The 72,089-nt window shown below is 32.1% G+C and overlaps 2 protein-coding genes and 1 long non-coding RNA gene across 3 annotated transcripts; 2 read left to right on the top strand and 1 right to left on the bottom strand.

Moving 5' to 3' along the window:
* Positions 1-38,037: 38,037 nt before the first annotated feature.
* On the bottom strand, positions 38,038-53,994 carry Snr1 (SWI/SNF related, matrix associated, actin dependent regulator of chromatin, subfamily b, member 1). The gene is made up of 8 exons (XM_089708863.1): positions 53,789-53,994; positions 53,453-53,643; positions 50,220-50,382; positions 49,504-49,651; positions 48,635-48,846; positions 43,614-43,787; positions 42,625-42,763; positions 38,038-38,531 (listed from the first exon to the last, which is right to left on the bottom strand). The coding sequence occupies exons 1-8, from the start codon at positions 53,867-53,869 to the stop codon at positions 38,440-38,442; spliced, it is 1,200 nt and encodes a 399-aa protein (XP_089564989.1). The 5' UTR covers positions 53,870-53,994; the 3' UTR covers positions 38,038-38,439.
* Positions 53,995-55,651: 1,657 nt separating this feature from the next.
* LOC149479065 (uncharacterized) lies at positions 55,652-56,717 on the top strand. Its single transcript, XR_016317373.1, has 2 exons — positions 55,652-55,982; positions 56,608-56,717. It is a non-coding gene; the product is annotated as an uncharacterized LOC149479065 (long non-coding RNA).
* A 4,617-nt stretch (positions 56,718-61,334) lies between these two features.
* sea (mitochondrial citrate transporter scheggia) lies at positions 61,335-71,803 on the top strand. Its single transcript, XM_089708418.1, has 5 exons — positions 61,335-61,628; positions 65,724-65,850; positions 68,551-68,774; positions 69,361-69,525; positions 70,690-71,803. The coding sequence occupies exons 1-5, from the start codon at positions 61,433-61,435 to the stop codon at positions 70,926-70,928; spliced, it is 951 nt and encodes a 316-aa protein (XP_089564544.1). The 5' UTR covers positions 61,335-61,432; the 3' UTR covers positions 70,929-71,803.
* The last annotated feature ends 286 nt before the right edge of the window (positions 71,804-72,089 follow it).

The raw sequence follows: 72,089 nt of genomic DNA, 5'->3' as shown, positions 1-72,089 counted from the left end.
TTGTATGTTTATTTCACACTCAGTCTAACAAGGTTATTGGTAACAGTCACACACACACATAAATTTCTTCTCAAAGTCCTTTAATAGATCGATGTTAAGATTTCTAATTTTAAAATGGGAATATTCCAATGGTAACATTTTCAACGGCTCATCACGCACTCCAGTAATTTTCCAAGAAGATCGACATTGGACTCTTTACTAATTATATAAAGTTGAGGGGTTTGTTTTGTTGACGCCCTATTCTAAGGAAATCTTTACTGATTTAAACAAATTTTCCAACGTTGGATATGTACACGTATATACCTATGTACGTAATTCTTGAGTGCAATAAGCTATATAAGTACCACGGGCGAAGCCAGGATGGATCTCTAGCATCATTTAAATAAATGGAGTGCATACACCAAACATGCAAACTACGACACGTTCTTTTATATACCTTCCACGTGATTCTTATGAACAAGTACTCACTTTCTAGCTTAAAAATTGTGAATTACACGATCCGACAATTTATCTTGAACATTTCTCTAAACGACTATACTGAGAAGAGCCTTGAATCTGTAATTATATCGCCCATCTTAAGTACTGGGAAACCAAATTTTAACGTTAAGGAAATTTTGTTATATCTGGCTTCGTGACTGATAATTATCTAGTCTATCTTATAATACATATATAAGGACGGTATATTAAAAGAAGCCGTATACAAATAAAATTGTTGTGTTTAGAAATGAATTGAGAAAGGAAGAAAGAATATACCTATTTAAAAGGAGAAAATAATTAGAAATAGGTAAACGTAATAAGTATTGTCAATTATTTAAAATACCATTTTACAAATCTTCAAAACCAATGTGTTAGTGACCACATTACAAGCACAATCTCAGCTCCTGATCCTACATAAAACAGCTAAAGACGAGCTGTTAGGCTGATATCTGACTCGAAATTGACCAAGAGTAAACTTCTTAGTCTTGATCACAGACGTAAGATTGCGTGTCTTTCAGTTTTCTACCGCTTGTACTTTGGTGAATGTTCAGCTGAACTTCACGCTCTGATACCATCTTCACCGTTTCACCATCGAACATCTAGACGTGCCGCTGGCTTCCATCCCTTCGTAGTTGACGTACCATTTATGCGCACAAAACGTTATCAGAAATCGTTCATCAACTTAACTGCAAGGGATTGGAACGCCCTACCCTCTTCCGTCTTCCCAGATAAATACAACTTAAACACATTCAAGGCAAGAGTGAATAGGCTCTATCTAGGCAGGCATGCCCCTTCATAGACTGCATCACTACTTACCATCAGGTAATGGTGCAGTCAAATGCCTGGCTATTTCTATAAAAAAAAAAGCTATTAAACTGCTCAAAAGCGACAAATTTAAAATTCTCTGAAACAGCATTAGGAGCCATCAAGAAAATGTTCTTAGTATTTATCCACTTCAGAGTTAGTAGTGACGATAAGTAATTGAATACGGAGGTTCTTACAAACTTTTAGTTGACGCAAACTTGGTGAGACCAAGTTCGTAACTTTCTCGCAGAAAAGGTCTAAAATATAATAGGTATACTAATTCATTTTACACGGATCCTGTGAATTTCGCTTCCTTAGACAAAAAATAAACAAAAGATATTTAAAGTGTTGTTCTTAATTGCACATTGCACAATTTGTAATTTTAATCTTAATCTTAAGACTATTATAAAGGCGAAAGTTTGTAAGTATGGATTTATGGATGTATGGATGTTTGTTACTCTTTCACGTAAAAACGACTGAACCGATTACAATGAAATTTAGCACACATATAGAGGGTAACTTGGATTAACGCATAGGATAGGTTTTATCCTGGAAATCCCACGGGAACGGGAACTATGCGGGTTTTCCTTTGAAAACGCGGGCGAAGCCGCGGGCTATTTAAACACAAGCTGCGCTTGCGCGTAGCTCCGCTCCTGTTGGTCTTAGTGAGATGATATATATCTAGCCTTCCTTGATAAATGGGCTATCTAATACCGAAAGAATTTTTCAATCGGACCAGAATCCTGAGATTAGCGCGTTCAAACAAACAAACTCTTCAGCTTTAGATGTTGCCCTTTGCCATTCTTAAAATTATATAGTATCTGAACTTGAATGAATATATTTTTGAACACCAGTCTAACTAAACGTTTATGTAAAAATGCCTAATTTAAAGACATTGTTAGTCTTTGAACGTATATTTTACGAATTCAAGTCAGCACACGACAGAAGTCGCACGAATACTAAAATATAGCGGCTGAAATGTCACGGAGGATTAAATTGTAGGGTTTAAACTGATTCAGGCACACTATATCTTATTTGAATTACATTTTAACATAATAATTAATTAGTACTAAATGTTTTACGCCCTTGCTATAATTGATAAGGCTGTAATTGGTTTTTTTTTGTAGCAGAAGGATACAAGCTACGCTGATAGACAATACAACAATCCATACTATAATATTATAAATGCGAAAGTAACTCTGTCTGTCTGTCTGTTACTCAATCACGCCTTAACTACTGAACCAATTTGCATGAAATTCGGTATAGAGATATTTTGATACCCGAGAAAGGACATAGGATAGGTTTTATCCCGGAAATCCTAAGGGAACGGGTTTTTCTTTGAAAACGCGGGCGAAGCCGCGGGCGGAAAGCTAGTTTTAAATATAATAAAATTGGAAAAGAACACCTTCTTAGGATATCAGAAATATCACAAACGCTTGGTGCTGTGAAGGAAGGTGGAATTTCACCTACGAAACGGAACAGCCTCAATTATTAGATTTGCTTGCACAAAATATCAGGGAAAAGAAAAAGAACCTTTTATCTTTTTCTTTTACTCAATAGCATTTATTCGTTGAAATAAACTCTACATGAGGACAATGACGCGTGTCACAAAGTATGCATTTTAGACGTTTTTGATACAGATTTTAATTTTGTATTTACGTTTTCAACGAAAATAGCTAACAACTAAATCCTAATAAATAAATGTTCAAAGCTCAATTTCTTATGCAACTATACAAACATGTTCCTCAAAACAAAACTGCTACCGTGCACTTTGAACCGGACGCACAAATCGAGGAAAATTTTAATCTTTTTCTCAGTAAAAAGATTACGTCCCCAACTTTGTCCAGCTAGCTGTTGTTCGTAAATTTCACTTGTTTCCAAAACAAATTTTTTGAACGAACGTAAAGTTTCTCCAAATATTTATCGAACCTACGTGCCCTGTAGTAAGAAAGCAGTTAACATTAAGTGGTCATAAATTAAACTTATCTTTGAACTTGTTAGCAATTTCCTATCAAGGGTTGGAATATTAATTACGAATATTAATTAAGTGATCAAATAAATTTGGATTATTCTCAAAATTATGTGTTTATCGATGAGCAAAGTAAATTAAATTGGTCGGCTAAAACTTTCTTTATAGTTAGGGAGCCAGGTGCATATTGGGTTCATTATTTCCTCTCAAGAGATAATTCGTCAGAAGCATCAGAGTATAGTATTATAAAGCCTCGTGAACGTCAGCTGGCGCTCGGCTGGGGGGGTGAGCGGTTGTAGCCTCCCACGCACGTAGGAAAAAAAAATACATTCATTCATTTCCTCTCAGCTAAAAATTTGTCAAATTGTAGCTAACCCAATATCTCAACGAAAAAAAATAATCAGCTGGTTACAACGTGGTGTATTATACGTCAGCTGGTGTCTCGAACATGAAAAAAGAACAATTATTTTCCGTGATTTCCTCTCAAACAAAAATTTACCTGATGATAGCTTATATGTAACTGTGGATAAATATATAAGTCAGCTGGCTGTATCTTGGTGGAAAAACCGTCAGCTGATACTTTGAAAGTTATTACATAGGAGTTAGACAGAAGCATCTATTGCCAATTTATATGCATCAGCTGACTAGGTTTTCCTCAACTTATTGCTAGCTGATTTTTTAACCGACTTCAAAAAAAAGGAGGAGGTTATCATTTCGGCCGGTATGTTTTTTTTTATGTATGTTCACCGATTACTCCGAGGTTTCTGAAACGATTGACGTGATTCTTTTTTTTTTGTTTGATGCGGAATGGTGTCGAATTGGTCCCATAAAAATTCGGATTCGGATTTATTCGGATAGGCCCAGTAGTTTTTATTTTATGAGCATTTTTGTCTAATCTCGATGACTTAATTGAAATGAAGCAAGTAAAGTTGATTCACTTCCTGGTAACCGATTGAGCAGAAATTTTGTATACGTATGTAAATTGGATAGCGATGAAACATTATCATGATATTATAGAGCTGATTTGATGATGGAATCGGAAGGTGGCCATAGGAACTCGGTAATATATTGACTCAACTTTAGGTATCGAGTTTGGGCTCGTTGGATTCGTGTTGAAAAATACACTAAAAAGTATTAAATAAAAATAACTACGTTAATCATTGATCTTTTTTAGACGATTAAATCCGTACATATTATGGCAAACAAACTCTTCATTTAACATTTATTAACATTTAGGAGAAATTATTTCAATCTGACTTTATGTTGACGTCCTGCAAAACTTACATCGTTGGTATATAACGACTCTGATAATGAATCGGAAAGAGAGGAAAGTGACTCAAGCCAGAGCGAAAACGAATAAATCATATTGTTCTCATTATCATTTTTTATCAAGTTTATATAATAAATATTATTTATCGAGTAACTAGTTCATTTATTGCTAATTGATTATTTAATTATTTAAATATATAAAATTATTTGATTACATACTTATTCGTTTCAAAAATATTGATACTGAATGTTTATTTCAACTTAACTCTTATATTGAAGCGCAATGTCGAATAATTAAAGATACGTCATTTCCTCTCAGATGAAAATTTGTGAGCTGATTGTTAATATACTGATGCGATAAATAAAAAAAATCAGCTAGCAATAAGTTGAGGAAAACCTAGTCAGCTGATGCATATAAATTGGCAATAGATGCTTCTGTCTAATTCCTATGTAATAACTTTCAAAGTATCAGCTGACGGTTTTTCCACCAAGATACAGCCAGCTGACTTATATATTTATCCACAGTTACATATAAGCTATCATCAGGTAAATTTTTGTTTGAGAGGAAATCACGGAAAATAATTGTTCTTTTTTCATGTTCGAGACACCAGCTGACGTACAATACACCACATTGTAACCAGCTGATTATTTTTTTTCGTTGAGATATTGGGTTAGCTACAATTTGACAAATTTTTAGCTGAGAGGAAATGACTGAATATATTTTTTTTTCCTACGTGCGTGGGAGGCTACAGCCGCTTATCCCCCCAACCGAGCTCCAGCTGACGTTCACGAGGCTTCATAATACTATACTTTGATGCATTTTACAAATTACCGCTTGAGAGGAACTTGGTCATAAAATCTGCTGCTGGCTCCCTAACCATTATGAACAAACAACTAGAATAACTCTCACCGGAACTTGAAATGGGAATACTTACAAAAGTTCAAAATTTAATAAATATGATAGATATCTTACGAAACCGATTTAAAAGACCTCCCTTTAATATGAAAAAAGGTTTACAAAGAATCACTTTGTAAAAAATTTAAAGGTCACTTTGTAAAAAAATTTACAAAGTAATGTAGACAGAAGTAAAAGTAGAATGATGTAGGTATCTAATGAGTGGAAATGCTAAAAATCACCACCAAAACAAAGACTTTATATGAAAATTAGACAAACCATACAAATAATTAATTATTCGATTTCAGTATAAAAATAAGTATTAATTAATTATATCTTGAACCACTCAATCCCTTTACAATTGTATTAAAGATATAAATCCAATGTACCAGGCGACCAGAACATTAAAGGAGTCTGTGTTTACCCGGCGTCGTAAGCCGACAATCCAATCAATAGCAAATAATCTATTTCCTGGTACATCGGCAATCTCGGCTGGCAAACGAATTCTACCAGTACTTGAGTTATGGCCGTAGAATTTTATTTACCGTGATATTTGTTGGTCTTTTGAAGTGTTTCGTTTATTTTTCAGGAAGAAAACTACACTCAGCTATATTTTACATGTGTATAGCATTTGGCATTACTATAGCCATTTCAAAATTCCAGAACACCTGTATAGTGACTATAATTTTCTTATTTAGAGATCATTTAAATATTGGTTCAAGAATATTAAGTTAAATGCTCTAACAAAATATACAAGATAAAGATTTTTAGCAAAATCACATTTTAAACTTCATTAATCACTATCAACAATAATCTTTATCGTCATTACAATAAGGTATAATTTGGTATAAAATCTTCATCGCTCATTCGTTCGATCAAACAGCGTCTTTATTTATTATCCCTAATAAAACGTACCTAATATGAACATATTTACGTAAAGGCATGTGTACTTATGACTTAACCGAGATTCCTTACACAATTTTATAAAGATGTCTGTTGAAAGCTATATATTACACATTTAATATGCTCTGTCAGTAAACAAAACAATGTATGTTATTATCGTTTGTTTTTACGACGTAGAAATAAATAGGCATACCAGTAGATACACCTAAATCCGGCTCGAAGGATCACTATAAATATCGCTAACTACCCTAAAAATAATGTGAATTGGGTTACTAAAAGGTTTTTATAACTACTACTAACTTACTGTCATAGCTAAACACTTATAAGACAATAAACTATTTCAATAATATGATAACTAAGAAAATATACGATACTAGAACTCAAACATTATGACCTGAAGTAAAAATATATTACATCAAAAATGAAATGAATTGTTAGAACAATTCATTACAAAAGCTGATCAAAAATACACAAAATCGTTTTGACGTTTTTATTTCAGCACCTGTAAAACATTTTCTGTTTTCCTTTAAATAAATGAAAGGTCGGAGTGTAGTGGCGTCTTCAACACTCGTTTCCCACTTGTCCGCAATATAATTATGTTGACACGAGAATTTCAGTATTCTCATAAAGTACATATTATATCTCTCAAGCAACTAACAAGTGAAATTCATTTAGAAATGTAGATTCTTATCTTTATGTTCCTCTACAATTGTAAATGAAAAGCGTCTGTTCGCTTGGTAAACGTAAAAATTCCTAAACACCTGATACTGGTCATCAAAATTATGCTACTTACTGCCTAATTAGTTATTTACTTAACTAATACAAATATAACGAACTCCAGTGTGACTTCAAACCTCGTTTCATACTTATTAAGACCTTATTCGTCCCCTACGTCCCTACGAACGGCTGAATGCAATCAGAAAAATCTGTAAAACAGATAACTACAAGCAACAGTCATTGGTAACGCTATGGTACCAAAGACGACTATTATTTGCGTCTAATCCAACGACTAAAACTGACACCATGACATCACTTGTCTCTGGTTTAATCTATGCTCTGTGGTCTATAGTCTACATTCTCTGTCTACGGTCTACAACGGTCTACAAGCTAGGGCTTAGAATAATTGAAACGGCGATGTCTGTAGAGGAATGATTCAAGCGGAAATCAACTCGGGAATTTCCGCACATGAAAATTTCCGCTAGATTTCTCTGACCTTAGAAAACATGATTTTAAACTGAAATTTCCACACCTGGTGATGTTTTTAATACATTTAAATAATGTTCATATTTTTTAATATAAGTAATTATAAATTTATTTGCGACCGTGTAAAAGCTTTTATAATAAAAAGCTAAAATAAAAGTAATATTATAATGTTTAATAAATAATCTGAACATTTAAAAGCGTAAGTTTTTTTAACGTTTCATATCACTCATACCACATTTAAATAACGTTGTTAAAACGATTAATCGATCGTCTTAATACCATTTTTACAGCGTGGTATTAATTCTCTACTGGTCATGGAATTTACATAATAATAATTATTTATTACTGGACACTAAGTTCAAATAAAGGATGTTATAAATGTGATGCACCAAAGTCATCCAAAAGCTACCAAACCATACGATCCAGTTTAACCTACAACTAACAAGACCAAGATGATAGCAAACGATATTATATTACAGATTCCAACCTCAATTTACATCGACATTAGACGTTGTAAATGGCTTCTATAAATTTGAACTTGCTTGAATTCATATAAAATTCATGTTAGAACAAAAGAGTTAGAAGATGTGAGATTTTACGCGATGGAAACTCGCCCTAACTTCATATTTTAATATAATAGAAGTGAGATAACGTCTTGTGATAAGATTTAGACACATTTCACATAAAATGCATGAAATGATACAATCCTTTACCTATTATAATAAATTATACTTAAATATAATAAAATTCATCATTAGTTTTTAAATTACTAAAATTTATTTTGTTAACTCGCCAAATATAATTTAATATACCTATGGAATTTGTAAGGGAAGGCACTGCCTTCTGAGATACCTACAGGTAATTACCTAGTTCAGAAGGCAGAGCAATATTGTAATGTTATATTTGAAGTTGCTAATAAATAACAGTTATAAAGAGAAGCGGTTCTTAAAACCTTGGTGAAATTCAAGATGCCCAGTTTTACAGTTGTTTTCTATACAAAATTGTAATCAAAACAAATCAAAATGTGTAAGAAAACAACAAGCCACATATTATTACGTATTCCACAATATTAAGACTTAGTATTATTATTCGTACATCAAATACAAAATCCAAATATGAAATACATTTGACATTGCGATTTAAGGGTAGCTCCGGGTAAGACGATAAGCCACCGATTTGATTTGAGAGTTAGGGCCAGCACTGATCTGGCGGAGCGCAGCACGGAGCATTTTTCAGTGTTCAAAAAAAAATTCAAAATTATTTCTTTCTTTCAATTACAGGTCTTAAATTAATTATTTATGATTGGAACACTCCTAGTAAGTAAATAAAATGCTTGTTTCAGGAGGTTCCGCGCTTCCTTAACACTATTACATAAATAAAATAATATAATGATTGAGTATAATGCAAAAACAAAAGAAAAACAGAATTTAAGAAAATAGAGATTGTGTGTTAGTGTGTGTGTTTTTGTGAATGTGTGTGTGTGAATGCGAGAGTGTGTGTGAATTGTCAAACTATTAACGACATTGTCCACATTAAAACAATATTCAAAAGCGCACCGCGGCACCTTTCGCATGTGATGCACGATCGATGCTTCTCGGGGATAAATTGTTATTATTTGATTTTGAATGTTGTACTAATGAGGGCAATGTCAATAATAGTTTGACAATGAAAAATGTTCTGCGCTGCGCTCCGCCACATTAGCGCTGGCCTTTATGTTATGGCATAGATACTACATTTATTGTGTTAGGAATGTATTACAAGATAATTATATTGCCTATGTTTTGAATTGTGCCCTTGTATTTTTTACTGTCACACAAATGCTGAGTGTGTTTTTGTATGAATATCACTTGGTCAGGATTTGTAAGTTTCTTTTTGTTCGAATATTGTTTTAATACTGTTATTCTCTGTACATTTCATCTACTTACACATAGATAACAAGGATAAAATTTTACGTTGAAATGGTTAATTTATGAAAAATATAAGTAACTGAAAATTTATTGAATTCAATTGGTTTGCTAAGGACATTATAAAAAAGTTTTCTTGTTTCCATTTTTTTTAATCAAACATATCCAATTATCAAAAAAAAACGAAAGTTAACTAACAAATATAATCCAAAATTACACTGATTTGTCCTCTCTAAGCAGCTTAAAATTCGTTTCCCATCAAGCCCTTTGTAATCCGGATGAGATCGGACCTAAATCGCCTTTGCACATGGACCTGAACTGATGAGCCATAATACTATATCTATCCTTTTAATATTATACTATAACGTTAAAGCCATAGAATCTGCAGTAATACCACAGTATTACCATCCTACAGTATGGCGACGAATGTACTTGTGCAGAGAAACGGAGGGGAACTGGCGGGGGGTCGGGCGACGCGGGCCGCTTAATGCAACCACGCTGAGTTTGCATTAACTATCGCGAAAGGATGACGCAGTCGTATTTTTTGTGTAATAATTTTATTATACATAAGTACTTACATATTCTATTATGACGCGCAAAAACTGTTCCGTTTACGGATGTAAATCTACATTGAAATCCCAGAAGGAAACAATATTTCAGAAAGATTGTATTAATTGTATCTGTTGAATTAAAATCAAAGCTATGTATATGTTGTCCTCATTATTTTCTAATCAGATTGTACATCCCAATGCGAATGCATTACTTAGTTAAATGGTATAATATACAATTAAGAACATCCAAAAATAAAGTGTCCACGTAAATAATATTTAGCAGTGCAATATCTGTAATTATATATTTATGAACAAATAATTACATCAGATTTAATAATCGCAATTATTTTGAATGTACATATGAATAAATGATTTCATCATAATATTAATAATCAAAATTGTTTTATTTCCCATTTGTTGCAACCCTAGCGTATTTTCGTGTGGCAGCGTAAGTACCTACGCTGGCGGCGGCATCGCGCGACATCAAAGGCGATTCCTTACTGTAGGAAATAATATTGTAATACTGTGGTAATACTATTACTTTTCTGATATTGAAGATCTCTGGGTAACTGAGTGCCTCTCTCACTAGATCATAAACTATTAAATACCTAAAAGTAGGTTACCTACCCTTCGATAGATTATAATCCTGCAAATCAAAAATGGAGAGTTATAAATTCTACTGAACTTTTGTATTGACTTTGTTACCTCACAACTTTCGACTGGATGAACGGATATTGATATATTTTTTTTGAAAGGTCTTCCTATCTTGTCCCTTTAAAAATTTGTTAAAAATAATTATTTAAATTAAATTCTTAAATCAACATATCATTATTATTTAAATTGTCTCTACATTTCCCGTTATTGTTGTTTAATTACTATGTTAGTAATATATCTTTGATAAAACATAAAATACGCTTGTTAATATCCAAAGAGGTAACAATTTGCCAACCGTGGCGACTGCGGTGTTGTTAAATTGAAACATGCTCTCCGAATGGCATACATTTATCAATGCTTTTCAGCCGTGTGGTATTTAATTTATGCAATTTTAATTAACAGCTCATCACAACAAAAATATAGTTGATATGCTTAATGGTTGAGTGTTGACGTATGAAATATATAATTCGATTATAAAGATGGCATTTTAATTCGGATGTAAGTACATCTAAGTTTTATCGAACATATTATGTATCTAGAATATGATAAATGAAAAAAAAGAATAAGAATGCATAGACTAACGTATTAAGTAAATGTTATAAGAAAATACCAATTACACTAGAATTGAAATTGATGATGCCTATAATTAAGGTTATGAAAACTCTGTGCAGTTTAATTTACTAAATGTCCTAAAACTGTCGCGAATACAAACAAACTTTAGTATTCACAAAAGTAGTACACAGTAGTCAGATAAAACGATACAAAAATATCAAGAAGCTTTCACAAACACATTATTTCGTTACATTATTTGCAGCACAAAGTTACAAATACATTCTTTTCTCGTCAGATTGTTCTATGAAACGTATTTTAATGTATAAATTTCAATTTCATTGCAACTTCAAAGAACTGCATACAATAAAACTACAACAAGAAGGAAACTTGACAAATCAAAAGAAATCAAAACGAGGAATGAAATACATTATCATAAACTCAAACTCAAACATTTATTTATTCAATTAGACTTCTTCTAGAAGCACTTTTGAAACGTCATTACATATTTTTAACATTTACCACCGATTCGGAAAGCAGTATCTACGGAGAAGAATCGGCAAGAAACTCCATAGTGGCTCTTTAAAATCATTTCAGTATTACAATTTAATTTAACAAAATATGTAACTGTATATTATCATAATATGCCAAAGAACTGTCCAGTGATTTTTACGCGACAACCCTCCATGGGTTTTTATCGTCATAGAACTTTAAATAAGTACAATGCTAAGAAATCAAATAAAAATTGTATAAATAACAAAGTAGGTACTCAAAGTTAAGAATGATTATCTTATATATAAAATTCTCGTGTCACAATGTTAGTCTGCATACTCCTCCGAAACGGGTGGACCGATTCTCATGAAATTTTCTGTGCATATCGGGTAAGTCTGAGAATCGGCCAACATCTATTTTTCATATGTACCACGGGCGAAGCCGGGGCGGACCGCTAGTCTTATATATAAAATTCTCGTGTCACGATGTTAGTCTGCATACTCCTCCGAAACGGGTGGACCGATTCTCATGAAATTTTCTGTGCATATCGGGTAAGTCTGAGAATCGGCCAACATCTATTTTTCATATGTACCACGGGCGAAGCCGGGGCGGACCGCTAGTTTTAATATAAAATTAATGACCCTGTATCGTATATAGTTAGTTATCTTTTCATAAGTTATATAAAGATAACTAACTACATATATACGATACAGGTAGATATACTTTTCATAAGGTATTTGTATTGAATTTATCAAGAGCTTTTTTGTTTGTTTGTGTTTCATCAGTCAGTTCTAGTAACTGTCAGTCAGTCAGTCTATCTTAAATACAAACATATTAATTGTTAATACTTACTTTTTCGATAAATTTACCCCCAGGCACCAACCACCAAACATAATATAAACATCATAAACAACATTATTTTAATTTTCTCTCCATTGTAAATACTCTTTTATGCAATAGTAAACATATATGACTTCTGCACTGCCCGTAGAAAAGCCGTAAAAATATGGAATATTACTTCGCAGTCTTGCCGCATCCATTCAATAAGACCACTTTAAAAATATAAATACAATTTTACATATACCATACCAGGCTCTCATGAATTATGCAGCGGTGCCAATATACGATTTCAATCCGCACAATACATTTCTATACAACGTTTAAAGTTCCTTTTTCTTGTATAGAATGTCTTCATTGTACACGCAATTTTTCTTTTATTGTTTTTTTTCGTACCAATTTCTCTGGACTGTAGTCAAACTGTAGTGAACGTATTTCAACGTTAAGGTCATTTATTTTCTTTGACGACACAGCGTAAGGCACGTACACGTAAATGATTTTTATCCTCTACCAGGCGAACACGAAATCTATCGTCAAAGTATTCGTATCGTCATCGAGAACATGACGTCATTATGACATAAAAATTAGTTCCTTTTATATACGGTAGGGGCGCTTTTCAAAAACACACGCTTTTTAAATTCCCATAAATGCTCTCCATTACGATTCGAATACTTTACGATAGTTTTCATGGTGACCCCTGATCACGTTTATTAGTTTCCATGTTTACTACATGTAATGTAACAATTTAATATCGTTGTTATTGTCCTGAGAAACCTTTGCATAAAAAAAATACGCATTACAAATACACACACAGATAACTCACATTTAGATTTATATTTAAATCCATATAAGTGAAGTCATCATAATTTTCTATAAAATCTTGAAATATATCACGGAAATGATAAACTTTTTAACTAAATATGTTATATTTGTTTCATAGTACGAATGTTTCCTAAAACTTTCACAACATCCTCGACATTCTGTCGCCGAAATAAACTCTCTCGTCCGATTGTAAAAACTTGAGCCGTCTATCTGTATTCTATGTGATTTATGAATAAAACAATAAATACTTAGATAAAGAAAATACTGAGATAAGGACCATTATAATATGCAGTATTTACTATTATCTAAGTATAGTAATTAATAGGCGCTGGCGTTGGTAGAATTTTTAGTAGTAGCTTTTGAGTTAAAACCTTACAAAATATCTTATATGTATAGTAGCAAATTAGTAATTTATTATGAAGGCTAGCTATCATAATAAGATAGTAGAATCTACAATAAGGACATGTTTTTAATAAATTTATTAATTAAACTAACAAAAAATATAGAAACTCTAATCTAACAAAAACTGACGGACATTATCTACTTATAAACCGCTGGGTTCTGTCCTTGGCTTGATTAAGCTTATTTTCCCTAAAATGTTGACATTAAGGGTTCTTAATCGAGGGGAAAATTTTGAACGAAAATTTTCAGTCATTAAAATGCTTTACTAATGAGATCTAACGAGATAATATACAATACGATTTGTATTCAATTGTTTGTCATGAATCGTGTCAACATGGCAACCCTGAAACATTTTCGTTTATCAGTCTGCAAAACTTGCTAGTTCAGAGAAAACTTAAAACGACGAAAATGATGCTGGATGCTAGAGCTTAAACAGGGTTGCCATAAACATATAATAAAAATGAAATAACGAGCGTAAGTATAAAATATGTAAATCATCATGAAAATGAAACCAATATATTAAACCATCCATTTAAACAAATTTTAATTTACTCAGCCATATTTCAACGCTATAACAAATATTTCCCGTTCATACAGATAAAATTAATTATTTTGTATAACTTTCTGTGCGAATGTAAAATCGTTTCGATTGCATTACCTCATTTGACTAAAAGCTTCAAATGTTAGCTGATATTTTGTTAACGTTAACGTTTTAATTAACGCATTTTCTTATTTTTCTTCAGTCTTGAATCATTTGTATTTATTTTGAACCCTCCACTCTTCTAATTGTTGTAAAAAACATGCAATTTAACTTCTAAATAGTCACATAAATATTGCTTCATCTGTAACTTATCTAAATAAATTGTAAGACAAAAGAAAAGCCAGATCAACTCATAACACATTTGTACAATTTACAATACCGAATCCGTTAAATTTCACGTAAGTATTCTCGCCGTTCCGTGTAAAAATCTCTTTCAAGTATTGTTTTTCAAAATAATAAACAGCAAACACAAAAGAGAACAAAGCCAGTAAAACATAGGCAAATACATTTCAGGGAAATCGAGTTTCCTGTCCTGAAAATCACTTTTCATATAGGTAATACTGTACTAGAATTACCAATTTTCTTATAGGAACATTCTTTTTTGGGGCTTGTTCGTATTCAGGTTTGATTAAATATGTATTTCGCCATTTAAATTCTGATTCCGACCGTTTTTCTACGCTTGAATATACTGTGGTATATCCACGTTTTCTTTTTGCTATAGTACCTACTTAAAGCAAAGATTAGTACCTACCTATGTAACTTTATTCATAGTGAAACTTTTAAAATGTACGATAAGGCCAGTACTTAATTAAAAAAGTACAGGACATTCTAGTTGCTAGCGCTTGCTGGCAACAAGTAACATTACTATCAAACCTTCTCAATTTATGCGCGTTCATAGTTTCAGACGATAAAAAACACTACAAACAAATATACAGTATACTTAATTGAATATAAACAATTCCTTAAGTAATTAATTCATACAAAAATATATACAATTAAATTCATGTTGCCCTAACACGTTTGACTCGTAATTATCAATATGCTTCATCACACTAATTTTGCAACATCTTAAATATATTTCCAAGATTTCGGACTTAACAAATCACAATCTCAAGAGCCCTTGGACGAGGCAGACGACAAGTACGATGTAATGGGCTCCCAAGACCCTCACCTGTAACTTAAGATTGGTCCCATAATATCGTGAAGCTCTTTAAAAACGTATTGTGAAGTCTCCTTGTTACTGATTATGTCGTATAATTTTGAAATTGAATAAACAGGTCATTCATAATAGCTTATTTGTTTCAAGGTATCTGTTAAGATGTTTTTAAGGAAAAGGAAGTAAGGAATGATTAAGTAAACAACAAAGTTTTCTTTATTATACCAAAATATAGAGATGTTTAATCTTAAATGCGGGGTAAAAGTTAAATCGTAAAACAACGTATTTATTGGAACATAATATATAATTTAGCATGTTAAATTATATATTACATTTCAATTATAATAGAACCAGCATGAACTTATAAAATCTATAGATACAGTTTACTTTTCCTTTTAACCTACCTAAATCATCATATTTATGAAAGTAATTTTCTATGAAGTCTGGATGAGTAATTCCTAATCCATAGATATAATAATTTTCTTTTCTTTCACATGTTAACTAAATATTAGATCGTGTATATTCGCCGCGCGCACAACAATTATTTTATTCGATATATTTCAAGTAAGTATCCATAAAAACAACACAATATAATTAGCTGAAAGATATTTTAATTTCACAAAGTAGCATCGATATTAAGCATTGCAATTTTCATTACGCTCACGTAAAAGACTTTAAATGCTCGTCGACATTTTATAGTTTTCATATTCCCCTTGAATAACCTTAACTGTATAGAAATCGTCATTAAAATTCAATAAAATCGATGAATTCAAATACAAATTAAAATAGCATGCTGATTGCTGAAAAGCTACAGTTATTAATGCATTCAAATTTTAATAAATATTAATTTCTCCTAAGTTGTAGCATTGGCTTTTTCAGGCTTTTTTCAATTATTAGTTATACAGGTTTTATATGTTTTTTTATGAAAAGTTTCATCAAAAACAGCACTGTGATTTAGCCGTGAAAACGTAACAAACAGACAGTCTGACACATTTACTATTGTTGTTTATATACCTAATTATAAATCTCTTTTACAATAATCTTTAATTATTATTATTATTTCATTATCCGTGTTTCATTACATCAACTTTGAATAAATTAGAAAAAATATTGTTCATTTTAGTTCAGAAATACAAATAGGTATGGAATTCCGAAACCATAATATCACGTTACGAATTTTTCTTTTAGCCTTGTTATTTTGATTTTATTCTTTTTACGTATAATCATTAAACTGTACGCCTATATTTCTTCTTATATATTTACGGGTGAAGATTGAAATACCAAATTGCTCTACACATCTCTATATATATTCCCAATTGTTTGCCATCACATTTTATATGGAGAATAATAAAAATAAGCAAATAACAATCTTATTAAATTTGACTGATAAACCGTAACCAATAACTAAGTTTTTTTAATTATTTTGCGTATAAGTTTTTTAGGGGACCGTGGATCATGGTACGGGTCCGTTTTTGGAAGGTTGAGAAAGGCTGATCTAACGAAATAACCTAGTTTCAATTCAAACGTTGTTGTGTTCCTTTTCACTGATAAGTGTATAAAATTTGGATTAAATCTGTCTGAAGTCGTTCAATTTAGAATCCTAGAAGGCGTTTACAGTCGGTTACATACAAACATTCAGGTGAAGCTGATAAAAGCGTATGAGATTATAATCTACAACGCGTGACCAATTGCGTGTTAGATCTTCACACACGTGTCACCAATATTATTATTGGTCTACAACATCACATATTGCAATGAATATTAAACTACATTTAATACACAAATCCAAGCCAATATTGATTCATGATCACGTTTCCCAATCAGAGATTAAGCCCCATATAATACTTGATGTCCTGTATAACGTAATAATCCCCTAATCTCCTTCGAGCTTGTAATATGTTCTGCTAATCTCTTTGCAATGATTTATAACAAATTGACTATTATCTTTCTAAGGTTAATTCTAAAGACTGGAGATAGCTAAGTTAACTCATATAAGGGCTGATTTTTCAATCCTTGGTTAAAACTTATTCATCGAATGACGTGTTAAACTACCATTTCAAAAATGTATTATATTTGTCCGTATTTTACAGTTTACAGGTGACATTTTAAAATGTTCGTGTAATACTTTATTGGACGGATAAATTTTAACCAACGATTGAATCGGCCCTTAAAGAAATGAATGGTTTATTAATTATTTCATTATAAGTAATCAATATGCTTTCTTATGTTCTTATAAATTTTGAGATAAAATCTGATTAGTGAACTAGTGGAGCGCCGTAAGGTTTATACCTCGGAATCCAGGGCCAGTCAATGAATCTTAATATAAACCTTGAAAATATGTTTTTAATAGTATATAGAAAAATGTTAAAAAAAAATTTTTTCGCGCTCTCAATTTTTTAAAAATTATTATAAACAATTATTAATTTTTTGGAATTTTCATTGATTTATATTAGTCAAAAGTCATATTTTAAAAAGAACAACTATTACAAACTTGAAAACTTGATCTTGGATCTTTAGGGACTGCAGATATACCGATGAAGGTCGGGTTGGAGAATAGAGGGGATAACAGCAGCTGTTCGGTATTGTTCATGGCGGGCCCTCACTGGATAGTACACGACGTTGTAACTTGCTAGACTTAATACGTAGCTGTTGTTTTCGATCCAAAAATATTTATTTCAGATTTTTGTTTATTAAAAATTAATGTTTATATTATTGTGCAGTGAGTGTGATAAAAGTTAATTACTGAACATTACTGAGTCTTAAAAACTTTGAAAATAGTGGCATAAATTGTAAGTATTTGTTTTTCATTTATATTACATGCTTTTGAAAACAGTTATAAATATTTTGTAATAAATCGATGTTAAAAGTTAGAATATAATAGTAGAATTTAATAATATAAATCATTAATTATGTAAAAGTTAGTTATTAATATTACTAATATTTGTTGTTGCAGCCACGTGTCGCAATGGGTGAACCATCCAGTATTGATGTACAAGCAATGATTGCCTCATTTGTGATAAAATCGGATCTAGTTCTGAATTAAGCTCTGAACGATAATTGAATGAAAGATATTATAAAAGTCACTAGAGGCATATCATCATTAAAAGCTGCATCTGCGGAAAGAGGGGATGGACTTTCTCAGTATATAAATACTCGCGACTTTGTCTACGTGCATTCGGTATGCAGACAAAAATATATTAATTTAAATTAAAAAAAAAGAACACCACATCTGCATGCTCTCCACCTAAAAAAAGCTTCGAACAGCTACTTCAATTGATTTTGATTGGAAAACTAGGTGCTTCTTTTGTGAAAAAGAAGCACCAAGCTCATGCAAAACAGGATGTGGAGCATCTTGTGGGTGCAGGAAAAGTGGATTAAACTGCACTGCAGCTTGCTTAGAATGCAATGGTGACAGCTGCACTAATCCTTCACCTACAAATTACAATCTATATCAACGAGATCGACGACGACGAAAATAATGTACAATGATGATTATGTAACAATGTGTATAGTTAATGATAAATTTTTTTTGTAACTTATTTTTTACGATAATCTAATAAATTAACACTGAAGTTACTCTGCACATATAATTTATTACAAATAAAATTAAATTTTTCACTATAAACACTTTTTTCCCCTTCCGCCTCTCATTTTTCAGTAAATTGTTGTTAAAAATTGTTGTAAATCGAGATCGGTCAATTTTTTTTTTTAACTTTTTTATTTGAGGTTTTAATAATGCAGTCTCATACTTGATATACAGATTCATTGACTGGCCCTGGGTTCCGAGGTTTGACCATTTTTATGCCTTACGGCACTCTACTAAACTTTCTAATCATATACTATTAAAATTTATTATATAATATTAGAAATGATTTTGTTGCAAAACATGTATTAATAAACTTTACATATAATGAACCGAGGACGTACCTAATAGTCTTAATATTCGTTAAAACAGTTCTTCGCTGCATAAAACATTTTTTTTTTTGTATTTCTGAAATTGGACTACAAAACAAATAGATAATAGATTCCTGACCGTTGAGATTGTGCTCGAAGCGTGATAAATTTGGACGCATGTTAGGACGTATGGCCTTCACTGGACATAATTGAAACGTGACGGCCTGAGGACGGTAAATTTCATTGGTTTAATTTATAATCATCGTTGTTTTTATACTCTGTAGTGTAGTGTATTTTTATACCATGTTTCCGTTCAATCCTCAAAAGATGGATTGTTTCAAAATCGTCAGTGATAGCTGCTGACTCGTAAAGGTATGTTAGCAGTACTGTTTTTATCACCAGAATATCTAAAATGGTTTAAATAATAATATAAATGATCTATATGAGTCGTCTAGCGCCATCACTTTCCCACACTAGAAATAAAACTGCTATAAGACATAACCCCATGGCTTTCACAATCTTTAGACAACAGGAAAAAACGAAGCCAATATAAATATGATTACTGTAACAATTTGTCACATCTCTACCCTCTACATAAGGAAAATGGTTCACATTTCTACTACATACTGATATTATTTTATAAGAAATGAATGATGACGTACCTCTAATTAATTTGTGTAACAGTGTTGGAGAAGCTTGATAAATTACATACTAGTTGTTGTCTAACTCTTGCTCAAGTTTTATAATGATAAAACTTGAGCAAGATGCAATGGCATACATTTTATCTATACTAATATTATAATGCTGAAGAGTTTGTATGTTTGAACGCGCTTATTTCGGGAGCTACTGGTCCGTTTTGAAAAATACTTTCGGTGTTAGATAGCCCATTTATCGAGGAAGGCTATAGGCTATATATCATCTCGCTAAAACCAACAGGAGCGGAGCAACGTGGGTAAAACCGCGGGACACAGCTAGTTATTACTAATTATAATGATCGCCCAATGAAGATTCAATCTTTCGGTCGCATAAAAAGCAATACTTATAGATAGAGTGTGCGTGTGTGTCAAACGAATGATAGTGTTTTATGTTTTATATATTTTTTTCGACCCATACATGTGACATCAGCGACTTTCATGCCAAGTTTTTGCCTCACGTACCAATATTTGGATTGGTTGAACTTTTATTTCTGAAAAAGGTTAATCGTAAATGCGAAGCACATAAGAATGAATGAATGAATGAATGAATTTTGGCATGGCTGATAAAGGCCAAAATACCATGAATATTATTTCCATATTCACATAAGTACATCATTTCTTCATATTTAGTAATAATTAAAGTGTGTCCGTTTCTGCAGTTTGCAGTTTTTAATTAATGGTAGTATAGGTACAACTAATCAGTCGGCCATTTTGATTTGTGGTTTGCTTCCAGTTAATGAACACTGCAAGCTCTATTTGTAAAATTGGAGAACAATAGTAGGTACGGTCTGTAATTTAAAATATTCCGTTGTATTATTTGCATATTATATAAATCACATAATTCAAATAAAGCTTCTAATTAAGGGTGTTCATTACCAAACCTAAGAGACTATAGTCACATAACAAGAATAAGCCCGTTTTATGAAAACCTCTAACCATAACTGATCCAAAATATCACTATTCCATCAATACCGGTCTGGTGAATACGAATAAATATTAAATTTTATCAAGTTAACGAGCGTTGCGAACGTGATCTTCAAGTCGACGAAGGCCTGAACAATACCATTCTAACGAGGAGCGGCCCTTGTGACAAAGGAAGTATTAAATTACTTACAGCTTACTTTTGCTTCGGGCAATAATAGACTTGACAAGCTAGCATCAGGTACTCTTTTCAAGGACTCATTTTTCGTGGATAATGTCGATATTGCTATATGAAAAATGAAAATATTCCCCGAAATTCGTTCTATGGAATACTTTTTTAGGGATTTCGCTGCACTACTACAAAGGTTTTAATTAGAAATTTTCGTGCGCTGAACAGAGTTAAAAGTTAAGAGGAAAAATTGGTACTCAGATGCAATTGCTTTGGTTCTTGTCTTTATAGTCTCTAATGTTACTTGAATCAAATATATTATAAACTAGCGGTCCGCCCCGGCTTCGCCCGTGGTACATATTTACGTTTTCTCTACATAAAAACCATCCTCGTACTTCAAGGAATATAATAAAAAAAGAATTATCGAAATCGGTTCAGCCGTTCTCGAGTTATGCGCTTACCAACACATTTTGCGATTCATTTTTATATATAAGATGACTCTATATAATATTATTTTATACGCCAAATTCATGTACACAAAGTAACCACGTACTCTATCAAACTATCAACAATTTAATTCTCTTTTCATTCAGTAACAAACAAACAAACAAAAATACTTTATTGTGCACCAATAAATAAAAATTAGAAAAGTAAATATATAAAATAAATAGACACAGTTGAGCACAACAGGCGGTCTTATCGCTAAGATAGCGATCTCTTCCAGACAACCTGGTGGTCAAGGAAAAACAGTGTAAGTATTAGTTTATGGGCAAGTAAATATTAATAAGTAAATATAAATATTAATATGGGCCTTTGACGTTCAAATTGCGTTTATTTCAATGAACGCGCTAAATTAATTTGTCTGCAAATTATTCAAATACACTGGTATCAAAATGGCGTACTTCTGAATAAGCTAACTGTGAAACTTTCTACCATGTAATAATATGGATTTAATATATTCAACACGCTGTGTATTCTCTTTGAATCAATTAAAACTTCATTATTATTTTGTTTTGTTAAATAAATTGTTATTTTGTGAAATAAAAACTTGATATTCAATAAAAATGTTTACTTGTTTATTGTGATCTATGGTTCAATATGAACAATTAAATTTACTTATTTATAAGAATACATCCTTTCATAAAATACCTCTTAATGATCGAGACGTAAATACACAAACTTCAGTCAAGATACTAAAAAGTAGAGTGATAAAAATTCATTTTATTATAGGTTTCAGGAACAAGCGAATTGAAACCTAATTTATAATACAACAAGTCAGCTTTTGCAACATAACTAAATGCACTTCCACTAAACTTGATTAACCATTAAGGGTTGAATCTCTGAAATTTGATTCTTGAAGATAATAGAAATCTATTGTCGACATTTTTTAATGAAGCGGCTAATATGTAAATTTCTGCCAATAGGTCTTTTAATACAAAGGCACTCATGTAGAACAGTATTAAAGCATAAAATTATAAGACTATAAGTATAAAATTATTATATTGGAATTTATAATTTAATAACCGCCATTCAAATAAGCAGGAAATTATTTAAAAATAATAATTCCACAGAATTTAATACTATCCTTCTACCATTATAAATGCGTAAGTTTGTGAGGATGGATGGATGTAAGTTTGTTACTCTTTCACGACAAAACTACTAGACGGATATGGATGAAATTTTACAGTGGTAGAGGTAATTTAGAATAACACATACCTAAGCTATAGGAATAAATAAAAGACTGCCGAAACCACGCGGCACAGCTAGTGAGTAAATTCACCTCGAAATAACGATCATGACATGTAGTTACCAAAACAGATAAAATAAAAAGTATTTTGCTGACAATCACCTCGGTATTCTATATAATAAATTCTGCTTGTTATCCTGACGTATCCTTCATCATTTGATTGATATTCCATTGAGAAAATGTTTAGTTATTCGATATTATTATATAGGCTGTAACTAGTACCTACTGTTGAAATAAGCTTTTATATAATAAACTAATAGTGAATAATACATTCTTATCGGTTTTTTACTTTCGTATTTATCAGGCGAAGATTTTTATAAGAATAATAAAAGTTTTTACAACAATTAGAAATAGAATAGAATAATAACAATAAAGCTTGCTATTGGCAAAAATAAGATATCACATCCGCTAAATTAATGTTCATATTTTTAGAATATTATAAACAAAACATAATCATTAATGTACATAATATAAGGGTGAAGTCCCGTGTCCCCAAGTGGGGTAAGGGGCAGATGCATTATCCATACATCTGTTTCACTGATCGATTTTCTTTAGGGACAAGTAGGTGATCAGTCTTCTGTTTCCTGCCAGACCGTGACATTTTTTTTTCTTCGTCTCCACCGGGAATCGAACCCAGGACCCCTCGGTTCTACGTTCATGCGTCAACCACTGTACCAAGGAGGCGGTCGGCTGTACATAATATAACAACTCATTAAAAGATATGGGAATAATTCAAATGCGAATTCACAAGCCAGGTTTCGAACCCACGCCTTAAGTACGAATTTTTCCAAGGCGAAATTTAAAGCATTTCAATGCTATATAAACAAAATATTAAAATCTTCATTAACCTAATATAGTTACTCTTAGCACAAGAAAATAGTAAATATTAAATCGGTCAGAATTAATCTGTACGTGTTAGTTTAGTGCCAAACGAGGTTCGATCAACCGCAAACCAGCTGCAGCTGATTTCATTTAATTTCATTGCAACACTCTACTAATGATATTTGATTAATTATTATGAGCGAGTGTTGTGTTTATTGACATATGTAAGTATAGCCATGGACCAATATAATCTCAAGGTATAGTTTGGATAATCCAAAAGTGCACGCCTCATATTTTTTTTTTTATAATTATTTATTAATTATTATTTTTGTTTATTTAATAACAATTAAACCACATGGAATCAGACCCTGAAAAATGAAAGGGTTCTATTCCTGAGCATACTCAAGCGTAAGAGAAAAAAAAAGACTCGATTAGTAAAGTATTTCGGTCGCTATCGTGTTAACAAGAAAATCCTCCGCACATACAGACACACGGACGTCCAAGACAGAACTTTTTTAAACTGTTTTTTAACTAGTTTAAATAACAAAAATGACATCAAAAATATCATGAATGTTAAAAATAGTGTTTTTTCTTAATATGTGTGTGTATGTATTATCTTACAAGTGCAATGTATGATACATAAAGACATTTTAAGTTTGAAAAATCAGATGTTTTGCGCGAAGTGACAATAGTACCCACCTCAACGCTTCACTTATGAGGCGTGCAATAGCTACGAAAGTTGAAATGGTAATCTATAGGTTACTTAAGAAATGATTCTTCAGAATAGGACCATTTGTAAGTATTAAATATCGATCATTGTATTTAAATATATTATGAAATATCGGAAACGCGACGTATTTTTTAAATATTAATAATTATAAGAAAAGTAAAAACTACATATTTCAGGGCAGATTCTTATTTACATCAAAGCCCAAAGTTTTTGAATTTTCTTGTTATTTAACATTATTCTCTAACCCATTTGATATTTTTACAGTTCCACAGAAATCAAACCCTAAAACTCTTTCATATAACACTAAATACTTAGTTTAGACCTGGTGACCTATATTACAGGTTTACACCTACCACAGGCACCAGCTTTCCACACCTGATGTTATCTTAAAACTGTACATGTTCTGGAAAGAAATAAATAAATAATACTTATTCAAATATTACGCTTAAAAGAGCACATTTTCCGCTGCTTTCACAAGTAACACAATTTAAAGTTTACATATCCGTTCCTGTCTACAATTTAATATTGAATATGAAGCGGAAGGCCGTGGCGTATAAGTATAGATTTAGCATATTTGGTGAAACTGATTCAATTTGTAACTCACGGATAGGAAATGTCGAAAATATTGTTAGAGCTAAATAATAAGATAGAAATGACTCTAACATAATTTTTTTTTTTTTAATCTTTTTTTACTAAGGGATTTTTGTCCTAAAGGACGATGACAATCCCATCGTACCTTGTATACAAATATTTAACACTTAACAAACGATATTAACTGTATTTTAAATTTAAAGTTGGATAACATAATTTTATAAAGTACTCCTAAACACTGAAAATAAAGCCTTTTCTGACCAGACAAAATACGAGTTGCCTTTTTTTCGCATTTTTGTTATAATTAATAGACATGGACTAGACCATAGAGCATAGACATATCTTATATCTAGTAAGATATATCAAAATAACGAAAAGATGAAACAGCTTCAATTTGTAAGGTAAAAAACAGAATAATTCTAACCCAACCATACATTATGTCGATCGATCTAACCATTGACAAATAGTGTGACAAAACCCGGCTGTTTTTCATATATAGATTCACCAACACAATACCTACTTACTAGAGTGGCGCAGGGACTCAAAGTGAGTCTTGGCCTCCGACAATAAGAGCCTCCGTTTGACTCTATCTGCCATTAATTCAATTCAATTCAATATATTAATTGATCAGAATGTCGAATGCAGTGTAACCTATTTGACCTTAGTTATTAGTATTACCCTTAGCATTCTGTAACATATGACTGTCCTTATACCCTTTCTATCAGATGTGAGCACGTGATTTATAGCCTTCATAACCGCAATATAGATTTCCTAGCTTTTTCCTAACTTACTAAATCTTTGTTTGGAATAATAATATCTTCCAGTGCTACAGAAAAAAGTTTTGTTATATTAATATTAATATCAAGCCATGTTTTTGGACAATGATGTGGTGAACAAATATTTCCTATTGCATTTGTAGATAATATAATTATATTTAATAGATATTAGATAATATAATTAATTAATACCTATAATTAGATAGGTACCATGTTTTATATTTTTATTTTATTTTATCATTCGATCATTATGTTTGTCATTTACCAACAATGAGTTCTGTGTTATGTTTCAAATATTTTTTATTAATAAGCTAGTGAATGAATTAATAGGTATTCCACTATTTACACAGTCGAAAAACAGTAACAATTTAGCTCCTACAAAGTTAACAACATGACATAGAAACACACATGTAAAATCAGTTTCATAGCTATAACGCTGTCAATTTGCAGAGTATCTCGGTAATGATGTTAGCAGAGCGCCGAAGCATGCAGACAACGGGCCAATTTAATTTTGCCGTGTTACCTACGATGCACGGTAGTTTTACTTTAAATAAATAGTCCAGGAAATAAACCTTGTTACCGTGCTAACGGGACGAAAATAACGTTTTTAACGGTGTTTCACGATACTTTTGTCATTTAATTGATGTGTAACGAACAAAAATGCCGATAATTTGAAAAATAAATAAGTTGTGTTATATGTTAATACATAACAATACCAACTGATAATTTAGCAGATATTTTTTGCTAAATTATCAGTAATTTCATAATAGCATAGGAGTCATAAATTAATTAAATTATACACCTGAAATTCAAAGAAATATGTGCATATTAATCAATCATGACACACTAAAATGCTCGAAAGTTTTTGATTAAGAACTGGCTTAATGAAATAACTCCAGTCTACTCCAGTAAAGTTACACACTGCACAATTTCATAAATCAAAAGAAGCAAACATAAGGCTTGTGTGACTTTGAACTTAATTAGAGGATTCTTAATTAAATTTGTCAAGTCAAGCGTTAGAGATACTCTGTTGTTTAACTTTTAACCGTCTCTATTGTTATGTAACTGTCATTTTATTAAAAAGTTCTCATGTAGATATTTAAGTAGATATGATCGAGTTGTTTACTGGCTGTTTTTTTGTTTTAGTTTTTTTTTTTGTTGAAGTAAAACTTCTTTAGGCGCGACTAGGGAGTAACTCAGATTTATTTTCTGACGGAAGTAACGCTTACTATAGTTTGCGTAGTTTCCGCCATTTAAAAATAATAATTCTGATTGGTTGTAAGTATATGTCATATACTACACGCTTCTTGACTTATACGCCAGCTAGTGGCAAATATCATAATCAATTAGGATTATTTATTTTCAAATTTTCAAACGGATCAATTGTGAATAGCAAAGTGAATGAAAAATTCAACAGTTTTAAAAACATTATTTTAAATTGCAAAATTTTTTGAAAATCTCTAAATATACTTGTTTATTTATTACTTTTAAAATAAGTAAATTAAAAATAAAAATAAACATGTTGCGGATTATAATCAATCTATTTTTAAATATTGCTGAAGACAAAGTAGTATCCATAGCAACAGATATGTATATATATAGGTTGTCATTCAGTTGAACAAGAAGCATATGTACGCCAACAATTTCATAAAATGTCAGTTATTGATACAGGAGGATCGCCTTATGAAATCATATTAGTTCTTAACAAATTTTACATTATTACAACCAATATTGATGTATCTGATGGCTTAGCCAACGGTTGTGTTGGAAAGTTAGTGTATATTGAACGTGATGACAGTGATAACATCATACGCTTATGGCTTGAGTTTCCTGGTAAGATAGGAGAGAAAATTAGGAAAAAAGCTGCCCATCATATTCAAACTCTAAACATTAGTAGAACAGCAGTCCCAATTTTACGAAGATCGTCATCTGTACCAATGAATAGAAATAAGACAATATTTGCAAAGAGAAATCACTTTCCATTAGTATCTGCTTGTGCGCTTACAATACATAAGTCTCAAGGTGGTACTTTTGATCAAATCGTTTATGAATACAATAAAAGTCACAGTCAGCAGCTGTTATATTATCACGAGTAACTGATATAAATGGATTGTTTCAAACACCGATGACAACAAATTTTATCATGGAAGAAAGCGTCCAGGGGGAATAGTTGATTTACAGTGTGAATTTGAAAGACTTTCAAATTCTCGCCTAATAACACAACAGGAAGAATTATATAACCTTGTAAATGAGAGTAACATTACACTATTTTCCTTCAACTGCCAAAGTTTACGTGCTCATGTTTCTGATCTGAATGATAAAGTATTAAAAAGGTCCACATTGCTGTTATTTTCCGAAACTTGGATGAAAAATGACGAACAAATTCTTATTGAAAATTTTTATTGCGTTACCCAATACAAACGACCCAACTCAACTGCTGGTGGAGTAGCTGTATATCATTCATCTACAGATACACTGAACAATGTAACACCAATTCAAAATATTTCACCAACTATATTATCACAAATTTCCGATGAGGTTTCACAAATTGGTGACATCGCCTTGGTTCGATGTGTTAATACGAATGACCAACCTGTGATTATCGTTGTTATTTATATTTCTACAAATACTAACAGCCTGACAAATATCATAAAATTTATTCATCAGCAATTACTTCACTTCACAATTGAAGGTTCTCGACTTTTAAATAGTAATTATCATGAATTACCGATGATTCTAACTGGAGATTTTAATGTTAATTTTCGCTCTCAGGAATCTCAGCCGTTAATTGATTTTTTAGAAGAAAAATTTGATTTATCTATGAATACTTCTCGACTTCATTCAACAACGCGTTTCGGTACAACGATAGATGCTGTATTTTCAAGAAAAGTAGCAAATTTAGAGAGTAAAATTTATGTTTCACATTATAGTTACCACAAACCTATAATTTCGTACGTAAGAAATTATGATGACATTCAATTACCTGTTTCGAATGAATAATATTAATATAACATTTAAATAATCTTTGTAAAGCACATGAATAATAAATATAATTAAATTATAATATAATATTTATTTATTTAAGTTAATATTTAATCATTTCAGTGATATATGTCGTCAACGCCAAAGAAGTTTTACTTCAATCGCGCGTAAAGGTTACACGCACACACTTTTTTTTAAAAAGTAACTAGTTATGATGATTAAAAAAATGCATTACCAAATTTAAATTTCTCACCAAATTTTCTTAACTGCCATGCAAGTTTTGCCCGCTTAAAAATAATAGAATCTGTGGTAAAGCTTTTAGTATTTAATTTAAACATATTAAAGATATAGCGATATAAATATACGGAAGTTGTGAGTAAAATAAAACGTTCAATATCAAACGAAAATGTTTATCCACTATCGTTTTGAAAGGATAACTTTCGCTTACAAACTGCAGTCTTACGACACCAAAAGCTTTGTAGGTTGTTATTGTGTCATGATAGATAAATTGGAAGCTGGGCCAACGTGTTGTCGCCGGATTTACGAATATGACAAAAAATACAACACGTTTGCCAATTGCAAAACGTGCGCTAAAACTGAACAGAATGTGCGACCAAATTTTGGTTTATTTTTGAGAGTGAGTAATTTAGACGGATTTATGAAATGTTTAGATATTACCTATTTAGTATTTAGTATACTAAGCGCGAAGGGACTTGTAGTTTTGCATATACTGAACACGTAAAAAATACTTAAGCATCAAAATTACGTCAAAAATTTTTTGCTAAATTATTCCTGAAAATCCATGTTTTCTTCTCTAGCTTCGCGCAGCCAGCATATACCGATTCGCTAATGTGAGCATTTTGTCTATGAAACATAATCTTAAACGATAGCTCACGTGCTGGTGGCAAAGTTGGGCGGGTTGCTTGTTATGGGTGTACACATAGTTTTAAGAATTCATCTATTTGAAAAAAAATGCGTCTGGAATTTTATAAGTATTTTTTACAAACTCGGCGTATGCAAAACTATGACCTCCTTTGAGCTTAGTATACCAACAGTGGGACACCCTGTATAGCTCTATTTTATTTGTTTTACCATAAGTTCAATAAAAATTCACGCAGAAGCTTCTCGAACAGTAAAATCATGACTCGCACTAAATATCTCAATAAAACATTTTAAGTCATAAAAGATTACAATGAATGGAGATTTAAATCCATTGTTAAGTGTTTAATTTCTTAAAAGACTCTCGTAAAGTTGAACGCAAGAAAAATGCTAATTTTCTCAATGTCGGCTCTCTTACCCGAAATAATATCTAGGTAATTTAAAACCTCTTTATATTTATCCGATATTTTTACGCAATGCTGGTTTTGTGATTGACCTTTGTAAAAACCACTTTTATTGAACAAAATTATCCGATCATTTTTATTTGAAAACTTTATAATAATTATTAATACAAGGTATGGATTTGTTTTCTATTTTCGTCAGAATATAGACAACTTCCATTATGTTTGATGCGTAAATGTAATGTAGTTGATAGATAACATAAAGATATTTGGCATTTTTTAAATTCAATAATTACGCACGCGCTCCAAAACTGTCAATATTTATTAATATCTTAATTTTACTCCGAAAAAACTATATCTTTTTGACCTAGTTCGTAGGTACCTTTCCAAGTAAAAATCTTTCATAAGCTTTCTTTTCTTTCTTTCAAAGCAAACTTGATTTAAAATTAAATAATCCGTACTAAAGGTCAAAGGTACTAATAAACCACAGCTCATTTATTAAGGTGGGAACCGAATGCAAATCGGAAACTACGTAGAAAGGTGACCACAGATAATATAATAGTACAGATAACTTATAGAGCAGCTGTGGCGCGCTAAATTCCTAGTTTTTGAATTCGTGAACAGAATAAAAATTTACGTAATTGCTCCTTACGTAAATGCATTAATCCTGTTAATGCTTCTATTATCGCTTTCTGTATTGAATTTTAATTTAATTTTACTGAAACGATAAAGTTCAACCAACATTTTATATTTGATTGAGTTCTAATAATTAAAGTACGATTAAATTGCTCGCCATAAAAATAATTAATTCAATTAAAAATTGATATGAGAACATTAATTATAACTATAATTGTAAAGAAGAATATAGTTTTACTACAAAGTCTCATAGCATGACAAGAGAAAATCGTAAAACTTTTATATTTGCCATTCTTAAATAGTACAACATCAGAGTAACGCCTACTAAATAAAACTACTCTAGTACAGTTAAAAAATTGTTAAATAGCCAGCAGCTATAGTCTCTGGCTGTCGGCCAAATTCTCATTTCACTGTATAGATAACTACCCGACCAAATTGAGACGTATTTTTTTATGAATGCAGAGCGAATAATTGGTTTTGTAGTATTTTAGATTTTGCTCCTCGAGCGCAATGCTTGATTAAAATAAAATCGTCTTTCAGATTACAAGTCATGTTACATTCATGGTACCTATGTCTGATTTTTGCTTTAAATGGGTAATCCCGCTACATAAGCTCGGTTAGAATTTATATATATATACGTATATATTCATAGGTACAAAGGAAATTTTAAATAAAGATAAGATATAGAAACAATATCTAGTTTTTTTCTTGTTTTACGTATATTATCAGCACCTCCGATTTTCATTTCATTCATCAGCTCAGTGTTATTCAAGATTATATTTATTATTCAAGTTAGTCAAAATTTATTTTTCTTTCTTTTCGGCAAACCTATGAATAAGAAGGCTTTCTCTTTACACTTTTAATATGTTCATTATATTTAGTAGTAAAACAACATAATATATACCTATACATATGTAATGAATACATCATCTACTACATTAAAGTTAATGTCAACAAACATACTCCCACTCGAAGTTCCACACGAGTAACCCTAACTTCATTACTCATTTTATAATACGCTAACATACAGTTTTTAATAGAAAAATCTAAGCCTTCAACGTCTCACATAATTAAGAGTGAAAGTGGAATAAAATATTTAAGTAAAATAGCATAAAACCGCTACGAATTGCGAATTTTCCTTTAAACATAAGCAGTAAGCTGTTATTAGGTAAAAACATTTTCAAAGTATCGATTTATAAAATACCTTCATTACGTACACACGATATATCTCACAATCGGTACAACGAAGTAAAATTGATCGAGACATCTAAATAATAAATGAGAAACTTGAAAAACAATACAACTTGGTAAGTAGTTGGAAAACAAATAATTCATTCTCTTAAATATGGGCGTGGCGACTTTAGACGCTTACGGTTCTTCAGCAAACAAGTTGTTTGTTGGATAATTGTGTGTCACCAACAATGTAAACATCGTTAACTGCAAAGAAATTGCTGGAAATCTTCAAATGCAGTTCCCTTGAGATTGCAACTGGCTGGCCTTTTGCATCTCGCCGAGAGGAAAGAATGTAACATCTACACAATTAGTATTTGCAATTTGCATGTTATCAATTTTCTAACATTTTCTTTTCGATTTTTTTATCTATACTTCTATACTAATATTATAAAGAGGAAAGGTTTGTAATTATGTATGTATGTATGGTTTTCACGCATAAACTACTGGACCGATTTTGATGAAATTTGGCACAGATAATCTTTAGACCCTGAGAAAGAACATAGGCTACGTTTTATTGCGAAATATGTACCACGGGCGAAGCCGGGGCGGACCGCTAGTTATTTATAAAATCAATAGAAAACGTTATAAGCACTTTAATTTTAACTAACTATATTCAACCATATAGACTCATAGCTGTTGATATTGAAAATTTAACCGTTAAAAAAATAATTGCATTGTTATTAATCTTACATAAGATATTCCAATATCAGTAGGTACTAGAACCATCAAACCCATATCAACTGAAACTTCCCATATAACACTACTACACTTATAGGTACATATAACACTATCCGCTTGCCCTGACTTCGCCCAGATTGAGCAAGAAAAAAAAAATAATCTTGTCAATCCTGAATAGTGTGCTTTCTATTACTGAAAAGATTTTCATCATCGGATCCAGGTGGATACTTCTGTCTACAAACATACAAAGTTAGAAGCTGTTTTCTTACATTAGTATAGATAAAACTCACAAGTTCTCTCTTGAGATGTTCAAATCACTTCGTTTCAAATTCAATAAACAAATCAATATCCGAAGGGCCTGAAGGCAATCTTATTGGAAATCGTAAAACAGATATAACCCGAGTTATACCTTAACCTCATTTAGGTAGTATAGGTTTCAGGCTGCCTTCGCTCTTCCTCCTAAGTTTCCTAATTCCTTATGCTATAACCCGTAGTTTTAGTATAGGAGAATCTATTACGCGTGGTTGTATAATGCAGCATCCCTGTTGTACTCCTTACATTTTTTATAGGAAAGACAATTTCAGTAGTGAAAGAAAAAGTTATTGTCAATCCCTGTTACATCACAATGATTTCCCTTCCAATATTCTGGTTTAAAACGTAAATTAATTAATTCATTGCTTGCCTTATTCCTTTTTAGAAATCAGCTTAACTAAAAGAACAGAAAAAACAAAACGCTTGCTTCAACCATTAAATATCGCGAACATTCCGTGAACTATTTCAAAAGGACATTGGAAACCCAATAAAAGCATGCAATTTAAATATAATGGTGCAGTATTTCTTGAATAATCATGATGTAATCAATAGGAAGTTATCAGACTTACAGCCGTTCGCAAAGGAAACGGAGTTTAAAAAATCTACATAGATATGTAAGTAGGTACCTAATAAATAAGATAGAGCAAATCTTTCATAATAATAATAGAAACAAAAATATATCCAATAGCTTTTAAATGTAACATATCATTAAATCGATCGCATCGATATCGGTTCATCAATTCTAAACTTATGAAAGAACGAAATCATATTTGTTCAATACATCATAATATAATATTCGCAGGCTTATAAACTATTAATCTTACATACTAATAAGTTAATAACTACTAAATATATAATAGTCTAAATAATCTAAAACTCACCATAAAATATTTTATATATTCCAAAACTCAATTAACACAAAACTTTCACAAAAATCATTAAATCGAATTAAAAACACATCACACCACATAAAGTTAATAGAGATTACCATAATCTTTATCGATAAACTATTTCATCGTAATTCGATAACGTTCGGTGTTGTAGAAATTTGAATTTATCCGCTGGCGGGAGTCTGGTTAAAATCGCCGAGCCCCCATCCGCAACTTCGGCACATCGTTTCGAACTGAGGGATCGCGATTCTGTAGACAGTGATGTGACTGGTTATCGATAAAATCGTCAGATCACAGTTTATGCATTGTTGCACAGCAATTTCTTGCTAAATCTAAAGAAGAGCATTGTATTGTTGTGAGCTTAAAGTTTAGAATCTTGTTTTACTTTAAAGAGCTTGGAATCGTAAAGGTTGCTTAATTTTTTAGCAAATAAGAAAAAAAAATTACAAAGATTTGATTATTACGTTTGCATATTATTTTATAAGTAACAATTTATTATTTCAAATGTTAGTTTCACATAGACAAATCACAATTTTCAAAGTACACAATTTCATCAACATTTTCATTTGCATTAATAAATCATTAACTTACTAAATAATGCAAACAAGCACCACTTAAATCTATATCAATATAGTAACTTACCTTTGAATCCCACTTAACACCTCGGAATTATCTTAAAAAAAATGTATCGACAAAAGTCTATCGACCCCGCACATCCTTGTCTTCCTTGCTTCCAGCGATAGTAAGCATAACATTGGCTGAAATCGCGCATGTGCAGACGATGTTTTTCTCAACTGATAACTTGAATCGTCTTCCACTAAGCCTTATATTCATTGCTGAGTGATGACCGAGATATCGATATGGATTTGAAAACTATAATAATATACTTGTGTATAACTTGACCTGATTGTAGTTGATAGGATTCTTAACAAAAATCCGTGGAGCGAGCATTCAGGACACGTATAAGTTAATTATATCTTCCAGTATTATCTGCGATCTCTATTTCTATTGGTAATTTATGAAGAAGTCAATGTTATTACTTATTAATACCGAAAACAATATGTACTGTGGATTATTGTTTAATTTATTAAAATGTAGAGTTTACTCTACGTTCATAATATGGCAAGTTTAAATTGTAGAGTTTACCAATATAGGTATTTATACGAAATTTCTATCTTACAGAAAATTTCACATCGGTAGAGCCTTGGTAGAGCCATTTGCAAGTTTCTTCGAGCCTAACACATGTCAATATTTGTTCAGTATGTGTATTGGTAAACAGTACGAAACATTTTCCTGCTTATACGGTTTTTTCGCCTTTCATCTGTACGGTCTACCTATATCGTATTGGTATGTTGACAAACTGAATTCTACTTACTCTTTGATATGCACCAGGTTGACTTTTGGTGACAAGAATAATTATAACCATTATTGGTAAAATATCGAGCAATTCACCGTCTAAGTTTTCCCATATTCTTTATGACAATATACTTAATAGAATATAGTGGCTGGGAGCCGCTGCATGCAGGCCGATGACTATTCTTGAAGTATTTGGGCAGGCCGATGCTCAGCAGTGGACGTCTTACAGTTGATACAACGGCGAAGTTTTTCTGCATTGGAAGCTTATAAGAATACGGCATCTTCTGTTCTACGGTTACTTCAGATTTTGATCGCTTCGGTTTTATAGTCAATGAGCTACGAGACTCAATGCACTAATGTTTACAGATAACGCATGTGTGAGTGTGGGTGTATGTATCCAGACGTTCCCTTTTGTAGTATGGGGTCACTGATCTATTTACCTGACGTAAACACTTAAACGCTTTTCAATTTATTTCACACTTGACTACCCTCTGTTGAGATTGTATGCAACGTACAAATACTCAAGTTAATGTAAAATTAAATTAACTTTTATCATTTTAGAAGATACAAGTTACATAAAAGTTTATACAAACAAAGGCCAATTAAAAGTTTTCGTTTGTAAATCTTTAAGTTATAACAAGTTTTAAGAACTTTAATAATTATATTGTTAGTGTACCGAGAAGCTCTAAAATTCTGAACTACTACAATACCTACCTATAGGTATCTAACATTCCATGTCCATTATTAAAATGTTTTGTATGAAGTAGAGAGGAAACGAGTTAAATCGTGATATCATTAAAAAAATGATAATGCCTGACGGGTAATAAACATCATTAGATTCTATCAGGCCAATGTCCACTAAGAATGTGAATGCATGCATGATAGCCTAAACATGATTGCAGTAACATCTGTTCCCCTGATAAATTTCCATTTATATCCCAGAAATAAGTGATTAGGTAGTCTTCTGTGCCCTGTGTCAGTACAAATTCTTGTATTGACTAAAAAATCACAAACATTCTATATATTTCTTTATGTATAACAATTTATATATCCAAGAATTAAGTGATTATAGTCTTCTGTGCCCTGTGTCAGTACAAATTCTTGTATTCACTAAAATTTCACAAACATTCTATATATTTGTTTATGTATAACAATTTACCCACATTTCCTGAAAAAGGGAAAACAGGGTTAAATCACAGTTGGTTGTTAAAATAATCGTACTTATAAACCTAAACCGTAATCTTTGATATATTTCACGCAATCAATGTGTACATCCAAATATCGAGGTCATAAATCTTTGCTGTATTTATTTACAAAACGCGTTAAGGAAAACTGGAAACCCAACGCCCTTTTATTACTATATAAAACCACTTTATATGGATATATGTACTTTGAATAATTGTCAGTCTTATGGTGGAGAAATAAAAGTGGTCCATTGGAGTCTCAAATCAAAAGGTATGTATCAATCCATCTTAGTAGTTGTTTGAAAAGCTACATATTACGTAAGAATTACGACCCAGTAGGAAAACTCTCGGTTACATTTGTGTTATAATTATAAGCTTTTATTATGTAATCTATGCCGCTTTAAATACAACATACTATATAATAGGAAAACAGAAATGGTAATGGTCTATATATAGTAAACCTTTGTTATCATGATTCAAAAGTGCTTCTTGAAGAAGTCTTTGAATAAATAAATGTTTTAGTTTGAGTTTGAAGAACCCTTTCACACGAAGTTATTATGAGAATCACTCTTCTCATAATAGGTCCAACTAGGACGATTTGGTGAGTCTTTACACCTTTTCAAACTCAAACTCAAACTCAAACATTCATTTATTCAATTAGACTACTATTTAGTAGCACTTTCGAATCGTCATTACATAAGTATTTTAACATTTACCACCGATTCGGAAAGCAGTATCTATGGAGAAGAATCGGCAAGAAACTCCATAGTTGCTCTTTTAAATCATGTCAATATTACATAATATGTAACTTATATCTAACTACATAATAATATATCATAATATGCCAAAGAGCTGTCCTGTGGTTTTTACGCGACAACCCTCCATGGGTCTTTATCGTCCATATATTCCTGAATACTGTAGTACGCTCTCTGAACTAGTACATTTTTTATATAAGTTTTAAATTTAGAACTACTAAACTCTTTAATATTGTGAGGAATTTTATTATATAAGCGTATACCTTGACCCATAAATGAATTTTTAACTTTAGCTAATCGGAAAAATGGCATTTCAATTCTATTCCTGTTCCTTGTGCCATATGCCATATTATTTTATTAAATATATACTGTGATGGTACAGTAAGGATACCAGTATTCTTAAAATGATCTCTTAGTGAGTCCCGAGCACGTAAATTATATATAGAGCGAATGGCTCTTTTCTGTAATATAAATATAGATTCTATATCTGCAGCCTTGCCCCACAGTAGAATTCCATAGGACATAATGCTATGAAAGTAGCTGAAATAAACCAATCTAGCTGTATCTTCATCGGTGAGATGCCTTATTTTTCGGACTGCATATGCAGCTGAACTGAGCTTACCTGCAGCGAACCTTGACTTACCTTTAACCAAAGATAGATATAAAATTTTGATATACCAATAATAATGCTCGTATGCACTGTATCAAATCCTATTCGCACTTTGCCGATTTGTGGAAGGCTGTTATTATAAACCTTTCCTAAAGGCACGTTCTGCACGACGCTTTTATTAGTGAATGCAATGAAGTTATCAAAATAAAGAAAGAAAACAAAAAGTTTAAAATTTTACATTTATTCACGAATACTTCACTTCAATGCATACAAAAATCCTTAATTAAGATCTAAAAACTGGGTTTATTTTTATTGGAAAAGAAAATTATTTTGAGTTTGAACAGAAATTAAAATTTTCCCATATCAATGCAATCCAGATTCATTTATCAAAGCAATTGATGTTTAATAAAATTCATTAAAATCTATCAGAAACATAGAGTAAAGTACCTTGAACCGCTTCAAACATCATGAGAATTTGATATTTAAATTTTATAGCATTCAAATGGTTTATTAATATAAATTTAGGGATCACGGGTGGCCGATTGGTCAGGCATCGCCCCTGTAAGAAGACGCGTATTCGAATCCAGCCTCGTGATCAAATTTTTTCTATTCTTTAAAATTGAGATTTTCCAAACACAAAATTGTCTTAAACATTTCTATCAACTCCCAAACAAGACACTTTACCCTATCTAACCATACTTATTCTATCGGGATAAGGAAAAAGGTTCCACTGTAGATTATCGTGAGTGATTAAATTTTTTTCCTCCGCTTTTCCGGCGTTGTCTGGAACAAAGCTTCGTCAGCGCGTATGAGCCGGTTGACCGCGCGGCTTAGCGACACATCTGTTACCAAACAATTGATTTTTATTTTATCTGTGCTTGCTGTGTATGGCAATACTCTGTTAGGTTTTGGCCAAGAAGCTTATATCTAATACACTGGAGATTTCAGTATGAACATTAACTTGTAACAAGAAAATATGACGTTGAATGACGCCTGTATGTTTTTTTATCCCTTTCACACCTAACTAACTACCTAGGTGTGAAAGGGATAGGGCGAGAAATCGTTTGGGGACTGTTAATTTTGAGTATAGAATGAGATAGATTATAGAGGATAATGGTTTAATAGTTTGAAGTGGATAAATTAGGAATTAAAAGAAAATACGAATTTTGTTGCTTAAAAAGGTATAAAAATATTTTATTTAAAGTCGAGCCTTAAGAGATCGTTACATTTTTTAATAGAAAAAGCCATATCATTAATAAATAGCTATAATAATTAATCACACAAAATATTGCCATACGTAATAAATTATACTAATGAAGACGGTAAGCAGAATGTGTAAATTTAATCACCCATCGTGAAGTAAGATGATGGTTAGTCAAATGAAACAATGTTTTTAAAAATTTAGTAAATATACCTTTAATATTGTGATAATAATTCAACAGTCCACTTACTTTCTCATATTATGCAAATAATAAATAATTTGTTAACTTGTCAAAATATCGTCTAGAATGTTGTTAAACTATTTTTAAACTTAAATTTTTTAAAAATTATAAAATCGTCTTCTTAATTTTTTATAAGTGTTGCCACTGTAACATTTATTTATCCCTAAATTCTCACGAATTATAGCAAAAAACAGCCCATGCAATTCAAAATTCAAAAAGCACATTCCATTTTGTCTTTTACTTTTTAAGCTATTGCATAGCTTCTATCGCGGGCCTTGAGCGCGGGGACCGAATCGAGAAATTGCGTAACGAAAAAACCTTACGCTCCCCACTCCGACGGGCGCGGAGGTGTGGCTTGAAGGCATAGCATGCAATAGCTTTACCCGAGTGCCATACGTCTTTTTTATTAAGTTGACAACACCAATCGACATTTTGACAAGTTCGCTCATATAAATATCTACGTATAGACATGCATTACGAGTCACTTAAGTACATCCTGTTTTCACGAGTAATGACAGAAGTTGTTAATAGTTCCCCCATTGATAGAGCCGAAGTTTAATAGTTATATTGCGTTGTTCGCTTCAGCATTTGCATGACATCATTTAAATTTACGGTACATTCACAGTGCTGGCTTTTGTTTGAGTCATGCAGATTGTAAATAATTTTAAGGTTAAGTTTCCGCCCGCGACTTCGCTCGTGCTCGTTCAAAAAATTGGAACATGTAATATTGTAATGTACTTTCTATAATCGAAATATTGAAATTCTATTATTTTTATGCCCCAATTCAAACGAGGCGAATGGTAAGATAACTTTTCATAAATCTATATGCCGCTAAAAGTTATAGCAACAAAACATTATTTATAGAAAATAAAAAATGTATCGTTATAAATGGAGAACTAAACAATATCAATTTTCTGTCAATACTCGTGTAAACTGTTGCTTATAATTATTATACTATTACTAATATTCATCCAAACATAATAATATCCTAATGAATACCATTGTACTTTTTAAGGCAGCTTATATTCGTCCCTTACAGTTTATTAAGTATACCAGCATGCAAATAAATTATTAAATTATCTAATATATTTTTATTGCTTAAACCCAAAATAATAACATTCAATATTAGTCTTATTACTTCTGGAAGAATCGAAATACCTTAAAGGCATTCTTACTTATATCAAAAAAATAAAATAATTAAGTACGTCATACTGTTTTTAACACTGTCATAAATATCATAAATATGTACTCCATGTACTCGAAGACCAATACTTATTAATTAGTAATTAAATAATTATCTAACTGAACTAGATTTGTGACTACAAATTCGATTATTATTATGGAACACAAAGACAATTCCCTCACACCCGATTAACATGCTTTAAATATAATATAGTTCAAATAAATTTATAAATTAACCTTCATAAATAATGTAATAAGAATGTTCTTATTAAATCCAAAATATTGCCCACATATAATTTTTACTCAACATGATGTTATTATTGATGAAATAAAAAAAATGCAGAGCATTTGTAAAATTAAAATATAGATAAATAATGAATAAGGAAAATATCGTTGCGAAATTGATTAAGGGCTGATTTTTCAATCCCGAGATAAACAGTCTAATAACTACCCCTCGAATAGATTTATTCAATTATTTATCTAACTCATAACTGCTCGCCTATTTTTCAATCGAGATCTATTTGATGAATAACTATCTGACCAAATATTTCCATATTGGCAGCTCTGCTCTCGGAGTGGCGAAACAAACATATTAAATTAGTCAGGTTAGAGCGGGATAGAGTCAACTCTTGCAATTTGTCAACAACCGTCACTCATGACTCACGTCAGGAGTGCATTTTAAGTTTGTCTTGTATCGCTCTTTTCTTCTATGATTGTTGATTGTTGTTTTGATTCGAGTAAAGAGTTTGGTTAAATTTGTGTTTCAATTTATATATTTTACGATGGAAACGACATACTTAAAGGCAGCGTTCGGCAAATTTTCAATGGCATGGTCATCAGTACTTTCAAAAACATCAATTTCAATATGATTTTAATTGATAATAATTATATAGAAAGAGGTTTAATTGTTAATAATTCTACGCTCTATGTTATGACATACGAAAATATCCCAAATTTGACGCGTCAGTTGTCAACTCAAACGCCTAACCGTCGAATAGCGCGCTATCTGGCCGTTGGAGCGGCAAATAGATTTATTCCTCAAACAACGTAGTTATTGGATAGATAATTCTTATTCGTCTATTGAAAAATTGAATATTTTGTTAACTGAAGAATAAAGTCTATCTAGCTGTTTATCTGGGCATTGAAAAATCGGCCCTTACTCTAAATAAAGGGCTTCTTAGTTAAGTAATGTTCAATTAAAATTATTTTATTGTGTCACTAATTCTCTAAAATTAAAAATATCATATTTTTTATCCTTCGAGCCGGATATAAATAGCAGATTTAAAAACAATTCCAAAGTAGTAGTTAATAATACAAACAAATTTGTATGGCAAGATAAACGTTGTAATAAATTTAATGAGGATAAAGCAACTTAAAATATTTTTGGAATACGTATAATATTTTTTCTTAAGTTGCAATACAAGTCGAATTGTATTCGGCACAATCATTTATTCTAATTGAGCAATTAAAATCAATTCAACAAATTTTAAATTACCTACCAATACAATAGCTACAAAGAAATCGTACTGATTTCTAAATTTAATTTTCATAAAACAACATCAATTTCGCAACGATGTTTCACGTGTAGTTGAAATGATGACATGTATAAACAAAGATGTCATAAAGGATTTAAATCGCGATTTATTCATTATTATACTTCCAGAATGTATTTATTGACTAGTACAATAAAATATCCTGCATACAAATAACAAATAGTCCGCAACTTAAACCTGTCAAAACACCATAGAATCTAAAAATATTTGGAAAAAGTTCTCAAAAACTAGCACTAAAAAACCCTTTAAAATGCTGCAAAAAATTATCGTGTCACGGTTTTGGTCTCAAATATATTCTACACGACTATCAAGGAATAAACCACGATTTAGACCCATCAAATTTCCCAAAAAACTTTAAAATATCAACTATTCACTACAAATGTTTACCAACCCGGCGTGGTATTGGCCAATCGCCTCATCCTCCTCGTTTTATGGTCCTGGCCTCGAATATATCCTATACACCACACACAACTACCAACGAATAAACTGCGATTTACGCCCTTTAAAAATCAACCCAATTTCTCCAAAAAAAGACGGGTTGCACTCCGGGAGTGCCGGCAGAAGTGAAAACTTGATTATTGACGTTGAGCATGTTTGATATTTTGGAATGGTATCCGTCTTACGCTTTTTCGATCAGGCCACGTGTCCTGACGCGAGTTTAAGATTTTATACCCAACGCCGCTAAAGAAGTTTTCACTTCAAAAATCCTGCCCTAAGCCCTTTAAAATATCAACCAATCTCTACAAATGTTTACCAACCCGGCGTGGTATTGGCCAATCGCCTCATCCTCCTCGTATTACGGTCCTGGTCTCGGATCTTCTTCTCCATTTCAGCATTAGTCAGGGTTTCAAGGTGTGGAGCCCATATTTCCGCTTCTGATGGCTGGCGGTATGGCGTCTATGGTAGGAAAACATTGGATTAGGTATAATTTTAAATATATATTTTAAACTTAAGTGTAGATAATCCTTACTTCCTAAGTATCAGTACATAATATAAATATGTCCCTATGTATAAAACTACGCAACGGATTTTGATGCAGTTTTTTTTAATAGAGAGAGTGATACAAGAGGAAGATTTTAGTATGTTATTTATTAGATTTTAGACAAAGCGGGCAATGCCGCGAGCGGAAAGCTAGTAATATTATAATCGAGAAAATGTGTTTGTTAGTAATTACATTGTTTTGTTTATATGTCTTTCTTTTACATCGGAATGGAGCGATTTTATGATTAATTTTTGTGTCTGGATATAATATGGAGGCTAGAGAGTAACATAGATTTCATTTAGCCTCATTTTTTAAACATATCGGTCCATTGAGAAATTCCTTTGACTCCACAGATTGTAGTTACTGGCCGAAAGCTTGCAGTTTATAAACATTATGTTACTTATTGGAGAAAAAAATGAAATAAAAATGTTGCATAAGCATCCTTTTCGTAAACGAAGTAACGTTAGTATTATAACTACTAATATCATCCAATACAAGTTATACAAGGTATATTATAGATGTATATATGTTCTCTGTGTTTATACTATTTTATTTATGTATTTTAAACTTTATAAATGCACCTCTTGGCCATAAACTAATACTTACTGTTTTTCCTTGACTACCAGGTTGTCTGGAAGAGATCGCTATCTTAGCGATAAGACCGCCTGTTGTGCTCAACTGTGTCTATTTATTTTATATATTTACTTTTGTAATTTTTATTTATTGGTGCACAATAAAGTATTTTTGTTTGTTTGTTAGACATACCTCAATAGTAGGCAAAGCTTCACTGAACCCATACGTCCGTTGGTGCCAACCCAGCTGGCCCCTCACACTGTAAGCGATCCCAGTTACAAATTCACCGCCTAACCCCAATTCTGCACATAACTTCATTGCAAATTGTTCCGGATTGTTCTCCTTTTCAGACATGTCCCATTCCACCTGTAACATAATGTAATTTAGTGTGGAAATTTATAAAAATACTAGCAAACCGGGCGAACTCCGTTTCGTCCACAGAACATATAAAAGAGGTTAGAATGGCAATAATTCGCCGTTCCTATAAGAACCGGTGTCGCCTGTGGGTGTGGCCAAGTCCGCGCAAGTCCGCTTACGCACATATTTGCAATTTCAAATCTAGCCAATCATAGCGCCGCGCGATTATGCGATTTAAAATGGAACGAATCATACGCATGATGATGATGTGAGCAGTGCTCATATCCTTGGCGCGTCTGCCACACCTACAATGCCTTTCTAACCTCTTTTATATGTTCTGTGGTTTCGCCACCAGAGACACCTTTTCTTTGCTATAAACCTCACGGAGCCCGAGACCTTTCCAACGAATGCAAAACCGTGGATATCGGTTTGTGCGGTCTGGAGTTATAGCGTCAGGAAGGAAAACCCGACTTATTTTTATATAGTAGATTTTGTGATACTTTGTAATTAATAATTATACCCGGCGCGGCCTAAGATGATCCCTATGACAGTTCGTCTTAGTGATTGCTCGTACAGGTATATTAAGAAGAGCTGGAACGTCAACACATTTACACATTGCACATGTTAGGCCGGGAGATACTGACACAAAATTTCGGGTCATTTGTAACAGGATGGCGGTCTAGAGGGGTCTTAGTACGCAATGACAAAAAGAAAAATGATGGTCAGAACGCTGGTACCGGCGGACTAGTCGCGTGGGCGTTAGGCACACTCGTCGGATAAATAGCGAAAGTCCAACGATTTGTAAAACAAAAATTTTAGAATATACTGATAGCCCTTAAAAAAGATGTAGGCGGTAGTGTCATGCCATACAGTTACGATGTGACTTACAGTCCGCCATACCGACGTGAATGGGTTGATTTAAAAAAAACAATTCAACCATTTGATTACTAGAGAATTACTAGACTTTGAATTACTAGAGAAACAGATCCAACCTTAGTGGCTACTGATGATGATTATCTCTATTTAATATATTATATGTATATCTGTCAAATGTAAAAAATATTGAATATACGTTAATTATACTTTCTTTTATATATTTATTACTACTTATATCATATTTATTCTATTAATTTTTGTTTATCTCTGCACATAGACGTATTATTATTAGTATATTTTTTATTTATTGATTATTTATTTTAATATTTTCTTACTGTAATGGAGGTCACTCTGATTATTGCGACAACATTTAGGGGCCACTGAAAACCAGCGCTGTGCGTGCATTTCTGTCGTACAGTATTTAGCTGAGTTGGTCACCCTTTTTCGAGGACATCCTACCGTGCAAATTTCGTTTTATTTTTTATCTCTTTATAATTTTACTTTTTTTACTGTTTTGTTTGTCATGTTTTTAAGACTTTGTTTGATTATGTCCTTGAAATAAATGTTTTTTCTTTCTTTCTTCTTTCTTTCTTTCATTTGTACCGGGCTCACTTTTGCACAGGTAACCATCGTCGTGCAGCCATTTACTAAAATCGCCATGCCATACTTTTCGGACGATTCCAAATGGTCGCCATACCGCGGAAAATCTGCAAATTTTTGAATTTTTTTTCTCGCCAAACGATTTGTACCACCCTACATTTTTTTTTCAATAACTCCTGAATGATTATAAATAGAAGTGTGATAATGCCATACCTGTGGGAGGTGGCGAATGTGTATAAGATTTTTTTCTTATTGTAAGATTTTATTCGTAGTTTGAACGATTTGTAGCAGTATGGCACTAATTTTTCCCTCTATTAAAAGTATGGCAAATATAATAATGGTCACGTTGCATCATATACTTTCCAAAAATGCCGTACTGGTACAAATCGCCAATTCTTTTCATTTTTTTTTTACGTCTTGGCTTAAGTCTTACAATCATCCGCCCCATGTTTGCAATCTGCGATATTTTTTTCTAGGTAGAATTGTATACAAACAAACAGAATATAATGATCCCATACTGTAAAAAATTATTTTACGTATTGTACAGTCGTATTTTTGAAACGTGACGAATAAATTAATTTTCAAGTATGGCAGCACTTTTTCCCCCTACTAGAAGTATGGCAAATATAATAATGGTCACATTTTATCAAATACTCTCCAAAAATCCAAATGCAATACTGGTACAAATTGTTTGGCGAAAAAAAATTTTTTTCTGCAGATTTTCGGCGGTATGGTGGCCATTTGGAATCGTCCGAAAAGTATGGCATGGCGATTTTCGTAAATGTCTGCACGATGATGATTACCTGTGCAAAAGTTAGCCTGGTAATGTAGTAAATGTTTGCAAATGTTTGAATTGTTTTTTTTTTTAATCAACGCATCGCGTCGGTATGGGGGGCTGTAAGTTACACCGGAAAAGTATGGCATGACACTACCGCCTACATCTTTTTTATGGGCTATCGGTGAATTCTAAAATTTTTGTGTTACAAATCGTTTGACTTTCGCTATTTATCCGATGAGTTCGACTAACGCCCACGCGACTAGTCCGCCGGTACCAGCGTTCTGAGTTCTGACCATCATTTTTCTTTTAGTCATTGCGTAATAAGACCTCTATAGAACCGCCATTCTGTTACAAATGACCCGAAATTTTGTGTCAGTATCTCCCGGCCTATGTATGTGTCATATTTTGCAATTGTTTATAAATACAGGGTGATGTAATTGGTGTAGTACGAATATCTAAAAATCTATGAAGAATTTTGTGATACAGTAAATGGAAGAATTATAGACTATTTTACAGTATTTAATAAAATCATTTAATTTTTTGTTCATTTTCATTAGAAATGTCAATTTTTCTCACCAAGGTGGAAATTTGGATGATAAGGATCTTGTTAGAAAAATATAAATTTTGACTAAAATCGGCATTTTTTTTTCAAAAATCAAATTACTACCTAATTAATAATCAGAGTTATCACATTATTAAAAAAAATAAGCCAAACTATACACAATTTTTACCTACTTGATGCAATCCTCAAAGATCATGGACAGTGTATTGCGCCTTCCACCATACCATCCAGAACTCAACCCAATAGAGTTACTATGGGGCATAATTAAAGGGCAAGTAGCATCACAAAATGTGAACTTTAACTTGAAAACTGTGGAAGAATTATTTAGAAAGGAAGCAAATGCTATTAGTCTGGATATGTTTAGTGACGTTTGGAGAAAGACGCGAGAACATGAGGAAAAATATATTCAATTAGAACCAAAAGTAGATAATTACACTGACACATTTATAATAACATTAAGAAATTCCGACAACGAAACATTGAGTTCTTCGAGCGATGAAAGTTACAGTGAAGTAGAAGATTACGATTATGATTAAATAGATTCTTCTTCTTCTCTATAGATACTGCTTTCTGAATTGGTGGTAAATGTTAAAACTGTTAAACTGTTATGACGATTCAAAAGTGCTTCTAGAAGAAGTCTAATTGTATAAATGTTTGAGTTTGAGTTTAAAACCAATAGTGTGAAAATTATACAATAAACATGTAACACATATTTGTTAGCGCGTATTGGTAGGTATTACGTACTTACTACAAATATAATATTTCTTAGATAATATCTTTACTCGACCAAAGTCAGGAATTTAATTATTATTTGCTAATTGAATGATTATTAATACTTTTATCCAATTGATTATTATTAGAATAAATAATTAACTTCATCAATTGATTTACTTTTAAATTATAATTTTACAGGTAAATTATGAGAGCTTTCATAAGTAATTATATTTGCATATATATATATATATCTACAACGCACCCATTTTACAATTCAAGTCTAAAATGAAACGAGAGTCGCATTTATTTTTGAACATACTGTAAGTGAAATTGCATAAGTGTGAGTACTGTGAACATGCCAGCTTTCCCTAATTGACCGATATGATGGATCGTGTCGATACTTTACTATTTTATAGGCTAAGGCGTGGTTAGCATTCAGCCACGTCGGTAAACATGTTTTTACAAATATTATAAAATGAATTTTTAACGTCTATTATGTAAACGAAACGGTAAGTAAAACGAAAGTTTTCCAAAACATAAAAATGCACCTTATCATTTTCTCGTAATCCTTAACCCGTTTAACACAGTGTATATTATTTTATCATGAAAATGGAATCCCCCATTTAATTTTTCTAAAAAACTTATATTATCATAGGTAAGTAAATTAACGCGAACGGTAATTAATTAATTAATTATGCTGCGATCTTCTGTTCCATTCAATAGAGAATAAACTATAGCTTAAGCATGGAAAAAATGTGAACTCGTTTCCATTATCGAAATTTGTTTATCGATACTTTCCGCACTAGTCGATAAATGCCAACGATGTAAGTTTTGAAGGACGTAAACGTAAAGTCAGATTGATATAATTTCTCGTAAATGTTAAGAATTGTTATAATTCCAACGGAATATCATTGTAATGGCATAAAGCTACGTAAAAATTAATAAATGCCATTTTTAGACGCCTCCAATACGTTTCTAATTTAATGGTGACGCCATTACAAGTTTGTCTCTTGAGAATAACTGTCAGTGTCATAGGGATCATCTTAGGCCGCGCCGGGTATACTTACTGCTTTATTGACAAGATGCTACATTCCAACAACATATTCCAAATCATCAGTTAGAAATAAATTTTGTTTTCAGAAAATTTTATGATAGAAAAACTTAATAAACACACGAACAACTACTATTTATGATAATATATTTTTCTATTATAAATCATTGAAATGGTATAAAAACAAAACATGTTAAAACTAATATTTATTCCAGTCTAAAAATTTAACTTTTAAATTGTAACAGTTCTCTATAACTAATTTAATATTTACTTACGGTATCAACCAAAGACGTGTTCCCCACATGTATATTCAACTTAATAATAACTCGTTGATCGGTAGCCTCTTCCAATATAGCTGGTGGTTCGCTTGGAAAGGCCTCAATTTGCTGCTTAATAGAGGACGCTATGGCCGGTATGAAAGTGCTTGTGTTGAGTTCTAAATCATCGCATAGCACTTCCGCAAATTGCTCTGGGGTTATTATTGATTCTGTGACAAAAAAAATCATTAAAAAATTTATATTGCTTGACTACGCAACAAGAGATATTTACTGAAGTGAAAACTTCTTTAGCGGCGTTGGGTATAAAATCTTAAACTCGCGTCAGGACACGTGGCCTGATCGAAAAAGCGTAAGACGGATGTTTTTTTTTTTTAGCCCTTATATTCCATGCGTAAGACGGATACCATTCCAAAATATCAAATATGCTGAATGTTAATAATCAAGTTATCACTTCTGCCGGCACTCCCGGAGTGCAACCCGTCTTTTTTTTCTAACTAGCAGGTTGTGCTGCTAAAAATAAAATATTAAGGCCTTTGTCTCTCAGAAATAATGTAGGTTTCTGCTAGTGAAAGAAGGTTGGAAATAGGTTCAGCAGCATTACAAACAAGCAGTACAATTTCCTCTCAATAATATAGTTATAGTAGAATAGCTTGTTAAAACCTTTTTTTATACACGCTACAGGATAAAGTGAAAGCCATTCTCGTATGACAATTTACTATAGTTAGTACCGAGTAACAATTTGAAGTAATTTTATCTCGCCTAAGTTACAGCACTACTAAAGCATAATATGATGAACCAATGTAGTTTTAAGTTTTTAATAATAACAATAAAATGGTACAATATGAGTACAGTATTATAAAATTTACCATTCTTGTTCCAAGTGAATGTATCCCTTAGTTTCTGGCCTTCGATCTCCATATCAAGTCTGATGGGCACAAGAATTTGTTTCTGTGAAGCGTTCTCTAACATAGCCGTCATGTCTGTATCGTCAAAGCAGAGCGGGAATGTACGGACCTGACAATAAAATAAAAAATGTATGCGTGTACTAGTGTACACACGTAAGAAGTGAAACTTTTTTAGGACCTTATTTTTCAAAAAATAATTTACTTTATGCAACTTTACAGAAATACGTCGAATCACGCGTGGTAGGGATAAGATGGCGCGTAACGAAAAAATGTTACACTAAATTTTTTTCCAATCCCGATAAAGAAGTTTCACTTCAATTAAAGAATAATAACCCACTTGTCATAAAATATACCACAATAATTATGGTAAGAATTCACACTATTTTATTGTTATGTAAGAAAAAACTATATGTTAATTATGAAATGTTAAATTAATTAGACGTAGAGTGATGACTGATGATTGTTAAATCAATGTTTGGCCTAGTCATTCAATTAAATGGGTATTAAATGGATTTAATACGTAATCATTCCATCAAATAGCAAATTCAACCAGATGACGACGACAATATTACGTATGTGCTTATTTAAGTTAGTAGTAGTAGATCTACTACTAACTTAAATAAGCATCATTGCATCCTCATTAAAATTCAGTTTTCAAGTTCAAAATTCAAGTTTACCTTCTTAGTATGAACTCTGGTCCTACTGATGGGTGTAGCTTGAGGCACCGCATCCAAATGTGACGAGTTCGGCATGACCGGCAGCCAGGAGGGGTTGTGCGGCTTTTTGCTCTTACCCTCTCTGGGCGTTGCCATCTCTTGACTGACTGACACTGCTTTATACCTGTTGCAAAATTAAATATTGTGGTCATGTTTTGTGAAGGTTGCATGTTTCGATCTAGTTGGTTGCAACAATTTAGTAAAGATGTGTATAATCAACGACAACAACAACATTGGGGCCTTCAAGAAAAGAGCTTATTTGTACATAAAAGACCGGCAAAGCACCTGTAATACTTCTAGTGTTACTATAGTTTATGGGTGGTGGTGACCACTTAACATCAGGCCCACCTGCCCCTTTGCTTGCTCTGACATATAAAAAAATAAAAAAAATAATCACTATGTATTAAATAATATTATGTATTTATCGAAAGTTATCCGCCGCGTCTTTCTATTCGCGATAAACTCAAAAACGATGCTACTGCACCAATTTCCATTGTGTTCACTAACTTCACTTCACTAAGTGAATGTGGGGTTCTCGAAAATGCTTTTAGTACACAATATATTGAGCTCATGTTAAGCATAAAGATCGTTGGGTGTTCAGATCACGCTGATAGCACAAATTGATATAGATATGTGTTTGATGTTTATATAAACTGGGATGGGGTTGTACTTTTTCAGAGACACTATACTCACATTTTTAATTGTTTATTACGACACAACACAGGAGGAGAATAAATTGACCTATACAACACACACACACAGAACAAAAAAGTTACTGTAATATCCTAAGAAATGTTAAGATTAGACAAGCAAGCACAATATGTATGCAATCGAAAAGAAACAAGATAATAATAACATAACAACAAAATATTTCTGTCTACCCTCGTTTTGGTTGATAATTAAGTCGCGGTACGAATGCTACCCGCATACGTCATACAGCGACTATACTTTGAAGTAACAAATAATATAATTACGAGTGAAAAGAACGTTATAATTTCTTTGAATTGCACCACGAATTTTAGAGCTTTGAGATTTCGATATTTTTTTTAACGGGCAGTGACTTTTCATAACAAACTGCCGTTCTCTTCCGCGTAAATGAGTTTTTTTTTTATAATCAATGTTTTTAGTTACTTCTTTCATTAAAACGCAAGTTTAATTAAATACAAAAAAATCATTGTCATTACAAAAGGTTTAACTATACCACACATATGGAATATTTGTATTAATAAAATTAAAAGAAGGAAAAAATTATAAAACATTTAACACAACACAATTTAAATACTTATTTCTTTTGTATAATCACAGAATACATAATAGTAGCTAAACGCTAGTATAATATATTTACAGTACGTATAAACTAGATAAAAGCCAATAAGGTAAATTTAAGGATACAGATTTCAACATTCACACATCAATAAATAGTTTATTTCATGAGAGCATTTTTGTATATTTTGTGTGTGTATTTAACAACCTGTTTTATTAATGGACATGCCAGGTTCCCTCACAATATTTTCCTTCACCAATTCGAGTAGTGGTGATGTTGTCCATATGCACTGTATTTTGATAATCTTTTAACAGTGCAGTGTCGGAGTATCGAATTTGTTCGATTATAGAGTACTCCTTAGAGATCCCTCTTTAGTCTGGATGTTTTTACACAAAATTAATTCGACAAATTGACTTAACGACTAGATAAGATGTTATAGGTAGTTCTGTTTCAGATGTGTAGAAATTATGCTTCATTTGACATGTTGGAATTAAAACAATATCTTCGTATATGGTAGCAGTGGCACATACAAAGTAATGTTATGAACTAAGGTGGGATTAAGTTTTCATTGGCGGAGGCTAGGTGTTGCCCCGGAATGGCAAATGTCTATTTGCCATTTGCCATTCATTCATTACAGATTTGCATGCTGCCATGTTATTCATCACTACATAGTTTAAAACAAAGTCGCTTTCTCTGTCCCTATGTATGCTTAAATCTTTAAAACTACGCAACTGATTTTGATGCGGTTTTTTTTAATAGATATGAGTGATTCAAGAGGAAGGTTTTAGTATATAATTTATTATGTTTAAAAGCACCAATGATACGAGCCATCCGCATCATAAATGAAGCGCACGAAAGAGCGGACTTATTTCATTGCCCAATGAATGAATTCGCAAGGGTGGTGTTACAGTTAATTTGTAATTTTTAGAAAGTTATTTCAATCATTTATTTCTTTATTAATTTATGTATGTATAGTAATATTTATTTAGTTTTTTTAAGTTAGTTAAGTTTGTTTTGGTAATGGTATCTTTGTCGCATTGGGCAGGACCTGTAACGGCAAGTGATGTTTTTTTAAGTAAATAAATAAATGTTTTAGACAAAGCTGGCGAAGCCGCGGGCGGAAAGAATTCTATGAAACTAAATATCAAACATTATTACATAATTAAAAACATTTACTACTTTTATTTATTATTTATTTTTTAAGTTTACATAACTTCATATTTTGAAGATTTGCAATGAGAATATATTATCTGTGAGTCTACTAGTTTTTTAATAAACATTTAATTCCATTGATATTAATTTTTTGTTTGCAATAAACATCTAACATAATGTAATTAAACTAAAACCTACCAAATTTTATATTATATTCAAATTTATGACCATTTTAATGTGTGCATTTTCAATTATATACTGCACATAAATATTATAAAATACACAAACTAAATTAATAATGTGTGTAGCCACAATTCTCTAGCCACCTAACTGTGTCCAGATATAAATCAAATCATAAAATTGCAATGCCAAAGAAACACACTATCGAATTTATAATATGATTATGGTATGTAACTATGAAATGCAGTTCCATTATAAATTACTAGCTTTCCGCCCGTGGCTTCGCCCAAATTTCCAAAGAAGAACCCGCTTAGTTCCCATTTTCCATTCCGGGATTTCCGGGAAACCTATCCTATGTGTTAATCATACGTTACCCTCTATATGTGTGCTAAATTTCATTGTAATCGGTTCAGTAGTATTTGGGTGAAAGAGTAACAAACATTGATCCTCATAAACTTTCGCATTTATAATATTAGTAGGATATTATGTACATAATATGTATTAGAATACATTTTGTAAGACTTCAATGTATAAAAATGTTGAATACTAAAAAAAATCTTGGTAGAAGAAATATAGGAAATATAAATATCGTACTTACTTTTCATCATTGCCCTCAATAATATCCTCAACTTCAGAAGCTTTCAACAAAGAAACAGAACTTGAAAGAACGTGAGGCCCCAAACCGTTGTCAACTAATCGTTTCCTCTCTTCATTCGTGAGGGTCCTCCTGGCCATGCCAGGGTACTTCTTGTAAAGAGATCCACGGAATAACCGTAAATAATTTCCAACCTGTAAACATAGAAAGTTTTATGCATATCGCCAAGTAGATGTACTTGGAACTTTGATTATCAGATAGCAAGTTGGAAAACACAAGCAATTTTCGTTATAAACGCTTGTTTATTAACATATTTGCAGTAGCATAGTATATAACTACCTCAGACCCAACGCAATAAAAATCACCCCCTTCTTCAATCTGAAAGCTTATCGGCTTGTCGCCGTAAGTTCTTAATGCCATATTGCTTGCTTTTGTTCTTCTCTTCAAATAACTTCACTTTATAATTGTAATAAAATAATTAACTCAAAATCTAAAATCGTTGGGAACTGCCATCAATAGTGAGATTGACATTTGACAATTATTATTCAAGCGACGCGCAAACGTCAAATGTGACAAGAATATAGACTATAGAGTATTTGTTGATAAGTGGTTGGTTGTAACCTTAGAGTATAGATAGTATCTATAGAGTGCGAACAACCAAGTGGGAACAGTAGGCACAGGTGGGAACAACACGACGTTCCCGCCGCGCGCGCTCGTAGTCGTGGTTGAGTGCTGACGAAGTGCGTTGCTCTGGATTTTTATTCATATCTAGGAGTAAACATGGTGAAATGTGCAGTTATATCTTGCAAAAACGATACTAGAAAATACACAAAATTGAAATCCAGTATCACATTTCATCAGTAAGTCGATTGTTATACAGTGGTAACTTGGTTAAGTGGGACCTGGATAAGTGAGAAACCTCCATAACTGGAACTCATGCTGAGGTCCCAACACTTTGGCACTGAATTACCTTTGTTAATGGGACGAGGTAAACCTCTATATCTGGGATTTGTTCTTTCATAGTTACCTCTATAACTGAGACAGCGAGTAAATTTTATATGCATAAACCTCTGTAACTGAGATAACATTGTTTGTTTACTCATTCTTATTCTACCCTATCATATATTTTATTTAATGATTGTACCTGTATAACTGAAATAACCTGTATTCTCACCTCTATTAATGAAAGCCTCTGTAAATGAGACAGATATTTATTTATACCTGTATATCTGAGACACTGGGTAAGTTGAATACCTCTATAAGTGAAACGAAATTGCAGGTCCCTTGATGTCTCACTTAACCAGGTTTCACTGTACTTATTTTTATGAAAATAAATCTAGCATCGCGGGGGTGAAGGGGAGGTGGGAGGCGGACACGCGCAGGCTCGCTCGCGCACCTCACTGCCGCCACGTGATCTTAGTGATGTGACCTGACCAACGCTGTACTCGATATAAAGTTTACTAGAAGAACTATATTTTAACAAATTATTTATTTAACTTTAAAATTAAAACTCTTTTAAAAATGTATTATAAATAAATTTGTGGTGTGTTTTGTATGATAGACTTTCTAATATTATGAATGCAAATGTATTATAGTGTAAATGTAAAGTATGTAATGTTACGATATTATATTTTCTGAAATATCGCTAAATTGATTTTGAACATTTTATAGTAGAATGGATAAAATTAAATAAAAAAATTATTTATATGATTTATTATATTATCATTTTAAATAACTAATTATTTATTATTTTTATTTAACATTTTTAAAACATTATTATTATTGTTTCATTTATTATTAAAGAAATAGCACCAAACCCGAATTTTTATTTTATTAACTTTAATATCGAACTCGTTTTTCTGATATTCATAAACATATTTTTTTTAAGTACTTAAAATTAATACAAGAAATATTCAAATGGAATAAACACTTTATTCTCTTGGCAAACAAATTTAAAATGACATATTTATACTTTATTCATACATTTCTCCTTAAATAACATATTGAACATAAAATTTACAAAAGATACATATTTATTTACATAACTTATCGATAGCTCGGCACGCAATTGTTACCTACCCATCCCTATTTGTCACACACACATCTATATATTATCTAGCTCATCTGCCTAGTGCCTACGATGCGCACCGTAGACAGAGAATTTCTCTGTCTACGATGCGCACTGAGGAATTTGTGCAATACCTTAGATTATACACCTATAGATGTAACCACTAAAATGACCTTCCTTGAAAGAGCGAGATCGTTAATTGTCAAACCCATGCAAAGAAACAGGACAGAATATATAGTTTTTGTCTTTGTCGACATGGCCGGTTTTATTGTTTGGCAAGAACAGATTGTGACAAACAAACTTGGCGTCTTTTGGATTTTTCTGTGATTGTGTGAATTTACAGTGTTTATTGCGTATAAAAATTGGATAATACAGAATATTTAGTGTACGTGCGATGGTGGGTTGCAGTGTTTTGGGTTGTAAAAGCCGGAGTGAGCGAAAAATTGAAGGAATAACATTTCACACGTAAGTAGGCGAAATTATCATTTCTTTCGTTATTACAACGCCAGATGATCATCGATTATGATGTTTTGTGATGAATTCAGTGATGTGATGCCAAGAATATTGAGTTGTGATACGTGTTTTCACTATCTTAAAATAAAATAACAATTAACGATGAACGGTTCAGGGTTGCCATAATGGCTACTTTAATTTACCCAAATAAATCATATTTCTTTATTGTCAGTACATACATACGATTCGAGGTCTTGTTTTGTGAAGAGAAAATAAAGATTATGATTATAATTAAAGATTATGATTGTTGGGTTTGCTTATCATGGTAGGTACTCATCCTACTTATATTATAAATTCGAGGGTTTGGATGTTTGTTTGTTACTCAATCACGCAATAACGTCTGGATGGATTTCAATGATATTTTGCACATGAGTAGTTTATTACCTGGATTAACACGCGGATGAAGTCGCGGGTAAAAGCTAGTAGTATAATATTTTTATTGAGAGGAAATTAATTCTTCTGTACGTAAACTTTAATTTTAGTTACATTTATTTAAGGGCTTTATTGTAGTTTATTTAACTTATTACTCAATAAAGATAAACTTTCGTAACATGCGAATAAAATCTTCTTTTTTCAGGTTTCCATCCAATATTGATAAAAAGAAATGGCTGGATGCCACTGGACGAGAAAATTGGCTGCCAACAAAATATTCAAAAATTTGTTCCATTCATTTTGATGATGATTCATTACTGTATAAAAATAAACGAGTACAATTAAATCATTCAAAGTGTTGGTATTTGGTAACGAGAGGACAGTAGTGACTTCCAGTTTTCTACTCTTTTTTGCCAAGCTGTACTTATTTCATTATGTATATAGTAATAAATAATAAACATGTTTATGTTATAGACTGGTTTTATTTCATCATTGAACGTGTCGTGTGTGTTTTATGTCGTGTCGGTCGATAGATGTCTATCATTGAGGTATTATTAAAGAGAGGACACCACGAACAAAATCTGTGCAACAAGCGCGGCGAAGCGGGCCGGCTAGTGAGTCATACACTTTGTAGATATTCTGCCTCTTAATACTTATTAAAAAAACTAGATTTCCGCCCGCGGCTTCGCCCGCGTTTTTAAAGGAAAACCCGCATAGTTCCCGTTCCCGTGGGATTTCCGGGATAAAACCTATCCTATGTGTTAATCCAAGTTACCCTCTATATGTGTGCTAAATTTCATTGTAATCGGTTCAGTAGTTTTTACGTGAAAGAGTAACAAACATCCATACATCCATACATCCATACATCCATACATCCATACATCCATACAAACTTTCGCCTTTATAATAGTATTAAGATATGAATAAAATTATCAATTAAAACCACTCAATGTAACAAAAAAAAAATGGTCCGAGACGATTGACTCTAACTCGTGTTACAAATATGTAGTTTAAAAGCGATGCCCTCTCTAGTATGTAGTGCGTGGTCAATGATGTCCATACAATTCTCCTTACCTACCTTACGGAGGTTTTATTAAAGTATTTCGTACGACTACGACATAAGAGTTACATTATTGAAGCTAGCATTTAAAATATGCAAATTCAGAATTTTTAGTTTGCGAAGTACTTACAGGTATTTATAAAGTCTGTTCGCGATCAAGTAAGATTCATAATATTTTTTACCTAATATGTGGGAATTGCCAACTTATTAGGCAACACCACAAAATTCTATTTCTGTTTCAAGTGCGGTCACGCCATGGTTACATCTATAGGCTCGGAGCAATTAACAAGCCTGGAGAAGTAACAATTAATTGAAAGTTTCTTATATAGTGGCTCTCTTTTATTCAATACCCTAATTAATGCGATAGAAAGAGACAACACACTGTTATCGGCTTGGCATTCAAATCCACATGTAGCCACTTTTTATTCTAAAAAGGTAGTGCTTGCCACTTTATCGAATACTAAAATATCGATAAATAAAAAAATTAGGTTATAAAATTGCTTGAAGATAATTTAAGATTCTTTTAATTTTGAATTATGGATAGGTAATTCCAAATTTTAAGATTCGTTTAATTTGGAATTATTCATTTACGATGCGTATTGCATTGTATGGTAGTGGTATTTATAAAAAAATATTATTAGGTATTTCGGTTTAGGTTGTTTTTTATGGTTTCGTAAAAAGGTACGTATTTTTTCCTGTTTTCATAGATTCATTCATAGAATTATACGGAACCCTTCGTGCGCGAATCTGACTTCCACCTGGTTGATCTTTTTACAAATCAATAATCGTATCCTACTAATATTATAAAAGCAAAAATATATAAGAATGGACATTTGATATTCTTTCACGTAAAAACTACTGAATGAGTTTTTATGGAACTTTACAATTAAACTGTGAATTAAACATATTATAATATATTATAGATTAAACATCAGAATAACATATAGGCTACAATTTACCGCGGGAAAATAACTCATTCCCACAGGAAAAAATTGGTAAAAGTTTAAAATAAATTGCTTCAAATAAAACAAATAAAATTTAAATTTTTTTTTACAACATTTTATTTCGATACTTAATTAACAAATTACAATATTTATTATTTAAAATAGATGCCACCTTAAACTTGTGGCACAGCATCTCTGCAAAGCACTTTACGTTTCTTCCCGTCTGATTCGAAATGATTTGAACAAGGCCGAGAATGTTTTGAAGGCTTCCAATTTTCCCTGTGCTATAGCTTTAACCCAAACATCTTTTAATTTTTCTCAAGCCAGAAACCTGCAAATAACAATAAAATCCATACTTAAATATACCTTTTTTTTCTCCTAACCTAAAGCAGTCATTATCAATGAAGTACTTCGTACCTACTCAAGTATCGATAATTGCACAACACTATGGAAGTTATATTTTGCATTTTTTCTAAAAACTAAGCTGATTATGATTTCATTTCAATGATTACGGTTAGATAAAACATAGATGATTATGAAAATAACGTAAATTAACTTATTTATAATACAATTAACAAAAACATTGATCAAAACACTAACCTGTGAAAAGACAAATTCCAATCTTCATCCGATTTCCCAGTACTACGGCTTTTACAGCCGTAAACAACACAAGCCATGTAATCTTTAGTAAATTATCTTTTCAGAAAATAACATAAGAAACTAGAAAACACGTTTTTCACCTCAAAAACAATAATTAAAATCACCATGCGTTAGTGACCAGACTGGTCACTAAAACAAATTTCAATGGCTACATGTCATTTCAAACTGTCGAACTGACATATATCTGTCCTCTTTTTTCGCATGACATTTTGCCATAAGCCAAAAAGGCCAAACTAGTGCTTTATTGTTCAATTAATTGTTACTTCTCCAGGCTTGATAATTGCTCCGAGTCTATAGGTGTATAATCTAAAGTTACAAACAGACGTTCGAATTTGGTACGGACCGCACCGTGACCTTGGTGCGCTCCGGACCATATTCGATCATGTGTACAGTGGTCCGCCGGACATAATTATTATTATTGACGGTACGGTTGGTTCGATGGTTTTTTCATCCGAACTTGGTGCGGACCGTACCAAATTCGCGCGTGTGGACGGGCGATCGCACCGGACAGCGCATTAGTCATAGACTATATACTTATTACAGCTTTAGTCACAGTTCTACCGCCAAACAAAACGGACGTCGGTCGATCGTTATCAATGGCGATGGCGTCGGTAGACGTGGCTAATACTGAAAAAAGATTAATAATATAAATTTTAGAACTCTACAAAGATTTATGATATGACTGCATATGTCTGAATGAATCCCTGTCTTTTAAATATAATTTTGCCCATTCTTTTCTCTTCGTTTTCTTTTTTTTCAATGGTTGTAACTTGTACTTGTACTTGTACCAAAAGAAGCCTTGAACTGAGGTCTACATGTGAAAAAAATACAACAATCTAACCACGAATTTATTACGAGAAATAGATTTTCAAAGAATTGGGTTTGACTTTTAATGAGATTACTATGATCAATGCTCGAAATATTCACAAAAAAAGGAGATTAATTTGTATTAATTTGATATTATTGAATTGTCTTATAAATCTAAGATATTTTTTTTGTTCAGTTAATTTATTACATATAAAGATTGTAATAAATTAACCTTTTACCTACATATAATAATATATTGAAATATTGACTATAATAACGACTAAAACATAAACAAAACTTGGTAATAGATAGATGATATATTATATAATTTTATTTACTAGGGACAACCCTGACATTCTTTGAAAATCTATATCTCGTAATAACTTCGTGGCTAGAATGTGGTATTTTTGTCACATGTAGAACTCAGTTCAAGGTTTCTTTTGGTACTAAACAGAGCTTCTACTAACGCCTGCATATAATATAAAAAAATAAAAACGAAAATCAGTAAAAATTACAATACTTTCGCCTCTATCGACAATATCGAAAATTTCAAAAAGGGATAATTTGCGCCTTTAATCACTTCATATATTAGCAACGTAATAAATTATCTAGTCGCTAGTGTATCTATTTTTTTATACGAATTTATTTAGCTCAGACGGCCGCGAAAATTCCAATATTTTAAATGTTTTTTTAAAAATCGTAAATTTAATCGTAATTTTTAAACAAAGAATATTTTCTTTGTGCGGCAATGCCTGGACGGATAGCCGAAACCGATAGAATATTGAAACTGTAAAGGCGAAGCTGCAAATTAATTGTAATTTTAAATTATCGTGCAAAGATTTTTATACATTCGCTTTAGAAAATGAAGAGCTATTAAAAGCTGTTTCTTCCAACAGCAAATATAAATACCAAAAATAAATTTTCTCTATTTAACATTGCTGTTTTAATTATCTCCCGTAAAAAATAACTGATGAACTAATAACTGGCGTCACATGGAACAGAGTGGCCCAAGAAAGACATGAGTGGAAACGGTTGGAGGAGGCCTTTGTCGACTGGCAAACAGATCTACAAAAAATAAGCAAAATTCAAATAAGAGACTAGATTAACGTTTACATTAGATTTTAAGTTTTATTTGTATTAGAATCATATTATAATAATTGTAATGTGGATCTGAATAAAAGGCTTTTTATTATATTTATTTATTTATTTAAAAAATAACTAAAACTCGTATTTTTGATGCTGTTAACCCTTAAATCAAATACTGGCAACCCTAGGTGCGGTGCGGTCGTGTGGCGAGTCGATCGCACCGCACGAGTACGGTGGTCCGGTCGCACCAGTTCGAACGTCTGTTTATAATATAAGGTGCAATACACTCGCTCTATAGTCTATACTACTGTAACAATTTATTGTCTATGCATTATTACTCCATGAATGAAATGTCAAATCATTGAATGAAAATAAAAAATAATTCAGTCAATTTTTACCAGTTGTAGGGGGAGGTATTCGCCGCGTGCTCCAGTCGTTGTTTTTTAACGACAAGTGTCTGAAATTTTTATATAATGTCTTCCCGGACAGGAAATTTCAAAAATCCATTCTCGAGACCATGGATGACTGAAACTGGAGCAGCGGCGGCCGCTGGAGGTGGATCAGTGGGACTGAAAGGTGTTGTTGCTGGCGGCATAACTGGTGGCATTGAAATTTGTATAACATTCCCAACTGAATATGTGAAAACACAATTGCAATTAGACGAGAAAGGTGAGTGCTTATCGTATGATACTTTATTTGATCAGTTTATGTCACAATAACATTAACGGAATCTGTAGAACTGCGATCGCGGCGATAACATTATCGAACATTGCCGAATAATATTTTTCCGTCTAAAAATACGAATTGGAGTTTACGTCATCCACACTCAAAGTATAAATATTTAATTCACTTCAGTCTGAAGTATGGAAGGAATAAATTTATTTTCCAATAAGAATCTTGTTAGTGTCGTTTTCGAGGTTACGTTACAATGAGGCGCTAAGTCGTATTTGTAAAATAATACTTAACTTAGCGACATGGACTTTGTTCTTTTTAATGTACGCGGGAAATAAAGATTAGTGATATATTGTTACATGTATCAGTTTCTTCAAGGTTATTTTACTCTAATAAAAACCTAACAGGAATAACATTTCACAAAATATTTCCTTATATTTGAATTCGTGAGGGTCCATTACTCCACAAATCAATGTTTATTAAGTGTTTGAGTTCATATTGCTATAGTTTATACATTTATCTTCAGCAAAATAAAAAATAAATTATACATCAATGATTTTATCATATCATATATTATCATAGTTAGATCCTTGTTAGATTCTTATAGGTCATAGATTCTTGTTACATAATAGACATCATAATAGTAGTTGGTGCAATTATTACAATATTCTTCCTTTCATAATATTGTAATAAGTTTCCTGTTGTTACATAGCCTGTTCTACTGATTTCAATAGCAAATAAAATAAATTTTCCTCTAAACCATTAAATATACCACTAAATAAAATAGCTCATTAATGGTAGCTTCATAATTAAGAAGTCAATATTGAATAAACATGATTTGTATTAAAATAAAATTTGTGTTTGTTTAAACATTAATTACTATTGTCTTTATTATATAGTATTTTTAGTAAGGTTGTTGTCTCTCTCTCTCTCAGTATTATTAATTCATAGAACACTCTATGTAGGTGCTTAGAGATACACAAAAAACATTCCTAATTTATAAATATAGAATCATGTTCATTATATTATCTGAACAAGGTTTGTGATTATTCTGTAATATTAATGGTTATTTATTAAAAACAGAACTACAATAAACTATAATTCTCAAATGTATCATCTAACGCATGAAACCATCTGAATGTAACAATTTTAATTCATCATTATTTAATCTTATTTGAAATTGAAGTCATATGAAAATTGCATAACATAATTTCAATATAAATATTTTCCAAATTTTCAAATAACTATGTAGTTGATGATAACTGATAAGAGATTCAAAAGTAGTTAAAGTGGAGATGATAACAAATTGTATGTGTTGTCACTTGTGATAAGAATTATAGTTTTGTTTATGAAGTGGAAATGAGGCGTGACTGGGCCAATTTAAATAGCTATGTATTATTGTGTAAAGCTTTTAGTTAGTGAGTTATTTATCTTATATATAAAAATGAATCGCAAAATGTGTTGGTAAGCGCATAACTCGAGAACGGCTGAACCGATTTCGATAATTCTTTTTTTATTATATTCCTTGAAGTACGAGGATGGTTCTTATGTAGAGAAAACGTAAATATTATGTACCACGGGCGAAGCCGGGGCGGACCGCTAGTTTATAATAAATTCATTTGTTTGATTAAATATTACACTGCTCCGATGGAGCCCATTTAACTTGATTGATATTATGGATAATTTGATACAAATTCGAATACTTAATAACCAATAGGTTGCTATAAATAAGCCAGCCATATAGCAATAACCTTTGAAGGTAGGTACTCTTATAGATTTTGAAAGTATATTAACTCTTCTTATGAAATCAAATTGTTTATAAATATGTACTATGAATAGTTTAAAGGAATTAATATTAAAGATTTATGTGATGAACACAATTATTATAAAACTATTGTCATTGGTCAATATGTCAATGACCCCAAAGTGTATCCACTTTTTTAAGTAGTTTGGCTAAATCTAGGTATTGTTCATCGATATTGCAGACACATAATTTATTTAATAGCGCTATATGACAACACGCACAAATTTGTATCTTTATTAATCTAATCTAACAAGATTCTATCAATCCCTGTATAAAATATGCTTACTAAAAGGAAAATCTGGAAATGACTCGCAACTATTTCGATCAATAAAGCAATAGGCTAGCCCTTCCCTAATTCTTAATGTTGGCCAACACAAAAACGGTTCCAAACAGAAACATTCAACACGACTCGGCTATCGTAATTCGTCAATAAGACCAAGCCCTTATTAGTTATTATGCCCTTGCTTATTTATTCGTGTTAGTTTGAATCAAAACAATCCATTACTTTTATTGTTTATGCTATTATGATTCTAAATGTAAAATAACATTATAGTTAACTATACCTATTTTAAGAATTGAAATACATATACAGGGTGTAATCGTTAAGTGTGCACAGGCGAATTGTATGGGAGGGTTTCAAGTTATTTTTTTAGATATTTCCCGTTTTATTTTTAAAAATTTATTATGACCATTTTACTCATTAGGTTAAGTACTTTCGATATCAGTTTAAAGTTTTTTGTTATCTGCAATAGTTACGGAATAATCGCTTGTGCAAACTTAACGATTACACCTGTATACCTAAGTGATTATTACTTAGCTATATTCTTAAAAGTTAAAACCAAAGTTTCGAACAGCATTGAGTCAGGGGAGCTTGTAAAATCTGTTTTTATAAATCTACAAACATTCGTAGGTGTATAAAATCAAACACGAGAATAAATTGATCTCTATAAATACCCACAAACTATGCACTAAATTGATGCGGGCTATAAACTTTCAAACTTCAAATGACCGCGCGATGCAAAAGAACTAAAGAAAGTCCCAAGTCCAAAAAAAATTATGCGCAATCTTCGACTATCAAAATATTTATTTCTCAAATAAGTCGTCATTATCGCCATATTTTTAGGATTTGTTTGATCTTTCAGTAACAGAGCTATCGTTTTTCTTTCATAACTAACTTTCCGCCAGAGGTTCCCCCGCATAGTCGAAGAAAAACCCGCATAATTCCCGTTCTCGTAGGATTTTCGCGATAAAACCTATCCTATGTTCTTCCTGTCCGCTCCAAGTATTATTAAAAAAAACATTCAATATGTACACTTTTGAATTTGACTTTCCTACGATTTAATTATTGGTAGTTATACAGTATAGATAAAGAAATAAACACGCTTAAATTAAATTCTTTTAGTCACCGATCCTTGATAAGTGTACAAAGTTTGAATTAATTCTGTCTGTAAAGTGGGTCTAACTCGAGTCTAAAGCAGTCGGTTACACACAAACATACAGAATACAGATGCAGCTAATAAACGCGTGTTAAAAATATTATTATATAGGTCATTCACCAAAAGAAAGTCCCAAAAATACATCGGAAAATTCCAATGTAAACCTCGTATTAATCTAATCATTTCTGACTAGTTTCACAATATCTTGCGTAACAAACATTAACGTGACTTGTATTAACGATGTTATTGCGCTCTACGCACTTGACCTAGAAATTCGTTTCCATATCGATTGTAAAACCTCTTTTGGTCATTTGTGGCTATTACCACTATTTATAGGGTTATTTATGTATCCAAAATTAATAAACAACAAATATCCGTCTTCAGTTCTGGATGAAATGATTAGGTTCTTATTTCTATCTAATTTCCAAATTTCCAATAAGTTTTTGTTAAAAATTGAAATTAAAAAGTACCTACCTATAGAACGAATGTAGATGTTCATTATAAATTATAATGTAAATATACAATTTTACAACGAAAATTAATAGTAAATATTATTATGTTAATTAAATGTTTGCTGCGCTATTACCTTTTTAACAGTTGAACCGTGGCCGGTAAAGATTCCTATTACTAAATCGTATTTAGTGAAACTTCAATAAATTAAATTAAATCCTTTATTTGTACTAAGCTTCTAAACGTCTGATAGGTATCATTTTAAAAGAAAATATTTTGTATTATTCTATGATAAAGAAAACATTTTCCTACTTCTGATTTAATCACGTTACAGTACCCTAACAAACTATAATCATTAAGTATTGCTATATACTAATACTCATTACAAAAACATTTTTCCAGGCGGTACCAAGAAGTACACGGGTATATTCGACTGCGTCAGCAAGACAGTCAAAGGCCATGGAGTGCTCGGTCTCTACAGAGGCCTCAGTGTGTTGCTGTATGGATCCATTCCGAAGTCTGCTGTAAGGTTAGTATCATCATACGTTTATTATGAACTTTTGTAGGTAATGCAGCAGTATGTTATTAGGTATTTCTGCATCTAATATGGATGTCCTGGATAGGATAGTACCTGGATCAGATAATTCTTCAGCCATTACCAATTAGATCGACAATAATTGTGCAATTATTTGTGTGTTTTCATAACTTATTATTTTTTTGCCCAGTAGAATAAAGAATTTATTCTATTGTATGAATAAGGATAACTCGTCAGTGATGAAATCCAAATTTTAAACCCACAATTTTGACAATATTAACAGAAAAATTGTCGTAGCTTAGAAATTCGTGCTAAATATATTAAAACGTTGACCAAATAACACTAGCAACTAATTGAATTATATTGAAGTAGCACTAAGGCACTAAGCTAATTGTATTACCCCTAATAGGGGCTAATTAGGAAATAAATATTGTCCTTGTATGTATATTGTATCGGTTAATTGAAGATTACCAAAAGACATACAGGTCAAAAAGAACAATAGCTTCAAACATATTATCGTGAAAATGTACTAATGTAATACTTCATACACTTTGCATACGCCATGCATTTCAATTTTCACACACACGCGTATAGAACTCTTTATGGATAAATTTCGATCACAAGGCAAGAACTAGTAATCAACAGTTTCCTATATTCAAACTGACCTCATACAAATACATCCCATCTACATTACGATACCAAAAACACGTTTAACCTTCAACTTGGAAATTAACATACATATTACGTAAATCTGTTATCGAATATTTATAATTCTTGTTCTTTATCGAGAGTTGAATAACATTACGCATATTATATGTAATATGAATTAGCTATAGCATAGGGATTTTGATGGACTTGTGAATAGACTCGTTGGGATGGGTTAAAGCAAAATATGATCATATATAAGCTACAATAAACATATTGTAAAAAAAACCTGGGGGCCAAAATAGACCATCTTAGTCACCTTGGTTGTGACATCCCTGTTTCTTATATGAACTGTCCTCAGGGAATACATAAAAATCCTTTCAGTCCAATGAAATAAAGGAAGTGACTGTAAATGAAATTGGACCTGTACTTTGATTTGTTACTTGATGCAATTGCATTTTAGAATATCAAAAGCAAAAATTAACTAGTAGTACATACTTTTTTAATAAGTGAAACTATAAAATAATTTTGTCTAGCATTCTGTAAAGAAATGTACCTATCCATTTTTCTTTTTATCTCTCATTAACGAAAGAAAATCTCTCAATGTATCGATTAAGACTTCCTACGCTAACAAAAACGTGATCTTCTCTAATTAATATCGTGACAGGCCAATTCAATTGAGATCTAACAAATGGCACACACGCATATCACCGCAAGATGCTTAGGAACAGCATGATAAGGAGTTCATTGAGTCATACGGTCGGCAGATAACTTCTCAATGACATTCCGGACGATTACTTTTGTGGCTATGTGCATATGTTATAAGATTATCTTCAAATTGCTGTTAAGACCCCCATGTTGTATGAGCTCTTGCTCACTGAGCCAGTGTCGGTGGCCAGCGACAATTTAATTAAAAAAAATGTAAATTTAATTAAAAAAGAAATAATAATGTATGTAAAATTAGACTAAACCATAATGCACGTATATTGTACCGTATAAAAGTGTGTGGAGATGGAATCAAACTAATTTCATGGTTACCCTAACTACCATTTCTTCACGTCAATGATTGGTTGAGTAATGAGTTGTCAAAACGTTAGACAAGGGCCATTTCCTTTTGGGAGACCTCTGGCTCGAACCGCTTTTGGTTAACTTCCGCTTACAAGATAAAAGCAACCTTGAGTATATAGTAATTGATCATATTTTATCAAAACAAATATTTTTTTGTTTATATACTTTGATTGATATGTTGTCAGCAATGTCGCCATGGCTTCCGCGTCGTGAGACAGTGCCTTGGACAGTGTCATACGAGCTATAATACAAGGGATAGTACAAATTTGAATACCCTGAGTTTTATATAGAAACCGTTTGATGTTTTATATTACTAATTTATACCGCTATTTGTTATATAAGTTCTTATCTTAAATTATATCTTATTTGTCCAGATACGATCGTATTAGATATAGTACTGCAGTTGTTTATGCCACGCGATATAGAGTCTACAATTTTTAACGTCATTATGAATAAGTATCATTTATCAATGCTGATAAGTACAGATTTAGAACAGATAGAACGCTATACTTAACATCGCGATATTTGATAAATAACACGTTTAATATCGATGTATATCATTAGGTGCCTAGGTAACAGCAATATTAAAAAAAAGCCTTTTATCAGTGCGTTGAAAAGCCTAGTAAACCTTAAGGACTTAACCAAAATATCAATATTAAAAAATGAATAGGTTTCCTTTTACTTTTTAAATAAGCACGAGGATGCACCGCACCTGTAAATAACACCGCTTTAGATAACACAAATCCTATCGCCGCATGATGATTATTTATTTGTATCACACTTTCTTAAGCCCCTGCAGATAATAGAATCAACTTTGAAAGACTTTACGCAACTAGAATTTTCTGTTAGAATTACTTATATTACATAGCTTTTAAGGGCCAGTTACTCATTCGGAAACAATTAAAATGAACTTAACGTACTAGCCACATGTACTTACTATTAAGAAGAGCGACAAAGACCAACAAACGGCCTCATTTTCAGATTCGGAGTGTTCGAGCAAGCCAAGCTATACATGATCAACGAGAATGGTACTCTATCGAACTCCGGTAAGCTCATGTGTGGTCTCGCAGCCGGTGTGGCTGAAGCGATATTCGCTGTGACCCCCATGGAGACGGTGAAAGTGAAGTTCATCAACGATATGAGGATGGAAAAGCCGAGGTTCAAGGGATTCTTCCATGGTGTCAGGACTATTGTTAGGGAGGAAGGTTAGTTGCGGGATCTTTATGGCTGTATGGACGGTTTTTTTAGAATACGTGTTTTTTTTATTTTGAAGAATGTGTATTTGTGTGTAGTAATTGGGATGGTAGGTTCTTTCAGCGTCTACGACATAAATCATATCATAAATCATTAACAGACTGCTTTAGAGATGCTTTTGTTAAGGAAAAACTCATCGATAAACATCGAGATCACTTTGTCCTTTAGTTTCTCTGCCAAAAATAATTAGTACAAAAATAGAAGTCATGACTCTTAGCCAATAAAAACAGAATTGGAGTAAATATCAATACCATCATAAAAACACTTTCCTTAAAAATTCTCTAGACAACATCCACCATATTTTGACGTGACAACGTCTTATAATTCGATAGAGCCGGCTGCACGCACGAAAAAACATGACTCATGCGGCGTTACCTCGCTCTGAGGCGTTTCATGTAAGGCTTGAAGTGCAAGCGAGAGCGCGGAACGAGCGACAAAGAAGCACAATCGGACGTTGTCACGTTCAACTATCGCCAGTAAACCGACTTTACAGACAATCAATTTTTTAACTCAAATTTTACATATCTTGAATTCCAGGTGTCGGTGGCGTATACAAAGGTGTTACAGCAACAATCATGAAGCAGGGCAGTAACCAAGCGATTCGGTTCTTCGTGATGGAGTCGCTAAGAGACTGGTACAAGGGAGGGGATAGAGATAAGCACGTGCCAAAGTATATTGTTGGACTGTTTGGTGGAATTGCGGGTAGGTCTATATTTTGGTTTTTGAAGTGAAACTTCTTTAGGCACGTTGAGAGTAATAATCAAAGTCGCATCATGGCAATACCGTCATGGAGTAAGGCGACGATTTTGGTATCCTTGAACCTTGCCAAAGAAGTTTCACTTCTGACACGTGCTCGGCACACACGCTCTTTTTTTCATGTGTAACATCTATTTCCATGATTTATTTTAATAGATCAAGTTAGTAAAGGTTGATTTGTATTTTATATTTTATAGTAAAGTTTGTATTTTATAGGAAAGATTAGGTCTAGTGCCCTTACGCACTAGCGGTTAACCGCGGGGGCGGCTAACCGCGCGGTTAGCCGCTTTCCCATTTTAATATGCAACCGCTTATGATTAGTGCGTACAATCATAAGCGGTTGCATATTAAAATGGGAAGGCGGCTAACCGCGCGGTTAGCCGCCCCCGCGGTTAACCGCTAGTGCGTAAGGGCACTAATGCCTCGTCCAAACGTTCATATAGGTAATGTGCAAATGTATGCGCTAATTAATGGAAATAATATTTGCATAAGTCGTCGTGTGGTATGCGTATTCGTGCTACGGTCATTAACCGTCTCAATTGTAGTTTAAATAAAAATAAAAACTATAAATAAATAAATATGCTATTTTGTAAAGTATTTCTTTGTATAAAGTTTATCACTAATTATTCACAAAATTATCACAGATAAACAACCACACAACAGTCGTGTTATCTCTGCGTGTCAAGTAAAATCATGAATGTGGACTTATTTCAAAGTATTTTCCTTGTATGGGGGGTCCTAACTTTATTTATAGAAGATTCATTGATTCGTTTATATTTATTACTAGCTTACCGCCCGCGGCTTCGCCCGCTTTGTCTAAAACCTAATAAATTATATACTAAAACCTTCCTCTTGAATCACTCTATCTATTAAAAAAAACCGCATCAAAATCCGTTGCGTTGTTTTAAAGATTTAAGCATACAAAGGGACATAGGGACAGAGAATGCGACTTTGTTTTATACTTTGTAGTGATTACTATTATAAGAATAATTATATAGCTGCGTTCACCAATAATACGTATTGTATTCTAAAAATAGAATGAAGCAAGGTTTAATAATAAATTAATAGTCATGAAAACAATATAATAAAAAAACTATTTATTTTATTCAGGAGCCGCATCAGTCTTCGGTAACACACCAATCGACGTAGTCAAAACCCGCATGCAAGGTCTCGAAGCCGCAAAATACAAGAGCACATGGGATTGCTTCATCAAAACATGGAAACATGAAGGTCCCTTAGCTTTCTACAAGGGAACAGTACCACGACTCAGCAGAGTTGTATTCGACGTCGCTATAACATTCACTATCTATGACAGCATTATGGACGTCTTCAACTACGTGTGGAAGTAACCACAGACAACACAACCACAGATAAGACATACCATAGACTATAGAGTTAGACTATGCTTTTTTAAATGACGTTTGTCTATGGACCTAGTTACCGGTGGTAAGATTCAAATTCTGTAAATAGAATTGTTTTTTTTTTATTAGATTTGGTATTACGTTATTTTGTCGAATTCAATTATATTGTATAACAATAATGGAAATGTTACTATGTAGAATCGCGTTTTTACTAAAAGTAATTTTTGTATAGCGATATTTAGATGTTAGGCGACGTATTGAAATGAAACTGTATTTATTATAATTATTACATAAATCAGTTTTCAGCCACACTTGGTACAAATAAGCGGAACTAGATTAAGTCTAGTATATTTTTATATTAAACACGTGATGTAGGTTTGCTGAGGGCGTAGATGGAAGAATCTACTTTTTTCTATGAGATATTTTCTTATAACCAAGTATGTACTTTAATTGTTCAACTATTTTTTATTATAAATATGATCAGGAATCAGGTTATTTATCTCATATTTCGCTGAGATATCCATTTTATGGCATGTGCCTCTTTTGTGTGGTATGGCCTAGTTTTTGTATTGCAGTCTTTTCTATATTATCTACGTAAATATTTTATATCATATAATTTTATAATCGGGTTAATAACTGAAGGTTTCTTGAAATAATTGCATTTCTTTTCTATGCCTTTTTCTACGATTTTCTTTGATACTTATTATTTTATTGTTTTAACAGAAATATTGTAATGTCGGCTGTGTTTTGACGAGGTTTTATAGATTTTATTTATCAGATTATTTTATTCATGTTTTGACTTGTTTCTTTAAGAATCTCTTTCAGTGCTCATCGAGAGTTTTCATTTCTTGACGAACTTATTTTGTATTGCACGCCTCATAAGCGAAGCGTTGAGGTGGGTACTACTGTCACTTCGCGCAAAACATCTGATTTTTCAAACTTAAAATGTCTTTATGTATCATACATTGCACTTGTAAGATAATACATACACACACATATTAAGAAAAAACACTATTTTTAACGTTCATGATATTTTTGATGTCATTTTTGTTATTTAAACTAGTTAAAAAACAGTTTAAAAAAGTTCTGTCTTGGACGTCCGTGTGTCTGTATGTGCGGATCCTTTTTCTTGTTAACACGATAGCGACC

Source organism: Colias philodice, chromosome 21 (genome assembly GCF_061535455.1).
Source record: "Colias philodice isolate Cphi_HAF_F1 chromosome 21, ilColPhil1 Martin Lab GWU primary, whole genome shotgun sequence".
In the NCBI taxonomy this organism is placed as follows: domain Eukaryota; kingdom Metazoa; phylum Arthropoda; class Insecta; order Lepidoptera; family Pieridae; genus Colias; species Colias philodice.
Note: the sequence above shows the minus strand (reverse complement) of the source record. Positions and strands in the feature narration are given on the sequence as shown.

Bases quoted from the DNA above. Each gene is read 5' to 3' on its own strand.
- sea (XM_089708418.1), top strand. From the start codon at position 61,433: ATGTCTTCCCGGACAGGAAATTTCAAAAATCCATTCTCGAGACCATGG. The intron at 68,775-69,360 runs GTTAGTTGCGGG...CTTGAATTCCAG, and splicing joins GACTATTGTTAGGGAGGAAG to GTGTCGGTGGCGTATACAAA. The intron at 69,526-70,689 runs GTAGGTCTATAT...TATTTTATTCAG, and splicing joins ACTGTTTGGTGGAATTGCGG to GAGCCGCATCAGTCTTCGGT.
- Snr1 (XM_089708863.1), bottom strand. From the start codon at position 53,869: ATGGCATTAAGAACTTACGGCGACAAGCCGATAAGCTTTCAGATTGAA. The intron at 48,847-49,503 runs GTAAATTTTATA...TTTTTGTCACAG, and splicing joins ATTCACTTGGAACAAGAATG to AATCAATAATAACCCCAGAG. The intron at 42,764-43,613 runs GTATGTCTAACA...TTCCTACCATAG, and splicing joins AAGCTTTGCCTACTATTGAG to ACGCCATACCGCCAGCCATC.